General features: G+C 47.2%; 1 protein-coding gene across 4 annotated transcripts; it reads right to left on the reverse strand.

The window, feature by feature from the left end:
• Nucleotides 1-20,765: 20,765 nt before the first annotated feature.
• On the reverse strand, nucleotides 20,766-49,861 carry LOC144676884 (GTP-binding protein Rhes-like). 4 transcript variants are annotated; one of them, XM_078537199.1, is made up of 3 exons: nucleotides 49,244-49,861; nucleotides 30,175-30,454; nucleotides 20,766-21,754 (listed from the first exon to the last, which is right to left on the reverse strand). In XM_078537199.1, exons 1-3 carry the CDS (start codon nucleotides 49,268-49,270, stop codon nucleotides 21,225-21,227), a joined length of 837 nt encoding a protein of 278 aa, XP_078393325.1. In that variant the 5' UTR covers nucleotides 49,271-49,861; the 3' UTR covers nucleotides 20,766-21,224. The 4 variants fall into 4 exon arrangements, with proteins under 4 accessions (XP_078393325.1, XP_078393328.1, XP_078393326.1 ...); XM_078537202.1 differs by having other exon boundaries at nucleotides 49,326-49,415; XM_078537200.1 differs by lacking the exon at nucleotides 49,244-49,861 and adding an exon at nucleotides 49,178-49,224.
• Nucleotides 49,862-58,267: the final 8,406 nt, after the last annotated feature.

Here is a 58,267-nt window from a genome sequence, read left to right on the forward strand (position 1 = left end):
GGGAGGGAGGGGGAGATGAGGAGGGAGGGAGGGGGAGAGGAGGGAGGGGAGAGGAGGGAGAGGGAGAGGAGGGAGAGGGAGAGGAGGAGGGAGAGGGGAGGAGGAGAGGGAGGCGGGGGGGAGGGAGGGAGGAGGGAGAGGGGAGGAGGCAGGAGGGAGGGAGGGAGAGGTGGAGTGAGAGGGGTGGGAGGGAGAGGGGAGGAGGGAGAGGGAGAGCAGGAGGGAGGGGGGAGGGAGGGAGAGGAGGAGGGAGAGGGGCAGGAAGGAGAGGGAGGGGGAGGGAGAGGGGGAGGAGGGAGAGGGAGAGGAGGGAGAGGAGGAGGGAGAGGGGGAGGAGGGGGAGGGGGAGCAGAGGGAGGGGGAGGGGAGGAGGGAGGGGAGAGGAGGGAGAGGGAGAGGGAGAGGGAGAGGGGGGAGAGGGAGAGGGGGAGTAGGGAGAGGGAGGTGGGTGGAGGGGAGGAGGGAGGAGGGAGGGAGGGGAGAGGAGGGAGAGGAGGAGGAGGGAGGGAGGGGGAGAGGAGGGAGAGGGGAGGAGGGAGAGGGAGAGGAGGAGGGAGAGGGGGAGGAGGGGGAGGGGGAGCAGGGAGGGAGGGGGAGGGGAGGAGATGGGGAGGAGGGAGGGAGGGGAGGGGAGGAGGTGGGGAGGAGGGAGGGATCGGGAGAGGAGGAGGGGAGGAGGGAGGGGGAGAGGAGGAGGGAGGGAGGGGAGAGGAGGAGGGAGGGAGGGGAGAGGAGGAGGGAGGGAGAGGGGGGAGGCTGGAGGGAGGGGAGGGGAGGAGATGGGGAGGAGGGAGGGAGGGGGAGGGGAGGAGATGGGGGAGGGAGGAGGGGAGAGGAGGAGGGAGGGGGAGAGGAGGGAGGGAGGGGGAGGAGGGGAGGGGAGGAGGGAGGGGAGACGAGGAGGGAGGGGGAGGAGGGGGGAGATGTGGGAGGAAGGGGGAGAGGGAGGGAGGAAGGGGTGAGGAGGAGGGAGGGGGAGAGGAGGGGGGAGAGGTGGGAGGAAGGGGAGACCAGGGAGGAAGGGGTGAGGAGGAGTGAGGGGAGAGAAGGGGGAGGGAGGGAGAGGGGGGAGAGGAGGAGGGGAGGGGAGGGGGAGGGGAGAAGGGAGGAGAGAGGAGGGGGGAGGAGAGGGGGAGGGGAGAGGGGGAGGGGGGGGAGGGGGAGGGGAGGAGAGGGGGAGGAGAGGGGGGAGGGGAAAAGGGGTGGGGAGGAGAGGGGGGGAGGGGAGAGGGGGGAGGGAGGGAGGGAAGAAGGGGAGGGGAGTTGAGGGGGAAGAGAAGGGGGAAGGGGAGGAGGGGGGAGAGGAGGCGGGAGAGGGGGAGGGAGGGGGGAGGAGAGGAGAAGGGGGAGGAGAGGGGAGGGGGTAGGGAGGGGAAGAGGAGGAGGGGAGGTGGGGGTGGAGGAGGAGGGAGGGGGAGAGGAGATGGAGGGGGGGGAGGAGAGATGGGGAGGGGGGAGGGGAGCGGGGGGTAGTGGTCCTGCACAGCTACCTAATGCTTGAAAATGGAATCTGAGATTCACACACATACATCCAATGGGAAATGCACTGGGCACCATCTTGGTAAAGGGCTGAGGCTGATGCACCTGATGACTGCCGGCTGCTGGCAGATTATAACATCGGTGTGAAAGTGTAAGACCGTTGATCTGACAGACGCCAGCGCTGCCATTTTCAAACTCCAGTCTTCAGCCAATGCCCTGTCTTAACTTGTCACACAGCTAAACATGATGCTAAAGGGATCCCCCACCAGTGCTCTTAAAGGGGACCGTGAGCTGCCTGCAGATTTGTTGCTGGATTAGTTCTTCTGTCTGATGATGGAAACATTTTTTGAGCCCAGGGACACACACCGAGACAAACATCAACTGCAGCTGGAGGATCATCAACTCGGTGAAAGACGCGCTTTGGTCTGCCCGAAACTTGTTGGTCTTCCAGCACAAAGAGTTGTCCCCGACCGAGTGTTGCGGACTGGCACAATCCAAAGTCCAGGACTACGTGCTGAGGGACGCACTAAAGCTTGGGGCAGCTGCCGCAAAGGCGCAATGGGGAAGGGTCGCTGTCTAAGACCTTTCAGCCACAGTGCACCGAGAGACTGGGAACTGTTTAGAGCCCCTCGGGCTGTACAGCTCAAAATGAAAGGCTGTAAATGATTGTAATATTGTTTGTACTGATGCACCTGGTGATACATTTTGTAAAAGTTGAACCGGATTGTACCCTTGTAATGGTGTTTTTGAAATGGTTTGGAATGTGGTTGAAGTTATTTTATGAATAAAGTATATTTTTGCAAAAAAAAACAAAACAAAACATTTTTTGAGCTTTCCCATACCTGCTTGAAGTTTGAATAACCTTTAGGGAGTGACCTGGCTGGTGCAGAAGTAATTTTCTGTTCATTTAAAAGGTTGTGTTGAAACATGTGGATTCCAGACATAGGTGGTCTGCTTTAGCATCCTCTGGGAAGTGAACATAACTGGGAAAACTGCATGGAGCAGGGCAGGTGCTAGAAGAGGGAGGAGGGGGAGAAAGGCTCTCAGCAGGAGACAATTGTCTTCCTTCAACTTCAGCGAGGCCCAACACATGTAATGTCTTTGCATTAAAATATAGATTGTCACTGAAATCCGCTGCAACTCCAATCTCAGAGCAGGGCAAGGACTGCATTGCCAGTGGCTGTCAAGGTGACTGGGGGTCTGAGTTTCTATGTATCTGGCACTCTTCAGGCTGCTGCTGGAGATAAAAGCCACATCCCCCAGTTTGCAGTGCCCTGCTGTGTAGGGCAAGTCACTGAGGCTCTGCGCACAAAGAGATTGCTTCACCTCATTCTCCCACTTCCGGAGATAAACAGGAGGGAACGAGCCTGAGGGTTTGCTTGGATTGAAGGGTGCAATTGATTGCATGCACATTGCTTTGTGCGAACCTCATGTCAACTCTACCATTTTCTGAACCAATGGGGATTGTACCCCCCTCAGAGTGCGGACAGTGTGTGATCAACCCACTATCTGGCAGCGGTCATGATAGCCAGTTGTCATCTTCCTCTGAAGCATCATTTCCTTCTGCTGTAATCCAGCCCCCTTGAGATAAAAGCCAACATTCCATTAGGCTTTTTGATTACTTTCTGTACCTGTCTACTTGCATTTAGTGAGTTGTGTAAATGTACCCCTGAATCTCTCTCCTCATCCATCTGACCAGCCTGTTGGTACCTTCCTACTGTTTACAGCTGTCTTCTTCAATCATGGAGCCAATTTTGTGTCATTTGCAAAGTTATTAATAATGTCTCTTACATTTGAGCCTAACTCATTGATATATACCGTGAACAGCACGGGACCCAGTACTGAACCCTGTGGAACCCCAGCCTTCCTGTCACAAAAACACCCAACAACCAGTATCCTCAAAGATTCAATCAAGTTAGTCAGACAAGGCCTCTCCTTAACAAATCCATGCTGACTGTCCTTGATTAATCCATGCCTCTCTAAATGACTAAATCCTGGGGCGTGGGGCTTCCTGACCGAGAGTCCTCATCAAGCATGTAGCAGCTGAAAAGCTCCCTGTCATAAAATTTATCTGTTTTTTGTTGAAACCTGTCTGCTCCATCAAGTCATTACATTTACGACGAGGGTTAAATAAGCTCCAACTATTTACCTCACCTTGTTAATGTGAGTACATTGAATGTTAAGAAAAAGAAAAGACTACTCACCAGTCACGCCACTCTCCGGCAGAATCGATCCTTGTGTTGCGACTATGGTCGAGCGCCTTGGTTTTTATTTTGTAGTGATCAAGATGACCGCGAAGGAAAAGTGGAAAGTGATCCTTTTGAGTGTATGTGGCAGCAAGACCCACAACGCCATCCGCAGCCTGGCACCCTCGAACATACCCAATTCTAAATCCTTTAAGAATTAGTGGACCCTGTGAAAATGCATTTTCAGCCAAAGCCATCCGTAATAATGCAGCATTTTAAATTTAATCCCAGAGTTAGGTATCACAGAATTACAGAATCACACAGTGCAGAAGAGGCCCTTCAGCCCATCGAGTCTGCACCGACACGTGAGAAACACCTGACCTACCTACCTAACCCCATTTACCAGCACTTGGCCCATAGCCTTGAATGTTATGACCTGCCAAGTGCTCATCCAGGTACTCTTTAAAGGATGTGAGGCAACCCGCCTCCACCACACTCCCAGGCAGCGCATTCCAGACCGTCAACACCTTCTGGGTAAAAAGGTTTTCCTCACATCCCCCCTAAACCTCCTGCCCATCACCTTGAACTTATGTTCGCTCGTGACTGACCCTTCAACTAAGGGGAACAGCTGCTCCCTATCCACCCTGTCTGTGCCCCTCATAATCTTGTACACCTCGATCAGGTTGCCCCTCAGTCTCCTCTGCTCCAAAGAAAACAACCCAAGTCTATCCAACCTCTCTTCTTGGTTTAAATGTTTCATCCCAGGCAACATCCTGGTGAATCTCCTCTGCACCCTCTCCAGTGCAATCACATCCTTCCTATAGTGTGGCGACCAGAACTGCACACAGTACTCCAGCTGTGGCCTCACCAAAGTTCTATACAACTCCAACATGACCTCCCTACTTTTGTAATCTATGCCTCAACTGATAAAGGCAAGTGTCCCATATGCCTTTTTCACCAACCCACTAACATGTCCCTCTGCCTTCAGAGATCTATGGACAGACATGCCAAGGTCCCTTTGTTCCTCAGAACTTCCTAGTGCCATGCCGTTCATTGAATACATCCTTGTCAAATGACTCCTTCCAAAGTGTATCACCACACACTTCTCAGGGTTAAATTCCATCTGCCACTTATCTGCCTATTTGACCATCCCATCTATATCTTCCTGTAGCCCAAGACACTCAACCTCACTGTTAACCACCCGGCCAATCTTTGTGTCATCCGCAAACTTACTAATCCTACCCCCCACATAGTCATTTATGTTATTTATATAAATGACAAATTATAGAGGACCGAACATAGATCCCTGTGGTACGCCACTGGACACTGGCTTCCAGTCACTAAAGCATCCTTCTGTCATCATCCTCTGTCTCCTACAACTAAGCCAATTTTGAATCCACCTTATCAAATTACCCTGTATCCCATGTGCATTTGGCTTCTTTATAAGTCTCCCATGTGGGACATTGTCAAAGGCTTTGCTGAAATCCATATAAACTACATCAACTATCCCTGTTCAAACCTTGCCTCTCCAAGTGGAGATAGATTCTCTCCTTCAGAACTTTCTCCAATAGTTTCCCTACCACTGACGTGAGACTCACTGGCCTGTAGTTCCCTGGCTTATCTCTACAACCCTTCTTAAATAGCGGAACCACATTAGCTGTTCTCCAGTCCTCTGGCACCTCCCCCGTGGCCAGAGAGGAATTAAAAATTTGGGTCAGAGCCCCTGCGATCTCCTCCCTTGCCTCCCTCAGCAGTCTGGGACACAAATCATCCGGACCTGGAGATTTGTCCACTTTTAAGCCTGAGGTAGAGTCCATCACAACCTATGTAGTGAACCTGAAACAGTTGACAGACACTGTGACTTCAGGGACACATTAAATGATATGTGTGGGACCGATTAGTTTGCGGAGTTGAGGACGGTGCCATTCAGCCCTGTTTACTCACCGAGGTCAACATCGATTTGAAGTGCACCCTAGAAATCCCCCTCGCCATGGAAAGTGTTGGAACAGACTCGCAGGCTTTGCAACACATACAACATGGCGCTGTTCTTCATGTTGGTCCCTGCCTCGGGACCTAACGCTGAGTATGGGGCAAAAACAAGACCCACAGCATGGAAGCGAGGCAATGTCCGCTGTTAGAAACATGAAGAGGCCCAGTGGAAACGCTTCAGCGCTGACTCCAAGGTTAATTTGTTATAGACGTGGAGGTGACCATGGACCAGACACCTGTAAATTTAAGGAGGTAGAATGCCATTACTGCCATAAGAGATGTCACGTAGTAAGGCAATGCAGGGCGAGGTCGAAACAGCCCGTAAAGCAGCAAACCAACAAGATTGAATTAAAGAATACAGCAGAACCTGAAGCTGCCAACACCGACATCTATTCCCTGTATAGCGTAACCACTGTAAAAACCGAACCCATCACTGTCACAATCCAAGTTAATGGGAAACTACTAATATTGGAGGTTGAAACAGAAGCCTGAACTGCAGTGGTGGGAGAGCACACTTTCAAATACCTTAATGGAGGTACCCAACCACTAAACCTGGAGCAGACAACCGCTAAATTAAAGACATACACTGGAGAATCTATTCAGGTAAAGGGCATTGCCACAGCACCTGTGTCTTATAGGCAACAGACAGCCCAGCTGCCAATGACAATAGTGAAAGGAGAAGGACCTAGTCTTCTAGGCCGAGACTGGTTACAGAGAATCAAGCTGGACTGGTCTGAGATACTTCACCTGAAAACAGAAGGAGTTTGGGAGCTGCTAAGGAAACACGACAGTGTATTTCAGGACGAGTTAGGGAAGAGAAAAGGCTTGCAAGTAAACATATATGTGGATTCTCAGGTGACACCACATTTCTTTAAGACCAGACTTGTGCCTTATGCGTTAAAGGAGAAGGTCGGGACTGTGCCAGTTAGAAAAGCTAGGCATCATGCAACCTGTCTAATTCTCAGAATGGGAATCACCTGACCAAACCATACGCATTTGTGGGGACTATAAATTGAGCGTAAATAAGGCAGCAGAACTAGATAAGTACCCCACTCCAAGGATAGAGGACTTATATGCAAAGCTGGCTGGAGGCAAATCCTATGCAAAACTGGATATGAGCCACGCACACTGACAATTAGAACTGGATAGCATGTGGAGAGGATACGTGAGTATTAACACACACAAGGGTCTTTATCAGTACACTCGCCTACCCTTTGGAGTATCGTTTGCATGCGCTATCTTCCAAAGAACAATGGAGAGTCTTTTGCAAGGATTTCCCCGAGAGGTAGTTTACCCAGATGATATTCTGACCACAGGGTCAACCGAGTCCGAACACTTGGCCAACACGGAAGAGGTGCAAAGAAGGTTCATGGAAGCCGGCGTATGATTAAAAGACGGAAAAATGCACATTTCAAGCACAAGAAGTTACTTACCTGAGTCACAGGGTGGACGCCATGGGTTTGCTTCTGGGAGAAGAGAAAATTCGGACAATAAAAGATGCATCTTCACTGTCCAAGGACTCAAGTCCTCCCTGGGTATGATTAACTACTTTAGCCACATCTTGCCTAACTTATCAACTGTGTTGGCACTATCACACTTGTTGTTAAAAAAGAATCACCATTGGTCTTGAAATTCACAACAGGAAGAAGCCTTTGTGGAAGTAAAGAAACTGTTGCATTCGTTGTGTTTATTGGTACACTACGACCCATTGATAGAGTTGGTATTAACTTGCGATGCCTCTCTTTATGGTGTAGGAGCTGTGTTATCACAAAGAATGGAAAATGGGTCAGAAAGGCCCATTGGCTACGTCTCGAGAACCCTCTCCACAGCCGAGAAGGCTTATTCCCAACTAGAAAAGGAAGGTTCATCGGTGTTACTCAGAGGGAAGAAATTCCATCAGTACCTGTATGGATGACATTTCACAAAAGTGTCGAACCATAAACCATTAATGGGTTTATTCAGTGAGGATAAGGCCATTCCGCCAATAGCATCAGCAAGAATCCATTCTGCCAATGGCATCAGCAAGAATACAATGTTGGGCTTTGATATTATCTGTGTATGAACATACTTTGATGTACCATCCTGGCTTACACATCGTAAATCTGGATGCACTCAGTCATCTCCCGTTACCAGATAGCATCATACATGCACCTGTGACACAAGAAGTTGTGCTGTTACTGAATTTCTTGGGTCCTTTGCCTGTGTGTGCAAAGCAAATTAGAAATTGAATGAACGGAGATCCAATATTGTCGAAAGTCAGAGACCTTGTTTTGCAAGGATGGTCAAATTCACCTGTATCTGAAGAGTTGAGACCTTTCCAAGTCAGGAACACAGAGTTAAAAGTTGTCAAAATGGAATTTTGTTGTGGGGATCAAGAGTTGTTTCACCATCACAAGGTAGAGAGCCACTCTTGACAGAGCTTCACAGTGCGCGTCCAGGTATATCAAAGATGAAAATGCTTACGCGAAGCTATGTCTGGTGACCAGGCATTGACAGTGACGTTGAAAGCGTGGTCAAGCACTGTCTCCACTGTTAGCAGCAACAGAAGTTGCCTGTTTCAGCTCCCCTCATCCGTGGGAGTGTCCTGGTCGACCCTGGGTTAGACTACATATTGATTACGTAGGACCATTCTTAGGCACCATGTTTTTGTTGATCGTAGATGCACATTCTAAATGGATGGATGTGTACGAAGTCAAATCGCCAACACCGATCGCAGCTATCGAGAAGCTGCGTCATTGTTTCAGCATACACGGCCTACTGGAAATCGTCATTTCTGATAATGGTACAGTCTTTACCAGTACAGAGCTTTAAAGGTTCATGAATCTGAATGAATCAGACATACTAAAAGAGCCCCTTACCATCCCTCATCAAATGGTTTAGCTGAGAGAGCTTTGCAGACTTTCAAGTCTGGAATGAAGAGGTTATCAGAAGATACTCTAGAAACTGGACTCAGTTATCGTTCAATGCCACATTCAGCTACGGGTTCAATGCCATCTGAATTATTGATGAAACGCCGCATACATACAAGGTTAAGTCTGGTGTTTCCAAATTTTGAGAGGAAGGGAGAGAGGAATCAAAAATAAAATCACGTTATTCGCATAAAGCCTGCACATTCAGGGTGACACAGTACTTGTGTGAAATTTCAGAAGTGGACCTTGTTGGGTTCCTGGAACCATTGTCTCAGAGACTGGTCCCTTATCCTTCCAAGTGCAAGTGGAAGATAGAATCATTCGTAAGCACGTGGACCGTATTCATGATAAAGAGACATTCTAACATCCAACTATTCTGCCTGTGATTAACATCAAACCATCAATCCCTGAGGTGACAGATCAACCTAGAATAGACATGCCCGATGTCTCTGTAGAGTTGCCAAACCCAGAACTGCCACTTTCTAATGATGTGTCTCATGCTGCAGTTCCTGATCATGTCAATCCTGTGGAGGAACTTCAAGTGGTAGAGCTGCGCCGCTCTAGCTGTATAAGGAGAGCACCTCAGAGACTTAATCATTAATCACCTGAAGTTGTATGTATGTGTATGTTGTTGGATATTCCAATGTTCCCTGTAAATAGAAACTGTAAAAAAAAACTAAAGGGGGAGGAAATGTAGTAACTGAAGGTATAGCCTTTCCTGCTGTCTATCAGGGGTCACATGATGTTCTTGGAGGCAAATTAGCCCTAATTGCGGGCAATCCGGGGGGGGTGGAGCTTCCTCCCTAGCATCCTGATGAAGCATGTAGCACTTGGAAAGCTCTCTGTAATAAAGTTTATCTGTTTCTTGTTGAAACCTGTCCGCCCCATCAAGTCATTACACACAATGTCTGCTTTGTTCTTCTCTCCTGTGAAAACAGACACACAGTAATCATTAAGAACCATGCGCACGTCTTCCACCTCCCCACAAGTTACTGTTTTGGTCTCTCATTAGCCTTACTCTTTTCTTAGTTATCATCTTGATTATTATGTATTATGTATTTATAAAACATCTTTTAGTTTTCCTTGATTTTTCTTGCCAATATTTTTTTCATGCCCTCACTCGTTTTCTTAATTTCCTTTTTAATTTCACCCCTGGACTTGTTGTATTCCTCCAGGATTTCTGCGGTATTGAGCTCTTGGAGTCTGCATAAGCTTTTTTTTTAACTTAACTTATTCTGCTCTCTCTATGTTCTTTGATATCCAGAGAGGGTCTAGTTTTGGGAGTCCCACCCTTTTTCTTTCTGGAAGGATATTTGTTCTCAACTCTCTTTAGCTCCTCCTTGAATGCCTTCCAATGCTCTGACACTGATTTACCTCCAAGTAGCTGTTTCCAGTTCACTTTCACTAAATCAGCTTAGTAAAATTGGCCTTTCCCCAACTTAAAACTTTTGCTCTTGGTCTATCTTTACCTTTTTCCATAATGACTCTAAATCTAATTGAATTATGATCACTACTACCAAAATGCTGATTCATTGCTCCCCCCTTCCACCTGACCAGCTTCGATCTTCTTCTTCAGTTCTCTGTCTGAAGGCAAGTCCCACCCACAGCGCCATGACCTCCACCATGGGTAGGGTAAGGCAGCAGGTCCTTTGTGGGGGGGCTTCCTCCCTAGCATCCTGATGAAGCATGTAGCACTTGGAAAGCTCTCTGTAATAAAGTGTATCTGTTTCTTGTTGAAACCTGTCCGTCCTGAATCCACCCCAGCTAGATCGGGGATCGAACCCTGTGTTGTTGGCACCAATCTGATCCATGCCCGGCTGTCGAGTTGACCAGTTCCCCCACCCCCCACCAAGGAGTCTGAGTTTCTGCAGCACACTCACTGTTACATGCATTTTGTAGCCTGGAGCTATGGATAGGGATGGTTGGGGCTCAAATTTCTTTCCATCACATGGAGGGTCAGGAATCTCTCCTGCTCTTACTGCCTGCCACTGGCATGTGTTGGAAGGGTTTGCAGGTTGATATTCAACCTGTTTGGTCGTGTTATGAATGCACCTTCCTTGGCCCCCAAGTCCTGGAGTGGGACTTGAACCCAGAGCTTCTGGCTCAAAGGCATGGACACTACCCACTGCGCCCACAAGACCATCTCCAGCTTCGATCCCTTAAAACTGCATTCAGAACTGCCCCTTCTCCTGTTAGGTTTGCCATGTACGAGCTAAAAAAAGTTCCCCTGGATGCATTTTAAGAATTATGCACCTTCTGTACCCTTTTGCAATGAATTCATCCCAGTTAATGTACGGGTAGCTGAAATCCTGCACTATTACTGCCATTTTGTTTCTGCACATTTTATCAACTTGCCTGCATATTTGCTCTTCCATCTCCCCCTGACTGTTTTGAGGTCTATAGTATATTCTCAGAAGTGTGATTGCCTCTTTTTTGTTCTTCATTTCAATCCATATGGTCCCATTTGATGCTCCTTCTAGCATATCATCCCTCCTCACAGCTGTGATTAATTCCTTAAGTCACACGAAGGTGACAGCTCAAGATTGACTGCAAGGAGACTGAATGCTTAAATCTGGGAATTTGGTAAGTGAGGGAATTTGGTACAGTGAGGGAGAAGATACTGTTCTGGCCTTTTACAAAAAGAAGTGGTCCAAGCGAGGGAGCCAGACACAGCGAAACCTGAGAGCTGAAGGCCAGAGGCATTAATTAGGGGACCAGATAAGTAATTGCTGACTTAATATAAGTATTATATTAAATTGATAATATAGCAAGTTAAACTCCATAATATAACTATGGATAATTATTGAGCGACATTCTAAACTTGAAACCTAATTAGTTAAATAAAAAGAAAATCATGATGGCAAGCCAGATGATGTATTGCAGCTGTAGCATGTGGGAGTTGATGGGAGCCAGTGTGATCCATGGCATATCTGCATTAAGTATCTGCAGCTCGAGCAACTTTGGCTCTGAGTTGAAAAATTGGAACTTTGGACACTGCAATGCACCAAGGAGGAGGGAACTTATCTGGACACTTTGTTCCAGGAGGCAGTCACACCCCTTAGTTTAGGTGCTTCAGGTTTGGCCCAGGGTGAGGGACAGGAGGGTGTGACTGTAAGAGAGGCAGGTATGGGGATCCAGAAGGTAGCATGAGTAACTTCAGCCCTTGCAATTGTCCAAAAGATTGTGTGGGTGAGAGTAGGAACTGTCGGGAGGTTGAGTAACTTTACCACAGCACCGTGGTGCAGGGAGCCATTCAAGTTTGGGGAGTTAAAAGGAACGTAGTAGTAGTAGCGGACCGTATAGTTAGGGAATTGATACTGCTCTCTACAGCCTAGAACATGAGTCCCGAAGGCTGTGTTGCTTGCTTGGTTGGAATATCTTACTGTTGAGAGTTATGAGATTCTGAGGGGGCTTGACAGGGTGGATTCTGAGAGGATTTTCCCCCTCATGGGGGAATCTTGAACTAGGGAGCACAGTTTAAAAATAATGGGTCTCCCATTTAAGCCTGAGCTGGGGAGGAATTTCATCTCTTAGAGGGTTGTTAGTCTTTGGAACTCTCTTCCCCGGAGAGCAGTTGAGGTTGGGCCACTGAATGTATCTCAGGCAGAGTTAGACAGATTTTTGATCCACAAGGAAGTCAAGAGTTATGGAGGGACAGGCAGGAAAGTGGAGTTGAGTCCACAATCAGATCAGTCACGACCTTATTGAATAGTGGAGCGGGCTCGATGAGCCTAATAGTCCACTCCTGCTAAGATCGTCTCATCTTAACCAGTATTATGATTCCTCTCCTTAATTTTTATCCCTTCTCCGCCCTGTCTGAAAACCATGTAACCAGGAATGTTGAGCTGCCATTCCTACCCTCCTTTAAGCCACGTTTCAGTAATGCCTGGGATATCAGGCTTCCAAGTGTCTATCTGTTCCCTCCATGTACTTGCCTTATTCACTAGACTTCTTGCATTGATGAACATACCATTAATCACTGAATGACTCCTTTGTTGCCTATTTTCTAGCCTTGGTTTCCTAGACCTCCTGTACTCGCTCATTAATGTCCTGCCTTCCACTTTCAGCTTTCCATCTCTACCTTCTGAACCTACCCTCAGGTTCCCATTTCTTCACCGACCCAGTTCAAACCCTCCCTGTACGGACCAGATCCCAACTCCCCCAGAACCAGTCTCAATGCCGCAGGAATCTAAAGCCCTTCCTCCTGCATTACCTCTCCAGCCATGCATTTGGCTGCTCTGTCCTCCTATTTCTATACTCATTTTTAATTCCTTTCCTACCTGCAGGACCTCACCCTTCTTTCTTTCTACATCATTGGTGCCAATATGGACCATGTCCTACAGCCACTCAGTGACATCCTTGACCCTGGCACCATGGAGGCAACTTACCATCCTGGAATCATGTCCGTGGCCGCAGGAATACCCGCCTGTTCCAGAACACAAGAACCCCGAGAAATAAGAGCAGGAGTTGACCATATGGCTCTTTGAGCTTGCTCTGCCATTCAGTATGATCATGGCTGCTCTTGGGCTTCATCTCCACTTCCCTGCCCATTTCCCATAACCCTTGATTCCCTGAAATTCCAAAAATCTGTCTATCCCAGCCTTAAATGTATTCAACAATGGAGCATCCACAACCCTTTGGGATATAGAATTCCAAAGATTCACAACCCTTTGAGTGAAGTAATCTTCCCTAATCTCAGTCCTAGATGATCGGCCCCTTAGCCTGAGTTTCCCGTGTTTTAGATTCCCAGACCAGCGGAAACAATCTCTCAGCGTCTACCCTATCGATCCCTTCAGAATCTTATATGTTTCAATGAGATCGCCTCTCAGTCTTCTAAACTCCAGAGAAAATAGACCCAATTTACTCGGCCTGTCATCATTGGACAACTCCCTCATCCCAGGGTCCAATTTAGTGAATCTTCGCTGTACTGCCTCCAATGCAAATATATCCTTTCTTAAATGTGGAGACCAAAACTGCACACAGTGCGGTCTCCCTAACAATTGAGTGCTGCATTCCTGACCTTCCTCACCACCCCTCCACCCCCGCAGTTGAACCGTCCACGGTATCATGGACGTGCCTCTGGCCGTATTCCCTAGAGGAACCATCATCCTCACCAGTATTTAGTTGGAGAATGATATGTACTCGGGGGGGACTGCTGCATTATCTGCCTGGCTTTGCATGAGTGTCTGCCAGTTGTCCATTCCCTCTCTGCCTGCGGGGTGACCACATCCAGAAATGTGCTTTCCACATAGTTTTCAGCCTCGCGAATACACTGCATGTACCTATATACTGTGAGTATACCCAGAGCCGCTGGCATATGGTGTGGTGGAAGAAATGGGACTATCCACGGTGCTGCAAGCTCGATTTTAGTGAAGGTCTCTCTGACCACACATACTTTTTGCTCTGTGCTGAATTTTTGTGTCTTGGGTTTTTTTTTTGTACCGGGAACCAGCAGATTTGGAGTTAAAATAGGATCACAGTTCGAGATTCTAAAAGGAAAACATATTGCTCCTGTTCCTGATGAACTGATTGTGGTGCTCATTATAAACTGATTCGATAAATTAAGGGTGATACTGAGCTCAAATTGGCTATGAACTGGAGCTGTCACATTCAATGAGAGCAATCATTATTATTGTTAAACGCTGTCTCCGTTCAACCCCGAGGAATGGCTCTTTGTCCAAGTAGATTTCCATGTGAACCAGAGACCTGAGTTGCTTTTGGTTCAGGATCGTCAGTGGTGGTCACATGCTCCCTGGCCACAGGTCAAACGTTGGACTCCAACCTGATGTCGTAGTTTTAATTTGTTGCTGTTTTGAAGAACAAAGAGAGATGGATAGCTTCGTTGAGTGACTGGAATCTGTATGATTGATTGTCTGGAGTTCTCTGTGATTGATTGGTTGGAATCTGTGTGATTGATTGGTTGTGACTGTACAGTTCTATTTTTAACCCTCTGCCAAGGTCAACCACACTTCAGTCACCATTGTTGTCAGTCTTCATCTTCCAGTCAAGAGCCTAAAGACTACTTGTTGTAAAGTGAGTGTCAATCTCCCTCACTTGGGATATGAGCTGAAGTGAACTTACAGTAAGTGAATTTCTGTTTAAGTTGATGTTTAGGGAGATGGTGTGTCACATTTCTGTTTTCACAGTTGTTCCTGTTTTTAAATCTGCCTTGTGTAAATGAATCCACTTGTTCATCCACAGTCGACATCTTGATTTGGTGAGAATACTTATCCAGTCCACTATTGAAAAGAGGAGCATCATGTATGAGTAGGTGCTACGTTCCAGTAACTGCTGTGTGGTGCAAGGGTTTCCTGCTACAACCCTTGTTCCTCACCATTTCTTACCAAGATAGTGAAAAAGGGTGCAATCTGGATTGTAAGGGAAACTAGGTCCATTTACAGCTAGAAACCCTGTAACTGAGAAATTATCTAGAAACCCCAAACTGTAGCACAGAGACGTCCCATCACACAGTGTGATCAAAGATACAGTACTAGGCCTGAATGACGATTAGAGATGTACACAGCTGGGTCAATGACTTTCAAATGATTCACCCATTGTTCAGTGGGAGACCGGCTGCAGGGATCGCCAGTGAGTCTGAGAAGATCATTACAAAAATGACATGCTCCAGTGTGATTGGGCTATTGTGTTGTGGCTTTTTTGGCCGGTTGACACTATGGTGCCTGGCAAGTTACAAACTCTCAAGCCCACACTCACTCTGCAGGTCACACAAAAGGAAAAACTTGTAAAATTCGCAATATTTTAAAGGTTGTTTATAGTGGCTTCAGTCTTCGAAAGAAATGTTGCCTGTCTCAGCCACTGGATCACTCAATAGCTCAGGCGCCTGTTCAAAGAATCATAGAACCCTACAGCACAGAAGGAGGCCATTCAACCCTTCATGCCTCTGCTGACTTTTTGAAAGAACAGTTGCGCTTAGTTCTACATTCTGTCAGGAAGATATAATTTTCATAATGTTATTGGAATTTATTGTAGAGTAATATTGGGGTCTGTGTCTATAGGTCTGTGTGTGTGGGACTTAATTGAATTAAAGGCAGCTGGTCTGAAGACTTTGATAATCAGAAGATAAGCCAGGTTTGAAATGTTAAGTAGGTAAACATGGGTGAAGTTTTAGAATGTGAGGTGTAAAAGGAATATTTGCATATTTGAATAAACCAGACTAGCTTGAATCCAAAAGAGGGGGTGAAATGTTTCACCTAGCCAGGAGAAGTTAAGAAACAGTGTGTTTATTTTTCTCGAAGTTTACTGGTAAGATTGGTACTATGATAGATTTTTATTATTAGAGAGGTAAAGTCCAAAGACATAGTGAAACAATGGGAATTTGCATTCAAAGGGGAGATCTGTATAAAGGAGACGAGGTTGTGTGTAGGAAAGGCATTTAAGATCTAACAAGTGTGAAAAGCCTCCAGCATCTGTCTAACAGACACTGTCTAAAAAAAGCTGAAGTTAAGAAAACTCACTTTGAATTCCACTATTCAGGGTATCATGTTATTTGGTCTGAGTCTGTTTAAATCTGTGTGTTTTATCGTTGCTTTAATGGGTGTAACCAGGAGTTAGATTAATTAGGGGAGCTAGGAGTTACCATAGTAGTAATTTGTGACTCTATGTATGTGCTTAAAATCATTCTTTTTTATTTAGTAAAGGTTTAATTTAGTTTTGTAAGAAACCTATAAGACTCGGTGGTCTTATTACTGCTGAATTCAAGGCACGCATCTCGAAATAAATTGCAAAACAGTTGTGGCAGTTGTTTCAAGTTTCCCTTTGGGATTTGAGCAGCTCAGCACTTACCATCGGCTGTGCCATAACACTCCCTGCCTTTTGTCCGTGTAATAATGCGAACTTATGACCATTGATGCATTCATGTATCTAAGAAAGACCTGTTCCTTTTTTTAACCTGTCCTCATTGTACATGAGTAATTATGTCAATAAAGATATGACGATTCAGCAACGAGGATGGAATGGCAGATTCCCTAGCCGAAAAATTTTGGATTGGAGGAGTTCTCGGCTAACCGGCTGAGGAACTTGAAATTGTTTTTCGTTTGAGGAAAAAAGTCTTAAATTCAGTCCAAAAAAATTATAAATGTGGGTGGACTGACCTTCAAATATAGCTGCATCAACAGGAACTATTGGGCAACAGGGGGAGTACAGCCGTGACTGAGAGTCTTTCGGTGTGTACGTGGAGCGGCTAGAGATGTTTTTCATTACTGACAATATCCTCGAAGATCCTGCTTGGTTGGCAGCGGGGAAAGGATAAGGGTGATATCTTTGATGGAAGCAGGCCCAGGAGTGTGTAAGACGCCCAAGGATTTGCTCGCTCCAACAAAGCCAAAGCTGCAGACGGACATTTTTGATTAAGCTTGAGCAGCACCATAAACCCGAGCCAATGGAGATGGCAGAAAGCTATTGTTTCGGCACGATGAATCCGCTGCCCAGTGAGCAGAACGAGGAGCTTATTGTGGCCTTGTAAAAGCTGTCCATTTGTTGTAATTTTGGAGAATTGAAGAGAGCTCGATGCCTGACAGATTGGTTTGTGGCTTAAAAAGTGAGTTTTTAAAAATTCTTTCATGGGGTGTGGGCGTCGCTGGCCGGGCCAGACATTTATTGCCCATCCCTCATTGCCCTTGAGAAGGTGGGTGGTGAGCCGCCTTCTTGAACCGCTGCAGTCCAATGCTGCATCGTTATGTGTGGAATTGCAAAAGGAATTGAACATTGTGCAAATATCCTACGTCTGAACTAATGTTGGAGGGAAGGTCATTAATGAAGCAGCTGAAGATTATTGGGCCTAGGGGAAAACAACGTATTGGTATTCTTGCCAAGTAAGCTGAAAAGCTTTGACGTGTAGCTTTTTTTTCAGTAATACTCAAGTCCTGTACTACCAAGCGACTGTTGGGATGCTTTTGTCATGTCATGATGCTGGCTCCCATCTAGTTTTAGCTTATTGTATTTTTTTTCTGGAATGGTTTGTGTAGCAGGTTGCTCGGCCATGTCAGAGGGCAGCTAAGAGTCAGCCACATTGCTGTGGATCTGGGGGCACGTGTAGGCCAGGCCGGAGACAAATGGCAGGTTTCTTCCCCTGAAGGGTTTTTAATGAACCAGGTGGGTTTTTAATCAATAGCCTCATGGTCACCATGACTGAGACTGGCTTTTTATTTCAGATTTATTTAATTATCTTGAGCTCTCAGTCTCTCACCTGTCCCTCAGTCTCTCTCTCACAGACCTTTACTCACTCAATTCTCCACTGCTCAGATTCAGTCTGCATGGATGATGCCGTCACTGCCTGTGTCTCTCACTGGATCCTTATTGCATGAGGTCATCGTGAGCAGATAATGTGAAGGTCAGTAGCCAATCCAAGCTCCGCAGCAGCTTCTTAAATTGTATTATCCGCCAATAAAGTACAGGAGTTTCAGGCAAACACATTTTGACCCCTCTCTTCCCCCCCCCCCCCCCACTACACCAGTACAGAGGACCACACATTGAGAGAAAAACCATAGCAAGATTCAACTTTATTTATTTTCACTGACAGAGGAACTGAATGTAATGGGGTGAGCTGGGGAATTTTATCTTCGGACACAAAGGGAAGAAGCCGAAGTGAATGGAAATAATGCATCCTTGTGTCTGTGAAGTGTGCAGTGTGAGACTGAACCATTCACACTGGGCAGGTTTCAGGTTCCAGACTGAGAGAGCTGCATTCCGGGGCTCCAATCTGCCTCCGTGTCCCTGAACAAGTGAGAGGAAACATACCAGCCAAGTCTCCCGCTGCTGACCTACCGGGTATCGTAATGTATGTGTGAAGACATAGGGGAAGGGGGGGATCGGGGTCAAGATCAGGGTCATTGGCTTGTGACACTCACACTCCCTGTTTCAAGTCTGTAAGTAGGAATGACGGGTGATATCAGATGGTGGGGCGGGACAGTGGGTGAGGTGTGGAGCAGTGGTAGGAGCAATGGGCCAGGGGTAGGGCAGTGGGTCAGGGGTAGGACAGTGGGCCAGGGGTGGGACAGTGGGCCAGGGGTGGGACAGTGGGCCAGGGGTAGGACAGTGGGCCAGGGGTAGGACAGTGGGTCAGGGGTAGGACAGTGGGTCAGGGGTAGGACAGTGGGTCAGGGGTAGGACAGTGGGTCAGGGGTAGGACAGTGGGTGAGGTCTGGAGCAGTGGGTCAGGGGTAGGACAGTGGGTCAGGGGTAGGACAGTGGGTGAGGTCTGGAGCAGTGGGTCAGGGGTAGAACAGTGGGTCAGGGGTAGGACAGTGGGTCAGGGGTAGGGCAGTGGGTCAGGGGTAGGACAGTGGGTGAGGTCTGGAGCAGTGGGTCAGGGGTAGAACAGTGGGTCAGGGGTAGGACAGTGGGTCAGGGGTAGGACAGTGGGTCAGGGGTAGGGCAGTAGGCCAGGGGTAGGGCAGTGGGCCAGGGGTAGGGCAGTGGGCCAGGGGTAGGGCAGTGGGCCAGGGGTAGGGCAGTGGGCCAGGGGTAGGGCAGTGGGTCAGGGGTAGGGCAGTGGGCCAGGGGTAGGAGCAGTGGGCCAGGGGTAGGAACAGTGGGCCAGGGGTAGGAGCAGTGGGCCAGGGGTAGGGCAGTGGGCCAGGGGTAGGGCAGTGGGTCAGGGGTAGGGCAGTGGGTCAGGGGTAGGAGCAGTGGGCCAGGGGTAGGAGCAGTGGGCCAGGGGTAGGAGCAGTGGGCCAGGGGTAGGAACAGTGGGCCAGGGGTAGGAACAGTGGGCCAGGGGTAGGAACAGTGGGCCAGGGGTAGGAACAGTGGGCCAGGGGTAGGAACAGTGGGCCAGGGGTAGGAACAGTGGGCCAGGGGTGGGACAGTGGGCCAGGGGAGGAGCAGTGGGCCAGGGGAGGAGCAGTGGGCCAGGGGAGGAGCAGTGGGCCAGGGGAGGAGCAGTGGGTCAGGGGTAGGACAGTGGGTGAGGTCTGGAGCAGTGGCCAGGGATAGGGCAGTGGGTGAGGGGAGGAGCAGTGGGTCAGGGGTGGAGCAGAGGGTGAGGGGAGGGACAGTGGGCCAGGGGTAGGACAGTGGGCCAGGGGTAGGACAGTGGGCCAGGGGTAGGACAGTGGGCCAGGGGTAGGACAGTGGGTCAGGGGTAGGACAGTGGGTCAGGGGTAGGACAGTGGGTGAGGTCTGGAGCAGTGGGTCAGGGGTAGGACAGTGGGTCAGGGGTAGGACAGTGGGTGAGGGGTGGGGCAGTGGGTGAGGGGTAGGGCAGTGGGCCAGGGGTAGGGCAGTGGGCCAGGGGTAGGGCAGTGGGCCAGGGGTAGGGCAGTGGGCCAGGGGTAGGGCAGTGGGCCAGGGGTAGGACAGTGGGCCAGGGGTAGGACAGTGGGTCAGGGGTAGGACAGTGGGTCAGGGGTAGGACAGTGGGTCAGGGGTAGGACAGTGGACCAGGGGTAGGACAGTGGACCAGGGGTAGGACAGTGGACCAGGGGTAGGAGCAGAGGGTGGGGGGAGGGGCAGTGGGCCAGGGGTAGGACAGTGGGCCAGGGGTAGGACAGTGGGCCAGGGGTAGGACAGTGGGCCAGGGGTGGAGCAGTGGGTGAGGGGAGGGGCAGTGGGCCAGGGGTAGGACAGTGGGCCAGGGGTGGAGCAGTGGGCCAGGGGTGGAGCAGAGGGTGAGGGGAGGGGCAGTGGGCCAGGGGTAGGACAGTGGGCCAGGGGTAGGACAGTGGGCCAGGGGTGGAGCAGAGGGTGAGGGGAGGGGCAGTGGGCCAGGGGTAGGACAGTGGGCCAGGGGTGGAGCAGTGGGCCAGGGGTGGAGCAGTGGGCCAGGGGTGGAGCAGTGGGTCAGGGGTGGAGCAGTGGGCCAGGGGTGGAGCAGTGGGCCAGGGGTGGAGCAGTGGGCCAGGGGTGGAGCAGTGGGCCAGGGGTGGAGCAGTGGGTCAGGGGTGGAGCAGTGGGTCAGGGGTAGGAGCAGTGGGTGAGGGGTAGGAGCAGTGGGTGAGGTCTGGAGCAGTGGGCCAGGGGTAGGACAGTGGGCCAGGGGTAGGAGCAGTGGGTGAAGGGTGGGGCAGTGGGTGAGGGGTGGGGCAGTGGGTGAGGGGTGGGGCAGTGGGTGAGGGGTGGGGCAGTGGGTGAGGGGTGGGACAGTGGGCCAGGGGTAGGGGCAGTGGGCTAGGGGTAGGGGCAGTGGGCTAGGGGTAGGGACAGTGGGAAAAGTGGGAAGTAGGGAGGGCATTGGGCAGGGACAGGGAGAGGCGTTGGGTTGAATCTGCATTGTCAGGGAGGATTTGGGGATGTGGGCAGTTAATGCAGATTCCATAAGATGGTGTTTTATAAAGTAAAGGCTCATGTTCCAGTGAAGTACTGAAAATTACATCAGATTTAAACAAACGTAAAGCTCTGAGCAGAAACAGCTGCCGACAATCGGCCAAGTGGCCAGGAAATAAACCAACGGTTAAACAAATAACTCAGCTGCACTGGCTGAGTTATAGCCCCCACTCTACAGAAATCATACTGAGGTGGCAAGGAGATTTCTTCTATTCTGTCGCTGAGAAACAATTAGATACTTAGCAAAGGATTTACATTATTTCGCAAATTACCAGTAGATGTAACTTTTTTTTAGTTTTGGGGGTGAATATTTTACAGGTCCTGTGTTCTTTCTCCCGCGCGCGCGGCAGTGTCGGAGATGTGGAGCCTCCGATCGCAGTCACTGGATGAGACACTTCTCGCGCTCGCGAGCCTGCCCTCGGCCCAGCACCTTCTCCTTGATGTACATCAGGTCGCTGTTGACGCTGGGCCTGCGAGCCAGGGGGGACACCATGCCGAACGCGCCCACCTCCTTGGCCCGCCTGAGCCGGAAGGACTTGCGGTGGAGGGCCTCGGAGTACTGGACGGAGATCCTGCGGTGAAGGGCGGGGCTCATCTCGTGGGGCAGCTTGGCCATGCTGAACAGAGCCCGGAACATCTCCTCCACATTGGCGTTCTTCTTGGCGGAAATTTCAAAGTAGGCGCTGTTGGCGTCGCCGGCAATCAGCCTTTCCGCCTCCTCGGCCTGGACCTCCCGGTGTAGCTCCACCCGGTCAACCTTGTTGCCGCACAGGGCGATGGGGATTTCCGTCGCCTCCTTGGTCTTGTCCTTCAGGCACATTTTGCACTCGATGATTTGCCTGCGCAGGCGTTGGACCTCCTCGAAAGTGCCCCGGCTATCCAGGCTGAAGACCAGGATGAAAACATCGCCTGGAAGACAAAGAGCAGCAACATGTTGTTCAGGCTGTGTGGGGTGGGGGTGGGGGTCTGGGTAGGGAAGAGGGCAGCAGGAAGGGATTGGCTGACGTACAGTCTTCACCCAGGCACTGGCATGCGGAGTGCAGAAAGTTTAAAGTTCAGAGGTCAGTTGGACAGTGAACCCAGCACCAGACAGTCACTCCCACTTGTCCAGTCCCAAGGGTTATCCTGGAGTTCCTTGGAATTAATAAATCTCCCGGACACTGACCCAAGCCAACAACCAGGTGAAAAACCATAGGAGCTTCACAAAACATTGTGCTTTTAGAAAAATATCCTTCGAGGTCAGAGAGAATCCCTTGACGACCAACCCTCCAGTACCCTAACTCTCCCATCAGAGCCCATCCCTCTCTCCGACCCCTGGTGTACATGTCACCATCTGTGCTTGTCCAGCTTTCCCCATTAAACAGCTGTCGGGCCGTTAATTAGCCCTCTCTATCGGCAGGAAGTCCCGCCTCTGAGAGCTGCCAGCCAATCAAATGGCCAGCCTCTGTCTGGTCCCAGTAGCGCCGTCAGGAGCAGTGGCCACTGTTGGGGTTGCAGCGAGTCCCAGGTGGTTGCAGTGGAGCAGGGCTTGAAGGTAGGTCTGGAGTATCGTCAGGGCCAGGCGGGCAAAGGGGGGGGTGTTGGTAGGGGTGACAAGGTGGACATTTCATTAAGAACATGTCCCTGGTCACGTGACAGAGTCAAATGAGGGGACGTGATTTTTTACCATTTTACAATTCATCATCTTTGGTCTTGGCTGCCTCAGGGAGCTTTTCCAGCGCACGCGCCTGTGTGGATGTATGAATTGGGGCGCTCGCCTTCCTCCCCACCGCCCCACACAGGCAGCGCTGAACGCTGGCCATCTGCATTTCACGCTGGGCGGGCCTTAACTGGCGTGAAATCACGTCCGGGCCCAATCGCAGGTGGTGGTCTGCTTCCCGACTGCTCCCGCCCACCCCCCGCCAAGCCCGCCCACCGAGGTAAAAATTCTGGCTCATTCGTGCGATTGGTCCCTTTTATTTCAATCCATATGGATTTTGTTTTGAACCTTCTGTTAGTTATGTCCCTTTACTCCACTTATTATGGGATGTCTAATCATCACAGCTATCCCCCCACCCTCCTTCCTTCACACTCCGTTCTGCTTATGTTATAATCTGCTGGAAATCCGAAATAAAAAGAGAAAATGCTGGAAATACTCAGCAGGTCTGGCAGCATCTGCGGAGAGAGGAACAGAGTTAATAGAGAGAACCTGAAGGAACCTTTCTGAAGGAAGGCTCTTGACCTGAAACGCTAATTCTGTTCTTCACGTAGCCAAAGCTCAGTGATTCATCCTCCAATGCTCTGTGTCATTGCCTCCATTTTCCTGTTTCATGTTGAATGTTGTGTAAATTGTGGTACAAACAGTTAAAGTCATCTTCATTATTCCTTTTACTTTCTTTTTAAGCAGTCCTGTTATTTCTGTTTCATAACTATATTTATTCTCTGATCATTTGTGTTACTTCTGTTCCTGACCATGACCTTTACTCTCAGCTTGTATTTCTTTTATCATCAGGCTTAGGGACATAGAGTTTCTGTTCTGAGCATCATCAGGGATTCTGATGCAAATTCCGCTCATTTTGACATGTGTACATGAGCAAACCTAATGTCTACTGCGAATCAGTGAAATTGGGCAGCATTTCAAAACAAAATTCCTTTATTTTTTACAAAAATTTAGCTTTAAAATGTTTTCCTTACTTTTTTTTATTCTTTCATGCGATGTGGGCGTCGCTGGCAAGGCCCAGCATTTGTTGCCCATCCCTAATTGCCCTTGAACTGAGTGACTTGCTAGACCATTTCAGAGGACAGTTAAGAGTCAACCCCATGGCTGTGGGTCTGGAGTCACATGTAGGCCAGGCCAGGTAAGGACAGCAGATTTCCCTCCCCTAAAGGACATAGTGAACCAGATGGGTTTTTACGACAATCGGTGATGGTTTTCATGGTCACCCCATGGACTGAGACTAGCTTTTAATTCCAAATTTATTAATTGAATTTAAAATCCACCTCCCGGGAGTGGAGACAGTCACACCTGCAAAGGGGACACCCCTTCTTGGGGCAGTGGGCTGAGTTTGAAAAAAAAACCCATCCAGGAGTGACATCACAGGAAAAGTGTAAGTTCATTGGTTGGTGAGGAGCTGCTGTAAGGGAGCGTGTTTCAATAGCTCAAAACTAGAAAAACGTATCATTTATAAAGAAGTAGCTACTTGGGTTTCAGTAGGGAACACTAGCAATAGGGAAGTAAAGTTAGACCAAGTCAAAGCGTAATAAAGTAAACCAAAGTAAGATAAAGTTTGCATAAGTCACTAGTAATTTATTCTACTTTCTCCAAGTGTAATAAATAGTTTTTTAGAGTAATGGCATGGCAGGTCAGCTCGGACAAGTGGAGTGCACATCCTACAGTATGTGTGAAGTCATAGACGCACCATGTTCCCCTGACAAACACATCTGTTGGAGGTGTCACCACTGCACTAGCTTGGGCTCCGGGTTTCGGAACTCTAGCGGCGGCTGGTGAGGCACTCAGGTAAAAGCCTCCCTGTACATGGACGACGTCGCCGTCTTCTGCTCGGATCCGCTGTCGGTGCGCAGACTGATGCACATCTGCGACCAGTTCGAACTGGCCTCGGGAGCCAAGGTAAATCGTGGGAAGAGCGAGGCCATGTTCTTTGGGAACTGGGCTGACCGATCCTTTGTCCCCTTCACTGTCAGGGCTGACGGCCTGAAGGTGCTGGGGATATGGTTCGGAGGGACCGGGGCATGCGTTAGAAACTGGAAGGAGCGAGTGGCTATGGTGAAGAGGAAACTGGGCATGTGGGAGCGACGCTCCCTCTCCATTGCGGGTAAGAACCTGGTCATCAGGTGTGAGGCACTCTCGCTGTTGCTGTATGTGGCGCAGGTCTGGCCCATTCCAGACTCCTGCGCGACGGCGATCACTCGAGCCATCTTCCGCTTTATCTGGAGGTCGAAAATGGATCGTGTCCGCAGGGACGCGATGTACAAGCCTCTAGATAAAGGGGGAAAAAACGTGCCCAACATCGCCCTCATACTGATGGCCACCTCTGTGTGCGGCTGCATCAAGCGGTGCGTAGACCCTCAGTACGCAAACACCAAGTGTCACTACGTGCTGAGGTTCTACCTGTCCCCGGTGTTGCGAAGGATGGGTCTGGCCACGCTGCCGCGGAACGCTCCAAGTAGTTGGACCGTGCCGTACCACCTGTCCCTGGTGGAAAAATTTATGCAGAAAAACACCTTTGACCACAAGTCCATCAGGCAGTGGTCAGCACGTAACGTCCTAGAGGCCCTGAGGGATAAGGAGAGGGTGGACCCTGTGGGATGGTTCCCCGAGCAGACGGTCAAAGTCATTTGGCAGAATGCCTCATCGCCAGAACTTTCCAACAAGCACCAAGACGTAGCTTGGCTGGTGGTGAGAAAGGCCCTCCCCGTCAGATCCTTCCTACACGCCAGGAAGCTCACCCCCTCTGCACGTTGCCCTCGAGGTGGCTGTGGTGGGGAAGAGACCGTTGTCCACCTCCTTGTGGATTGTGCCTTTGCAAAGAAAGTCTGGAGAAAGATGCAGTGGTTGCTGTCGAGGTTCATCCCGAGCAGTTCTGTGACACAGGACTCTGTGCTCTACGGGCTGTTCCCAGGGACACACACCGAGACAAACATCAACTGCAGCTGGAGGATCATCAACTCGGTGAAAGAGGCGCTTTGGTCTGCCCGAAACTTGTTGGTCTTCCAGCACAAAGAGTTGTCCCCAACCGATTGTTGCGGACTGGCACAATCCAAAGTCCAGGACTACGTGCTGAGGGACGCACTAAAGCTTGGGGCAGCTGCCGCAAAGGCGCAATGGGGAAGGGTCGCTGTCTAAGACCTTTCTACCACAGCGCACCGAGAGACTGGGAACTGTTTAGAGCCCCTCGGGCTGTACAGATCAAAATGAAAGGCTGTAAATGATTGTAATATTGTTTGTACTGATGCACCTGGTGATACATTTTGTAAAAGTTTAACCTGGATTGTACCCTTGTAATGTTGTTTTTGAAATGGTTTGGAATGTGATTGAAGATATTTTATGAATAAAGTATATTTTTACAAAAAAAAACTCGAGCGGCGGCTGGAGTCACTATTGTGCGTCCGGGAGGCAGAGGACTACGTGGATAGCACGACTGGGGAGGTGGTCACACCGCAGGTCAGAGACGTACAGCCAGAGAGGCAACGGGTGTCCGCAAGGCAGTCTAAGAGAACCAGGCAGGTAGTGCAGGAGTCCCCCGAGTCTACCCTGCTTGCTAATCGGTTTTCCATTTTGGATGCTGATGAGGGTGATGGTTCCTCAGGGGAGTGCAGCCAGAGCCAAGCCTGTGGCACCACAAGCGGCTCAGCTGTACAGGGTGGGGGGGAGGAAGGAGAACGGAAAAGCTTTAGTGATAGGGGATTCCATAGTCAGGGGATCAGACAGGCGTTTCTGCGGCAGTAAACGTGACTCCGGGATGGCGTGTTGCCTCTCTGGTGCCAGGGTCAAAGATGTCCCAGAGCAGCTGCAGGACATCCTTCGGGGGGAGGGGGGTCAACCAGAAGTCATGGTCCACATTGGTACCAACGACATAGACAGGAAGAGGGATGAGGTCCTGAAAGCAGATTTCAGGGAGTTAGGAAGGAAATTAAAAAACAGGACCTCAAGAGCAGTAATCTCAGGATTATTCCCAGTGCCACGTGCTAATGAGCATAGGAATAGGAGGATAGATCGATTAAATACGTGGCTGGGGAATGGTGTAGGAGGGAGGGCATCAGATTTCTGAGGTATTGGGACTGGTTCTGGGGCAGGTGGGACCTGTACAAGCCGGACGGGTTACATCTTAACAGGACTGGGACTGCAGGGAGATTTGCTAGTGCTGTTGGGGTGGGTTTAAACTAGTTTGTCGAGGGGAGTGGGGGGGAGAAACCTGAGCAGTGGCCTAAATTGGAAGAAAGTAAAGTTGGTAACAGTGAGACTAGAAGGCAGGAGAAACAATGCAGAGCACTGAGTATGCTTCGAATGTGGAATGATGTCAAAAAGACAAAGTTAAGGGCACTCTACCCGAATGTGCACAGCATTTGCAATAAGGTAGATGATCAAAAAGCACAAATAGAGGTAAATGGGAATGATATAATTGCCATTACGGAAACATGGCTGCACGGTGACCAAGACAGGGAACTGAATATTCAAGGATATTCAACACTTAGGAAGGACAGACAAGAAGGGAAAGGTGGTGGAGTTCCACTGATATTAAGGGATGGGATCAGTGCATTAGTTAGGGAGGATCTCAGATCGGAAGAACAACATGTGGAATCTGCTTGGGTGGAGCTAAGAAACAGCAAAGGGCAGCAGACATTGGTTTGAGTTGTTTATAGGCCATAAAACAGTAGCAGTAATGTGGGGCATGGCATTAATCAGGAGATGAGAGAAACATGTAGCATGGGCAATTCAGTAATCATGGGTGACTTCAATCTCATATAGACTGGGTAAACCAATTGAGCACTAACTCTGTGGAAGACGAGTTTCTGGAGTGTGTTAGCGATGGTTTTCTAGAACAGTATGTTGAGGAGCTGACTAGAGGACAGGCTATTTTAGATCTAGTATTATGTAATGAAAAAGGGCTAATCAATAATCTTGTTGTAAAAGAACCTTTAGGGATGAGTGACCACAACATGATAGAATTTTACATTATGTTTGAAAGTGAGATAGTTCACTCTGAAGCAAGAGTTTTAAAGTTGAATAAAGGAAATTATGAAGGCATAAGGGACAAACTGGCTGAGGTGGATTGGGGAAATACATTAAAAGTTATGACTGTACATAGGCAATGGATAGTCTTCAAAGAACTATTACATAGCTTACAGCACCTATACATTCCTTCAAGGTGCAAAAACCCAAAAAAAGTCATTCAACTGTGGCTGACATAGGAATTAAGGATTGTATAAGATTAAAAGAAAAGGTTTATAAAGTTGCCAGAAGTAGTAGTAAACCTGAGGATTGGGAGGTTTTAAGAATACAGCAAAGGAAGACCAAGAAATCGGTAAAGAAAGGGAGAATAGAATATGAATGCAATCTAGCAAAAAACATAAAAATGGACTGTAAAAGCTTCTATAGGTATGTGAAAAAGAATTGTTTGACTAAGACAAATTGTGGGTCCATTACAGGCAGAGTCAGGAGAATTCTTAATGGGGATTAGAGAAATGGCAAAGAAGCTAAATGATTACTTTGTGTCTGTTTTCACTGGGGAAGATACAGAAAATCTCCCAGATTTAGAGATCCAAGGGACTAGGGAGAATGAGGAGTTGAAGGAAATTAGTATAAGAAAGTGGTATTGGAGAAATGAATGGGACTGAAAGTTGATAAGTCCCCAGGACCTGATATTCTGCATCCCAGAGCGTTGAAAGAGGTTGCTATAGAGACAGTGGATGCCTTGGTGATCATCTTCCAAATTCTATAGATTCTGGAATAGTTCCTAAGATTGGAAGGTAGCAAATGTAACCCCACTATTTAAAAAGGGACGGAGAGAGAAAACAGGGAACTACAGACCTGTTAGCCTTACATCAGTAGTAGGGAAAATGCTAGAAACTATTAAAAAGGATGTGATAAATGGACACTCGGATAATCATGATCTGATTGGGCAGAGTCAGTATGGATTTGCAAACAGGAAATCATGTTTGACGAACTCATTGGAGATTTTTAAGGATGTTACTAACAAAATTGATAAAGGAGAGTCGATGGATGTACTGTGTGCAGTTTTGGTCCCCTTACCTCAGAAAGGATGTTATTGCCATAGAGGGAGTGCAACGAAGGTTCACCAGGCTTGTTCCGGTGATGATGGGACTGTCTTATGAAGAGACACTGGGGAAACTGGACCTGTATTCTCTAGAGTTTCGAAGAATGAGAGGTGCTCTCATTGAAACCTACAACATACTTAAAGGAATAGACAGGGGAGATGCAGGTAAGATGTTTCACCTGGTTGGGGAGTCTAGAGCCAGGGGACAAAACTTCAAAATAAGGGGAAAGCCACTTAGGACTGAGATGAGGAGAAATTTCTTTACCCAGGGGGTTATGAATCTTTGGAATTCTTTACCACAGAGGGCTGTGGAAGCTCAGTCATCGAGTATGTTTAAGGTAGAGATTGTTAGATTTTTGATTAACGATAACGTAAAGGGTTATGGAGGTAGTGTGGGTAAAAGACATTGAAGTGTTTGATCAGCCATGATCATATTGAATGGCCTTCTCCTGTCCCTATGTTCCATCAGCTGCCATGGTGGGGTTTGAACCCACGGCCCCCAGACCATTAGCCTGGGCCTCTGGATTACTAGTCCAGTGGCATTGCCACTTCCCCACCGTCTCTCCTATTTAAGAGAGTGACTTGGTGGAGTTTGATTAATTTATACAAATGGGGTCATCACAAAAATAAGCATTTTAAATCAGAGTGTCAATCCATCACTTATGTGTAACCCACTTTCAAGTGACTTAAAAAGATATAGAATGCTATTCCTAGTTAGATTGGGGTGCAGTGGTCATTTTCCCTCAGGAGGTCCTGTGGGTAGCAGTGGGTAGCATCTCTGCCTCTGAGCCAGAAACACTGGGTTTAAGCCCCACCCCAGGAAGGAAGGTGTGTTCATACTGTGGCCAAACAAGTTGAGTATCAACTTGTAAATCCTTCCAACACATGCCAATGACAGGCGGGAAGAGTGGGAGGGATTCCTGGTCAGCCATGTGATGGAAATAAATTGGAGTCTCTGCCATCATTATCCATAGCTCCAGGCTACAACGTGTATGTAAAAGTGTATGTTGCCACAGCAACTCAGACTCCTTGGGGGAGGGGGAACTGTTTGCCTGGGAAGGCTGGTGTGGATCAGATTGGTGCCAACAGACAGATTGGAGACCTGTCTCCTTGCCCTGCCTGTGGTGGGGGTCATGGGGCTGCATGGTCAAACCTGCCTTCGGGGAGATAACCTGAAGAAGAGGAGGTCAGTTTCTTTTTAACTTTTATTTAAAAATCCATTTTCATTCCAAGTGTGTCTATTGTGGTGTTTGCACCCAAAGATCCAGCTTCATTTTTGGAGTTTGCTGAAGCTCTGCTAATGAGTACGAATACCCCCATCGAAGATGGACTTCCCTGGGGTTAGGGGGCAGGTTTGTGGGCGAGGCTTGTTTCCTGTGTGACATTTTTAAAATATTGCAAAGGACCTCAAACTCAAATCATGCTGAAGGCAAGTTGCACTTAAAGCTCTGTGATCTTGTCCAACCGGTTCTGCTGACATTGGGTGAATTGCACTGAGAAGACAATAAATGGGAACTCCAGGATACATCTTATATATGACAGATATAGACCTACCTGTGAGGATGGAGAGTCTCCTCATGGCAGGGAAGGGATGATTCCCCGAGGTGTCGAGGATGTCGAGCTGGTAGATGTCCCCGTGGATGTTGTAGACTTTCCGATGGAAATCCTCAATGGTGGGAGTGTACTGCTCCTCAAACCTGCTGTTTAGAAAGCGGGAAACAATGCAGGACTTTCCCACCCGGGAGGCTCCCAGGATCACCATCCGGTAGGAGTTCTTGGCTGGAACGTTCAGCATGGCAGGGCTGGAGTGGAAAGTCTTCATCATCGCCCCCACCTAGGAAACAGAGAGTGAGTTCCGTGTTAAAGAGGAGATGTTCCAATGTCCTGCTGAAGGCATTGAGAACAGTCTCCTGAACTACATAACTATATAGAGAACTGATGTTCAAGGGCATGATCTTTAGATCAGCTGTTCCTCAATGCGGGTGAACGTAATGCCAAGGGTGGGCTGAGTCATAGGCTGGGACAGTCCCACTGCCCAGCCCACTACTGATCTCAACAAACTGCGGTCAAGATTCCTGCATCTAGTCTCCCCGGTCCTGGGGCCAAGAGAGATCTCCTGCCCCACCACTGACACCCCGCACCACCACCACCCACCCCCCACCACCTCCCCACCCCACCCACCCACAAAGATGGATATTGGACAGGCACAGGTCTGGGCTTAATTGCGATCCAGTCTGCTTCAGGCCAGTAGTGCACTTGGGCAAGGTGGTGAAGAACAGCTGGTTTTGGACTGAGGCCAACATGAGGAGAGAGAGAGTGGATAGGAGGGAGGGGAGGGAAGGAGAGAAGAAAGAGGGATGGGAGAAGGAAGAGAGGTGGGGGCGGGGAGAGGAGTGTCTACATGTCTAACTTAAATGCAACTCTGCATCCCACCCTGTGTACGTGCAGCTAAATATAACACAGCTGCCAGTCCCAAACGGTACACGCAGCTAAGATCAGAAGAAATAGGAACAAGAGTAGGCCACCAACCCCCTTGATCCTGCTCTGCCATTCGATAAGACCATGGCTGAACTTCCACATCAACTCCACCTTCCCAGTGTACTCCCTTAGTGCCCAACAAATTGTTCTGATTCCAATGCAGTTTCATTCCGCTCCTGGATTCATCCTCAACAAAAGCCCTGCATCCACCAGGTGAACACAGAAGTCACTCGTTGTTTAAGGGGAAGAGAGCACAGATCACCCGGGAGAGGAAGAGTAGAAGAGAGGACCCTCCGCAGGTTTCGCAGTTGACAAATGCAGAGGAGGCATCGCTGGAGTTGAGTGGTATCTTGGTGATACTTGGCTGTCAGAGATTGGGATTTCCCAGTTGGCTGGTGGCCCAATTAAATAAAAACCACCTAAATGTCCCATTGCACTCAGTCAGGTTGATTTGGCTTCAGTACCGAGAGACATATGGTATTCTGGAGGTGGCAAGTGACAATTCCTCAGAGGAGCTGGTTGTTTCCAAGATCACAGGGATCCTGCTTATACCATGCACCAACTCAGACACTCGCATTTTGGTGCGACCAGTTAAACAGATAGTTGGGGTTGTACCTGGTGACTCATGTTTCACAAGTAAGCGAGAGCAGGGACAGTAGTGAATAGACTTTGTCAGAGGGTGGGGGGCGCACACTCTCCAAGCTCTGCTCAGCGGGACACATCATCACTGCCCCTCAGGGTACAGCATCTAACAAGAATCATTAAGCGGCAGCAGCAGGGAATGTGCAATGCATTGACAGGCCTTCCAGTCATAATGTGAAGGGAGATGGTGGCGTGGTGGTAACGTCACTGGACTAGTAATCCAGAGGTCCAGGCTAATGCTCTGAGGACATGGGTTCAAATCCCACCACAGTTCTACCACAGCAGCTGGTAGAATTTAAATATCAGTTAATGATTTGGAATTGAAAGCTTGTCTCAGTAATAGTGACTGTGAAACTATCATAGATTGTTGTAAAAACCCATCAGATTCACTAATGCCCCTTTAGGGTAGGAAATCTGCCATCCTTACCTCGTCTGACTTACATGTGACTCCAGACCCACAGTGATGTGGTTGACTTGTTAATTGGCCTCGTGAATGACTGAGCAGGACCCTCAGTTCAAGGGTAATTAGGGATGGGCAACAAATGCTGGCCTTGCTGGTGATGCCCACACCCCATGAAAGAATAAAGTGGAATAAAAACTGACCATGACTGCAGAGTGATGGAAGGAGTCTGCATCAGGTATGAGTAGGTTGATTTTTCAGAGCATTGTGAGGCTCTATTCATCCACAACTAGTTCTGTGGAACATTAAATGAGTTTATAAACACCTTGACTAAGCTCATGCAGATTCTGGATGCCATCATGTTCATTAGGATGACGCATACACTAGTTTTGGCCTCACAGAGTCTCACTGATCTGCAATAAAATGTTCTTCTGCAGAATGTTAACAGTGGAACAGGAGAACAGGGCTGGAACATGAGGTTGATGATGGGGAAAGGGGCCATGGAAGTGGACACTTCACTCAAAGCTCTGGTATTTCCCCCTCCCCCCCTGCCCCTCCGTCAGGCAGTACCCAACCTGCAGCCTCCTCTCCCCCTGGCTGAGCCTGCACCTGTACAGCAGTCTTTGGCTGGGCCCTCACAGGCTCCAAAGGCCAGAGATCATCAGCCAGGAGCATCCCAACAGTCAGCGCAGGGATCTGAGCAGCCCGTCTCTACCTGTGCTGAAACCACAGGACTTGCACCAGATGAGAAGATTGGGAAAACGATGAGTAAAGCTTTGTAGCTACACAGGGATATGCACCTGGGCGCTGGACAAAACGTTATGTTGTTAAGTTTGCGTTGCTTAACACAGTCACGTAAAATTCATCACTTGGCGTCACTTTGCCCCATCGCATGTTCTTGCTCGTTTGTAACTGACCTTTTCAGTTACTTGTCGATGGTGATGAGGAGGACGAGAATTTACAGGGATCAGAATTTACAACAGCTGGGTGACTGGTTACAAGATGGCTTTGTGTCATTGGGATTGGGCTGGGAGAGTGGCTATTGGATGTGGTCAGTTCAGTAGCAGTGAGCTATAAAGGAATTCTGGGCGGTGGTGAGAGTGGCCGGTGCGGCGGCGAGAGTGGCCGGTGCGGCGGAGGGAGTGGCCGGTGCGGCGGAGGGAGTGGCCGGTGCGGCGGCGGGAGTGGCCGGAGCGGCGGAGCGAGTGGCCGGTGCGGCGGTGAGAGTGGCCGGTGCGGCGGAGGGAGTGGCCGGTGCGGCGGCGGGAGTGGCCGGAGCGGCGGCGAGAGCGGCCGGAGCGGCAGTGAGAGTGCCTCCTCTTCCTCACTGAATTTGTTCAATCTTCCTGCAGCTCCTACTGATGCAGTGTTCTGCAGAGCACAGTGCACGATGGTCATTCTGGAGACCCTAGCTTGTGAAGACCAAGTCCAGACCTGTCCAGGCACCTGCAACGCATCTTGACCGTGCTGATCGCTCGCTCAGTGTCACATCTTGAGGTCACATGATTGTCGTTGTCATCTTGGCTTTCATTGGCTGGATGTCATCAGCCAAGTTCGAAGTGGACATCCCCTGTTGCCTAGCAGCCTTAAGGCCAAAGGTGTCAGGGAGCTTGGACCTCTGCAGGATGAAAGGATCATATCAGCTCCGGGGGAATCTAGCAGACACCTGCAGAAACCTCTCCTTGTGGTTGTACACCAGCTGCATATTGGTGGTGTGGAGTTAGTGCTGTGTGGATTGCCATGTGTGTGCTGCCAGTGACACTGGTGAGAAGCAAGTCAGAGACACAAACCCGAGTGTCTGCTCATTCTGACTGGCTTGATCACAAGCGCAGTTCAGATAATTACTGGCCCTGGCAAAGGACCCATCGACCACCCGTCTTTTGCAGTTATGTGCTGCAGCCGATTGGGAGACACTGGATTTCTCCATTGCAGAGCCATGGAAGGATCTGGAGGCTAAGCAGTTGAAGGTGGTGGGTAACTTTTACAGCCATGGTCAGCAGGGAGCAAGTCTTCATCCAGGAGGCTGCAGATTTCTGCCACTATCTCACATGACAATCCCAGCCTTTCCAAAAGGCCAAGGAAGCGGAGACCTCAGCCTCGACACCCTGTTCATGGCTACTGCCTCATGCCAGCTCAACCCCTCTGCTCACCCCTTCTCCCAGCTGCTGAGTGTCTCTGCCCCACCTCCGCTGCCTCTTCTCTCCACTGTTGCCCCCCCCATACCCTGCCTACCTCTGCTGCCCCTTCTCTCTGCTGCTGCTCCTCCTGCTTCCCCCATTTCTGCTGACCCCTCCCCTCCCCCATCTCTCTGCTGCTGCCCGTCTCCATTCCCCTTTCTCTTTGCTGCTGTCCCCCTCCGTTGCCCGTCTCTCTGCAGCTGCCCCCCTCTGCTGCCCTCGTCTCCCCTGCGCCCTTGGCTTTCTCTGCTCTCCGCTGCTGACCCCCTCCTTCACTGCCCCCTCTCTCTGCTGATGCTTGTTGGAGGTCCAATCTAAGGGAGCTACAGTGCCATCCATCCCAAGCTCAAGCCTCAAAACAGTCTCTCAAATGCACACCAATTATTCTCAACCCAAATAGTCCCCGCAAAGTCTTTTCCAGTGAGAGATTTGAAAGCAGCTGTGAGCACCGAGTTTTCATTGTTGTCAAAGTGGACAGGGATCTTAATGACTTATTAATTGCTGTTTAATTTTCTCAATTTGGTTTCAAGGGTGAGTTTCAAGATATCCAGGAAACCTGTGCGTGTAAGATGAACTTCAAATGCCAGTCGGAGTCGCATCAAAAGTGACTTAATTACATATGGAGCGGGGTCACACACTCACACAGAAACGTTGCCAAGTTAAAACTGGAAGTTATTGTGCTGGAGGTTTCTGGATGTGCTGACAGTTCAGCTGCTTTTGACAACCCTTACGGACCCAAAATTCTGCCCCCTTTACCATTAAAATCTCCTGTACGGAATCACCCTTCACAGAAGGCAGCCATTCGGCCCATCGTGCCTGTGCTAGCTCTTTGAACAGGCGATCCGATTAGTCCCAGGCTGCTCCACCCCCTCCCCCTCCCCCTCCACCCTTTCCCCATATCCCTTCAAATTTCCCCCTTTTCCAGTATTTTTCCAATTCCCTTTGGAAAGTTGCTATGGAAGCTGCTTCCAGGCAGTGCATTCCGGCTCAGGAGGAAGCTCTGACCGTCCAGCTGCACAGAGCGGCCTTGGTCAGGCCCCCTCTGGAGTAACAGGGGTCAGTTCTGGGCACCGCAACTCAGGAAGGATATACTGCCCTTGAAGCGGATGCAGCACAGATACACCAGACTGGTTCAATTATGTGGACAGATTGCATAAGCTTGGCTTGTTTGTCCCTTGAGTTTATGAAGATTCAGGGGTGAACTGATTGAGGTATTTAACATTTTAAAGATGCGATCGAGCAGATACGGAGAAAACAGAACACAAACCTAAAAATCTGCAACGTTCTAACACCCACAACAATTTGGACTTAATTTGTGCCTTTCACATAGTAAAATGTCCCGAGGTGTCTCACAGGAGTGTTAGCAAACAAAATTCGACAGCAAGCCACATCAGCCTTAAAAGTACTACATTGTAAAACTTGAAACTTTCCAACTGCCCAGCATCCGAAACCCACAACATCGTAAAAACTTGCAACAATCTAAAGGCACCTTTGAAATCTCAACCTTCTCAAACCACAACAGCAGCTGGATGAAGAGATATTAAGACAATTGAGCAAAAGGTTGTAAAGGCTAAGACTAGATCAGTGAGAGACTCCTGAGGTAACCATGCGGGAACGAGGAGGGAAGCCACTACAGGGAATTCCCTGGCTATGGCTGGATGGATGGGAATGGGATTAGGTGAAGGCAGTCGCACCCCAACCCTGTTAAAGACTTTTCACCAAGGAGGATGAGGAGGGATAGTTTGCCACATTCACTGTCACATGGAACATCTTTTTGACTTTGACAAGGGCCAAAGCTAGAGAAAGATGCAAGTTCAGGGCTAAGGTAGGGGGAAACCTTGGGGGATCTTTAGCTTTGGTTTTGAGTACAGGAGAAGGGAGGGAAATAGAAGAGGCAGTTGAACAGATGGTCTTAATCCTAGCGAGAAATAACATCTTAAAACTGCACCATTCTCAGAAGTGTAATATTTGTCCATGCTACCCATTCGCATATTCTCCTTCCTTTATTAAAACCAGTCATTTGATCATACAAAACTTGAGAATTGCGGATAAAAAGAGACATTTTGTCAAAGCTTTTCATCCTGTACTCAATCTGGACAATTCACAAGAATACAATGTCAGGGAAAATAATAAATTTATACTGTATGAGAAGAGAGTGCTGATTGGTTGGCAGATGAGCTCTGATTGGTAGAGGCGTTGCCATGGAGAATGCACCAATTAATGGTGACTGGACATTAACTGCCAAGCATTATTTGAAATTTAAACCAGGCAGCTTGACTCTGATTGGTCAAGGCATTGCCCTGAGGAACGAACCAGCAAATGGCTGTCACTTATTTTGTTTAAAATCTCTAGGAACAATCTTGAAGATCATAAGAACTTAGGAAACAGGAGGAGGAGTTGACCATCCGGCCATTTGAGCCTGCCCCACCATTTAACACCATCATGGCCGACCTTCTTCAACTCCACTTTCCCACCCATTCCCCATATCTCTTGAGGGGACAAACATCTGTCTATCCCAGCTTTAAATGTATTCAATGATGGAGCATCCACAACCCTCTGGGGTAGAGAATTCCAAGGATTCACAACCCTTTTGAGTGAAGAAATTTCTCCTCACCTCAGGCCAAAACGATTGGCCCCTTATCCTGAGATTATGTTCTGGATTCCCCAGCCAGGGGGAAACAATCACTGAGTGCCCACCCTGTCAAGCCCCTTCAGAATCTTGAACGTTTCAATGAAATGACTTCTCATTCTTCTAAACTCCAGAGAATATGGACCCAGTTTACTCAGCCTCTCACCGTAGGTAGGTCATTCCCCTCATCCCAGGGACCAATCTAGGGAACCCGAGAAAATATTCAAATCCAGTTATACTTGAAATTTAAAAAACACCAACCAGAGTGAAAACAGGAAATGGGAACGTGTGAGACTGGAATAGGTTGGGAACCCCACAGGCCACAGGCACTAGAAATTTGAACAATTGTTTTGATATTTGCTCACAATTAACTTGAGATCTGAAGCACAATAGATGTTTAATTGATAACCTAGTCTGTCCCTTTGAGGTGGTTGCTCAGGAATCCCTTGTGGCGAATAATATGTCCAAATTAACACTCAAATTGGTGTGTCAGTGATCAGGATCTTTAAGAATCTTGTGGGTAGGCGGGAAAGTGGAGTTGAGGCCACAATCAGATCAGCCATGATCTTATCGAATAGTGGAGCAGGCTTGAGGGGCTGAATGGCCTACTCATAGAGACATACTCCTGCTCCTGATTATTGTGTTCTTATAAACGTGATCAGAGGTCAATCAGAATTTAATTGGATTTTTTTTTCATTTACAATTTGTTGGGTAACTACAAATGTCCAACTCCAGGTCAACCTCCAAACTCCCCTCACTAATCAGTAATTTTCCTCATCATCCAATGACTGTGTCTCTTATAAAATACTTTGATATTTGCAGTGTGATTTCTGAATTATGCCAGCTGACGTGTGATTTTTATAGAGATAAAAGATAATGTTACAGAGATAGAGACGGAATATTCTAAACAAAGTCTCCAAGATGCCAAGATAGGAAACAGGGTAAGGAAAGAGAACGCGACCCAGTTCAGAAGGAAGTAAAACCTTGGCATCATATTTGACCCTCAGCTGAGCATCCAACCCCATATCCTTGCCATCACCAAGGCTGACTACTCCCACCACCATAGCACTACCCGTCTCCATCCCTATCTCAGGTCATCTGTTGCTGAAATTCTCATCTGTGCCTTTGTTACCTCTATGCTTGACTAACCCAAGGCTCTCCCGGCCAGCTACCCACCTTATACCTTACCTAAACTTGAACTCATCTGAAGCTGTTGCCCATTTCCTAACTCACCCTAAGTCCCATTCACATTTCACCCACGTGCTCGCTGGTCTACATTGGCTCCCAGTCTGGTAAAATCTCCATTGAAAAATTCTCATCCACGCATTCAAACTCCCACAGCACCTTGCCCCTCCCTATCTCTGTAACCTCCTCCAAGAACAATCCAAGAATTTGGCGCTCCTCTAATTCTTGCCTCTTGTGCTTCACCGAGTTTAATTGTCCCAACGTGGGTGCCGTGCCTTCAGCTGCCCAGGCCCCAAGTGCTGAAATTCCATCCCTAAACGTCTCAGCAACTCAACCTTTCCCTGTCCTCCCAAGACGCTCCTCAAGTCCTACATTTTTGACCAAGTTTTTAGTCATCTGCCCTGATATCTCCTTCTATGTCTCACTGTCACAGTTTGTTTAATAATGCTCCTCTGAAATGTCTTGCAACATTTTACTATATTAAGGAAGTCATGTTTGTTGTTGAGATTACAGCTTGAGAGACAATTGGTCAAACCATTATTGCCATTTAAAGTAATAATTCTGTCTAGTATTTTAACTTATTATCATTGGGTTTTAAATGGGTTAATAACTTGATATCTACAGCAGTTGCTTAATATTCTTTCACTATGATATCTCTCCTAAGCAGAAACAATTGTGTAACAAAGGATGGACAAATACTACAAGTATTCCTGTGCCAATATCATACAGTACATTTAAACCACAGAAGAAATTGGGTCAATAGGTGGCAGATACAATTCAGTGTGGATCGTTGTGCAATAATTAATAGAAAAGTGTGGAATCAAAAGAGGGAGTGTTTGTTGCATCGAGCACTAGGACGGCACTGATTAAAGAGGATGTTTATGGGTTATGCTGCATAAATCTATTACATAACCAGCACAATGCTCAAACACATTTAAAACAATAGACAAATGAAATGAAACACTGGGCTGCTCTCAGGCAGCATAAAGATTCAAGGTATCAGGGACTTAAACTGTGAAAAATAGTTGAGGAAGTTGTATATGTTTATTCATTAAAAAAAGGAGACATTTCTATGACCTAATTGAATTTTCAAGAATATGCAGGGAATTGGCAAACTGATTGAAGCAATTTGTTCCCAAACTTAATCGATTCAAATACCGGGGTGGGGAGATAATTAAAGTTACGAATTTATAATGAAAGGTCCGGTAAGACTTTTTCATCAAAAGGGTGACTGAATTAAGCACAAATTATGACAGGAAACTATTAAAATTGAAAAGATAAATATCTTCAATGGATAATTGAACACACAAATCATTCTAAAACAATCGCAAGGCTCTAAAACTGTCCGCAACATTCCAAAGCCGTCCGCAAGATTCTAAAGCCGTCCGCAAGATTCTAAAGCCGTCCGCAAGATTCTAAAGCCGTCCGCAAGATTCTAAACCCGTCCGCAAGATTCTAAAGCCGTCTGCAACATTCCAAAGCCGTCCGCAACATTCCAAAGCCGTCCGCAAGATTCTAAAGGCGTCCGCAAGATTCCAAAGCCGTCCGCAAGATTCTAAAGCCGTCCGCAAGATTCTAAAGCCGTCCGCAAGATTCCAAAGCCGTCCGCAAGATTCTAAAGGCGTCCGCAAGATTCCAAAGCCGTCCGCAAGATTCCAAAGCCGTCCACAAGATTCTAAAGCCGTCCGCAAGATTCTAAAGGCGTCCGCAAGATTCCAAAGCCGTCCGCAAGATTCTAAAGCCGTCCGCAAGATTCTAAAGCCATCCGCAACATTCTAAAACCATCCTGCAACATTCTAAAACCATCCACAACGTTCTAAAACCATCCACAACGTTCTAAAGCCACCCACAACGTTCTAAAGCCACCCACAATGTTCTAAAGCCACCCACAATGTTCTAAAGCCACCCACAATGTTCTAAAGCCATCCTCAAGATTCTATAACCATCTGCAACATTCTAAAACCGTCCTACAACATTCTAAAACCATCCTGCAACATTCTAAAACCGTCCGCAAGATTCTAAAGCCGTCCGCAAGATTCTAAAGCTGTCCGCAAGATTCTAAAACCGTCCACAAGATTCTAAAGCCGTCCGCAAGATTCTAAAGCCGTCCGCAAGATTCTAAAGCCGTCCGCAAGATTCTAAAACCATCCTGCAACATTCTAAAACAGTCTGCAACATTCTAAAGCCATCCTCAAGGTTCTAATACCATTCACAACATTCTAAAACTGTCTGAAACATTCTAAAGCCGTCCGCAAGATTCTAAAACCGTCCGCAAGATTCTAAAACCGTCCGCAAGATTCTAAAACCGTCCGCAAGATTCTAAAACCGTCCGCAAGATTCTAAAACCGTCCACAAGATTCTAAAACCGTCCGCAACATTCTAAAACCGTCCGCAAGATTCTAAAACCGTCCGCAACATTCTAAAACCATCCGCAACATTCTAAAACCGTCCGCAACATTCTAAAACGAACCTGCAACATTCTAAAACGAACCTGCAACATTCTAAAACAGTCTGCAACATTCTAAAGCCATCCTCAAGGTTCTAATACCACCCACAACATTCTAAAACCGTCTGAAACATTCTCAAGCCTTCCGCAAGATTCTAAAACCGTCCGAAAGATTCTAAAACCGTCCTCAAGATTCTAAAACCGTCCGCAAGATTCTAAAACCGTCCGCAAGATTCTAAAACAGTCTGAAACATTCTAAAGCCTTCCGCAAGATTCTAATACCATCCAGAACATTCTAAAACTGTCTGAAACATTCTAAAGCCTTCCGCAAGATTCTAAAACCGTCCGCAAGATTCTGAAACCGTCCGCAAGATTCTGAAACCGTCCGCAAGATTCTAAAACCGTCCGCAAGATTCTGAAACCGTCCGCAAGATTCTAAAACCGTCCGCAAGATTCTGAAACCGTCCGCAAGATTCTAAAACCGTCCGCAAGATTCTGAAACCGTCCGCAAGATTCTGAAACCGTCCGCAAGATTCTAAAACCGTCCGCAAGATTCTAAAACCATCTGCAAGATTCTGAAACCGTCCGCAAGATTCTGAAACCGTCCGCAAGATTCTGAAACTGGTCTGCAAGATTCTAAAACCATCCTGCAACATTCTAAAGCCATCCTGCAACATTCTAAAGCCATCCTGCAACATTCTAAAGCCATCCGCAACATTCTAAAGCCATCCTGCAACATTCTAAAGCCATCCGCAACATTCTAAAGCCATCCGCAACATTCTAAAGCCATCCTCAAGATTCTAATACCATCCACAACATTCTAAAACTGTCTGCAACATTCTACTGCCGTCCGCAAGATTCTAAAGCCGTCCGCAAGATTCTAAAGCCGTCCGCAAGATTATGAAACTGGTTTGCAACATTCTAAAAGCATCCTGCAACATTCTAACGCCACCCACAAGATTCTAATACCACCCACAAGATTGTAAAACCATCCACAAGATTCTAAAACCATCCACAAGATTCTAAAGCCACCCACAACATTCTAAAGCCATCCACAACATTCTAAAGCCATCCACAACATTCTAAAGCCATCCACAACATTCTAAAGCCACCCACAACATTCTAAAGCCATCCACAACATTCTAAAGCCATCCACAACATTCTAATACCACCCACAACATTCTAATACCACCCACAAGATTTTTAAACCAACCACAAGATTCTAAAACCATTCACAAGATTCTAAAACAATTCACAAGATTCTAAAACAATTCACGAGATTCTAAAACTGTCCGCAAGATTCTAAAACCGTCCGCAAGATTCTAAAACAGTCTGAAACATTCTAAAGCCTTCCGCAAGATTCTAATACCATCCACAACATTCTAAAACTGTCTGAAACATTCTAAAGCCTTCCGCAAGATTCTAAAACCGTCCGCAAGATTGTAAAACCGTCCGCAAGATTCTGAAACTGTCCGCAAGATTCTGAAACTGTCCGCAAGATTCTAAAACCGTCCGCAAGATTCTGAAACCGTCCGCAAGATTCTGAAACCGTCCGCAAGATTCTAAAACCGTCCGCAAGATTCTAAAACCGTCCGCAAGATTCTGAAACCGTCCGCAAGATTCTAAAACCGTCCGCAAGATTCTAAAACCATCTGCAAGATTCTGAAACCGTCCGCAAGATTCTGAAACCGTCCGCAAGATTCTGAAACTGGTCTGTAAGATTCTAAAACCATCCTGCAACATTCTAAAGCCATCCTGCAACATTCTAAAGCCATCCGCAACATTCTAAAGCCATCCTCAAGATTCTAATACCATCCACAACATTCTAAAACTGTCTGCAACATTCTACTGCCGTCCGCAAGATTCTAAAGCCGTCCGCAAGATTCTAAAGCCGTCCGCAAGATTATGAAACTGGTTTGCAACATTCTAAAAGCATCCTGCAACATTCTAACGCCACCCACAAGATTCTAATACCACCCACAAGATTGTAAAACCATCCACAAGATTCTAAAACCATCCACAAGATTCTAAAGCCACCCACAACATTCTAAAGCCATCCACAACATTCTAAAGCCATCCACAACATTCTAAAGCCATCCACAACATTCTAAAGCCATCCACAACATTCTAAAGCCACCCACAACATTCTAAAGCCATCCACAACATTCTAAAGCCATCCACAACATTCTAATACCACCCACAACATTCTAATACCACCCACAAGATTTTTAAACCAACCACAAGATTCTAAAACCATTCACAAGATTCTAAAACAATTCACAAGATTCTAAAACAATTCACAAGATTCTAAAACAATTCACAAGATTCTAAAACAGTCTTCAACATTCTAAAGCCGTCCGCAAGATTCTAAAGCCGTCCGCAAGATTCTAAAACCGTCCGCAAGATTCTAAAACCGTCCGCAAGATTCTAAAACAGTCTGAAACATTCTAAAGCCTTCCGCAAGATTCTAATACCATCCACAACATTCTAAAACTGTCTGAAACATTCTAAAGCCTTCCGCAAGATTCTAAAACCGTCCGCAAGATTCTAAAACCGTCCGCAAGATTTTGAAAGCGTCCGCAAGATTCTAAAACCGTCCGCAAGATTCTGAAACCGTCCGCAAGATTCTGAAACCGTCCGCAAGATTCTGAAACTGATCTGCAAGATTCTAAAGCCATCCTGCAACATTCTAAAGCCATCCTGCAACATTGTAAAGCCATCCTGCAACATTCTAAAGCCATCCGCAACATTCTAAAGCCATCCGCAACATTCTAAAGCCATCCTCAAGGTTCTAATACCATTCACAACATTCTAAAACTGTCTGAAACATTCTAAAGCCTTCCGCAAGATTCTAAAACCGTCCGCAAGATTCTAAAACCGTCCGTAAGATTTTGAAAGCGTCCGCAAGATTCTGAAAGCGTCCGCAAGATTCTGAAAGCGTCCGCAAGATTCTGAAAGCGTCCGCAAGATTCTGAAAGCGTCCGCAAGATTCTGAAACCGTCCGCAAGATTCTGAAACCGTCCGCAAGATTCTGAAACCGTCCGCAAGATTCTGAAACCATCCTGCAACATTCTAAAGCCATCCTGCAACATTCTAAAGCCATCCTGCAACATTCTAAAGCCATCCGCAACATTCTAAAGCCATCCACAAGATTCTAATACCATCCACAACATTCTAAAACTTTCTGCAACATTCTAAAGCCTTCCGCAAGATTCTAAAACCGTCCGCAAGATTCTGAAACCGTCCGCAAGATTCTAAAACCATCCGCAAGATTCTGAAACCGTCCGCAAGATTCTGAAACCGTCCGCAAGATTCTAAAACCGTCCGCAAGATTCTAAAACCGTCTGCAAGATTCTGAAACCGTCCGCAAGATTCTGAAACCGTCCGCAAGATTCTGAAACTGGTCTGCAAGATTCTAAAACCATCCTGCAACATTCTAAAGCCATTGTGCAACATTCTAAAGCCATCCTGCAACATTCTAAAGCCATCCGCAACATTCTAAAGCCATCCTGCAACATTCTAAAGCCATCCGCAACATTCTAAAGCCATCCGCAACATTCTAAAGCCATCCTCAAGATTCTAATACCATCCACAACATTCTAAAACTGTCTGCAACATTCTAAAGCCGTCCGCAAGATTATGAAACTGGTTTGCAACATTCTAAAAGCATCCTGCAACATTCTAACGCCACCCACAAGATTCTAATACCACCCACAAGATTGTAAAACCATCCACAAGATTCTAAAACCATCCACAAGATTCTAAAGCCACCCACAACATTCTAAAGCCATCCACAACATTCTAATGCCATCCACAACATTCTAAAGCCATCCACAACATTCTAAAGCCATCCACAACATTCTAATACCACCCACAACATTCTAATACCACCCACAAGATTTTTAAACCAACCACAAGATTCTAAAACCATTCACAAGATTCTAAAACAATTCACAAGATTCTAAAACAATTCACAAGATTCTAAAACAATTCACAAGATTCTAAAACAGTCTTCAACATTCTAAAGCTGTCCGCAAGATTCTAAAGCCGTCCGCAAGATTCTAAAACCGTCCGCAAGATTCTAAAACTGTCTGAAACATTCTAAAGCCTTCCGCAAGATTCTAAAACCGTCCGCAAGATTCTAAAACCGTCCGCAAGATTTTGAAAGCGTCCGCAAGATTCTAAAACCGTCCGCAAGATTCTGAAATCGTCCGCAAGATTCTGAAACCGTCCGCAAGATTCTGAAACCGTCCGCAAGATTCTGAAACTGATCTGCAAGATTCTAAAACCATCCTGCAACATTCTAAAGCCATCCTGCAACATTGTAAAGCCATCCTGCAACATTCTAAAGCCATCCGCAACATTCTAAAGCCATCCGCAACATTCTAAAGCCATCCTCAACGTTCTAATACCATTCACAACATTCTAAAACTGTCTGAAATATTCTAAAGCCTTCCGCAAGATTCTAAAACCGTCCGCAAGATTCTAAAACCGTCCGTAAGATTTTGAAAGCGTCCACAAGATTCTGAAAGCGTCCGCAAGATTCTGAAAGCGTCCGCAAGATTCTGAAAGCGTCCGCAAGATTCTGAAACCGTCCGCAAGATTCTGAAACCATCCTGCAACATTCTAAAGCCATCCTGCAACATTCTAAAGCCATCCTGCAACATTCTAAAGCCATCCACAACATTCTAAAGCCATCCACAAGATTCTAATACCATCCACAACATTCTAAAACTTTCTGCAACATTCTACTGCCGTCCGCAAGATTCTAAAGCCGTCCGCAAGATTCTAAAGCCGGCCGCAAGATTCTAAAGCTGTCCGCAAGATTATGAAACTGGTTTGCAACATTCTAAAAGCATCCTGCAACATTCTAACGCCACCCACAAGATTCTAATACCACCCACAAGATTTTAAAACCATCCACAAGATTCTATAACCATCCACAAGATTCTAAAACCATCCACAAGATTCTAAAGCCACCCACAACATTCTAAAGCCATCCACAACATTCTAAAGCCATCCACAACATTCTAAAGCCATCCACAACATTCTAAAGCCATCCACAACATTCTAATACCACCCACAACATTCTAATACCACCCACAACATTCTAATACCACCCACAAGATTTTTAAACCAACCACAAGATTCTAAAAACATTCACAAGATTCTAAAACAATTCACAAGATTCTAAAACAATTCATAAGATTCTAAAACAATTCACAAGATTCTAAAACAGTCTTCAACATTCTAAAGCCGTCCGCAAGATTCTAAAGCCGTCCGCAAGATTCTAAAGCCGTCCGCAAGATTCTAAAGCCGTCCACAAGATTCTAAAGCCGTCCACAACATTCTGAAACTGTCTGCAACATTCTGAAACTGGTCTGCAATATTCTAAAACCATCCACAAGATTTTAAAACCATCCACAAGATTCTAAAACAGTCTGCAACATTCTAACGCCGTCCTCAAGATTCTAATACCATCCATAACATTCTAACGCCATCCACAAGATTCTAAAACTGTCTGCAACATTCTAAAGCCATCCTCAAGATTCTAATGCCACCCACAAGATTTTAAAGCCACCCACAAGATTCTAAAGCCACCCACAAGATTCTAAAGCCACCCACAAGATTCTAAAGCCACCCACAAGATTCTAAAGCCACCCACAAGATTCTAAAGCCACCCACAAGATTCTAAAGCCACCCACAACATTCTAAAGCCACCCACAACATTCTAAAGCCACCCACAACATTCTAAAGCCACCCACAACATTCTAAAGCCATCCACAACATTCTAAAGCCATCCACAACATTCTAAAGCCATCCACAACATTCTAATATCACCCACAAGATTTTAAAACCATTCACAAGATTCTAAAACCATTCACAAGATTCTAAAACCATTCACAAGATTCTAAAACCATTCACAAGATTCTAAAACCATTCACAAGATTCTAAAACAATTCACAAGATTCTAAAACAGTCTTCAACATTCTAAAGCCATCCTCAAGATTCTAATACCACCCACAAGATTCTAAAACCATCCACAAGATTCTATAACAATCCACAAGATTCTAAAACCATCCACAAGATTCTAAAACCACCCACAACATTCTAAAGCCATCCACAACATTCTAAAGCAATCCACAAGATTCTAATATCACCCACAAGATTTTAAAACCATCCAGAAGATTCTAAAACCATTCACAAGATTCTAAAACAATTCACAAGATTCTAAAACCATTCACAAGATTCTAAAACAATTCACAAGATTGTAAAACAGTCTTCAACATTCTAAAGCCATCCTCAAGATTCTAAAGCCGTCCACAAGATTCTAAAACTGCCTGCAAGGTTCTAAAACCATCTGCGACATTTTAAAACCATCCACAAGATTTTCAAACAGTCTGCAACATTCTAAAGCCATCCTCAAGATTCTAATACCACCCACAAGATTTTAAAGCCACCCACAAGATTTTAAAGCCACCCACAAGATTCTAAAGCCACCCACAAGATTCTAAAGCCACCCACAAGATTCTAAAGCCACCCACAAGATTCTAAAGCCACCCACAAGATTCTAAAGCCACCCACAAGATTCTAAAGCCACCCACAAGATTCTAAAGTCACCCACAACATTCGAAAACCATCCACAACATTCGAAAACCATCCACAACATTCTAAAGCCATCCTGCAACATTCTAAAGCCATCCACAACATTCTAAAGCCATCCACAACATTCTAAAGCTATCCTGCAACATTCTAAAGCCATCCACAACATTCTAAAGCCATCCACAACATTCTAAAGCCATCCTGAAACATTCTAAAGCCATCCACAACATTCTAAAGCCATCCACAACATTCTAATATCACCCACAAGATTTTAAAACCATTCACAAGATTCTAAAACCATTCACAAGATTCTAAAACAATTCACAAGATTCTAAAACAATTCACAAGATTCTAAAACAATTCACAAGATTCTAAAACAGTCTTCAACATTCTAAAGCCATCCTCAAGATTCTAAAGCCGGCCACAAGATTCTAAAACTGCCTGCAAGGTTCTAAAACCATCTGCGACATTTTAAAACCATCCACAAGATTTTCAAACAGTCTGCAACATTCTAAAGCCATCCTCAAGATTCTAATACCACCCACAAGATTTTAAAACCACCCACAAGATTCTAAAGCCACCCACAAGATTCTAAAGCCACCCACAAGATTCTAAAGCCACCCACAAGATTCTAAAGCCACCCACAAGATTCTAAAGCCACCCACAAGATTCTAAAGCCACCCACAAGATTCTAAAGCCACCCACAAGATTCTAAAGCCACCCACAAGATACTAAAGCCACTCACAAGATTCTAAAGCCACCCACAAGATTCTAAAGCCACCCACAACATTCGAAAACCATCCACAACATTCTAAAGCCATCCACAACATTCTAAAGCCATCCACAACATTCTAAAGCCATCCTGCAACATTCTAAAGCCATCCACAACATTCTAAAGCCATCCACAACATTCTAAAGCCATCCACAACATTCTAAAGCCATCCACAACATTCTAATATCACCCACAAGATTTTAAAACCATTCACAAGATTCTAAAACCATTCACAAGATTCTAAAACAATTCACAAGATTCTAAAACAATTCACAAGATTCTAAAACAATTCACAAGATTCTAAAACAGTCTTCAACATTCTAAAGCCATCCTCAAGATTTTAATACCACCCACAAGATTCTAAAACCATCCACAAGATTCTAAAACCACCCACAACATTCTAAAGCCATCCACAACATTCTAAAGCCATCCACAACATTCTAAAACCATTCACAAGATTCTAAAACAATTCACAAGATTCTAAAACCATTCACAAGATTCTAAAACAGTCTTCAACATTCTAAAGCCATCCTCAAGATTCTAAAGCCGGCCACAAGATTCTAAAACTGCCTGCAAGGTTCTAAAACCATCTGCGACATTTTAAAACCATCCACAAGATTTTCAAACAGTCTTCAACATTCTAAAGCCATCCTCAAGATTCTAATACCACCCACAAGATTTTAAAACCACCCACAAGATTCTAAAGCCACCCACAAGATTCTAAAGCCACCCACAAGATTCTAACGCCACCCACAAGATTCTAAAGCCACCCACAAGATTCTAAAACCATCCTGCAACATTCTAAAACCATCCTGCAACATTCTAAAGCCATCCTGCAACATTCTAAAACCATCCTGCAACATTCTAAAACCATCCTGCAACATTCTAAAGCCATCCTGCAACATTCTATAGCCATCCGCAACATTCTAAAGGCACCCACAAGATTCTAAAGCCGTCCACAAGATTCTAAAACTGCCTGCAAGGTTCTAAAACCATCTGCGACATTTTAAAACCATCCACAAGATTTTAAAACCATCCACAAGATTCTAAAACAGTCTGCAACATTCTAAAACTGTCTGCAAGATTCTAAAATAATCCACAGCATCATAAAATAACGGACCCCATTCTAACAGCTATAATATTTTAAATGACCAACATTCGTAAGTTTCGCATTTCTAAATAACTACCGCCTGAACAGTCGTTATTTCTTTAAAAAATAAATCACAACATCTGAAACTCAGCCCACTCCCCCGACCAAGGGCTCGGACACTTTACTCTCACAGATACGAACATTACTAGGACTGTGGCTCTTTCTCATTTCAATCTAATCCGCAGGACTGCAGCGGGCGCGATGTAATCCGGCAAATACTGACTGTTTCAGTGTGAGTTTGGCTGAGGAGCCGATGGAAGCGTCGTCCCCCGGGCGCGGAGAGTCTTTCACCGGCACACGGTCACCTGAACCGACTGGCTGATGTCCTGAATACTCCCAATATCTCCCCTCCCCTGGGCTGCCAAGTCACCGTGAGCAATGTGCCCTTGGTAAAGGCTTTAAACCGCACACGGGGGAGATTGGCATCCAATCGCAGGAATGATCCAAATATTTCAAGGTGACCGTCCCCAATATTACAATAACTCCGGAGAGGGGAGTGACAGAGGGTATCAGACAGTCACGGGGGGGAATCTATGTTACAGGGGAGATCTGGGGGGGGGTATCTGGGGTGTATTACAGGGCATCGGTCCCACAAATTGGGCAGATCATTATCCCGTTCTCTCTCCCTGTTTTATTTCGGATTCCCAGCGAATTAAGCAGCGAGGGCGGGGGCGAGGGTCGGCTATTCGGGATCGAGCGAATATCCGTGGCTCCGAACTGACAGTTCGATCGACCCGACCAACCGGCGCAAACCGGGAGCTTCCCCGGGCGAGAGACGAACCTTTTTGTGTGGCTGGTTTCCCCAAACCCCCAACAAGTTTCCGGCAGGTGAATGGAGGCAGGCGGCTGTGGGGGTAAAGGGGGGTGGGTCTAACGGGTGGGGGTGGTGGGGGTAAAGGGTGGTGGGGGTAACGGGGGGTGGGGTAACGGGTGGGGGTAACGGGTGGGGGTGGGGGTAACGGGTGGGGGTAACGGGGGGTAGGGGTAACGGGGGGTAGGGGTAACGGGTGGGGGTAACGGGTGGGAGTGGTGGGGGTAACGGGTGGGGGTAACGGGGGTGGGGGTAACGGGTGGTGGGGGTAACGGGTGGTGGGGGTGGGGGTAACGGGGAGTGGGGGTAACGGGTGGTGGGGGTGGGGGTAACGGGGGGTTGGGGTAACGGGTGGGGGTAACGGGGGTGGGTGTAACGGGTGGTGGGGGTAACGGGGGGTGGGGGTAACGGGGGTGGGGGTAACGGGGGTAACGGGTGGGGGTGGGGGTAACGCTGCTCCTGGTGTTCAGTGGCTGGAGACCATGTCGACTCTCGGGGATCTGAGGGGGGTGATGGTGGGAGTGGGGGTGGAATTGAGGGGTGGGGGGTAGAATCTCAGGAGCTGCTCCTGAAAAGTCGGAGTGGCTCTGGGACTAGGGGCAGTGAGCCCGGGACTCGGCTCTCACTCACTCACTCAGCCTTCCGCACAGCAACCAATTTGAACCCAGTCCTTCCCTCAGCAACTGAGCCTCTGAGATCTCACTGAGTGTGAACAGGGCTGGGCGGAGGGGAGAGAGAGAGAGAGACACACACACTTTCTGTAATTGGCCGCTCAGTTGCAACAAATCGAATACGTGAGTTAAAAAAATAACAACTTGCATTGATATAGCGCCCCTGCCGCAGCTTCAACATTTCAAAAGATGCTTCTTCGCAGGAGGAGCGTCAGTCCTGATTTTAAGAGGGGAGGGGAGGGGGGAGGAACCACACGTGGAAGGTATTTGGGCAAGTGTTGACCGAGGGCTGGCTCAGAGAGGTCAGCCTGAGTCCGAAAGGACAGGATTGGAGGGCATTAGGGGAAGGGGGAAGGGGGCAGCCCCAGGGTGGAGCGATCAGAATGAGGGATATGCAAAGTGACAGAATTGGAGGAGGGTGATTTTTTCCCCCCCCCTCAGGGTTGCACACAGCAGTGCCCTGGAGATTGATCAACAGCTCCTGAAGACTCCAGGCCAGCCCTGGAGGGTTGGCAACCCTCCCCTTGGGTGGGGCTGGGGTGGGGGGGGGAGGGGGACACAGGGAGGGGTGGAGGGATTTGAAAACAAGGAGGAGAATTTCACAATGGCTCTTTGGCTAAATTATCTGGCAGCAACTCCGCCTTTCCTTGGCTGCCATGGGGACCCGAGAGGTTGGAAGTCAGATGCAGCCACCCACAGTCGCACTGCTCCGCTCCCTGCACGTTGACTAATTAGAACATCTCAGTAATTTTCACATACACCAGCGACCAGCTGGCCTCACAGCCGGGAGACCCGGCACCAGCACTGTCTCCACAACACCTTCCCTTCCATGCTGGAGAGGTGAGCAGCTGCTCCCACCAACTCCAGCCAGTCACCGGTGATACCTCATCGCTCCTGGGTAGAAAGAGAGAGAGAGAGAGAGAGTGGCAGAACACAGGCACTTTGAAGCCTCCTTCTGGTTAAAATTAATTCATCCTCACAGCTGAAGGAAAGGACCGGAAGATTTAGGAAGCATCCGAAGTCAGACATGGAGCCACCCACAGATTGATTCATGTGCGTCCCATTTCCTGCAATCTATTATTGACACAGCACAGGAGGCCATTTGGCTCACCGAGTCTGCGCTAACCCCCTTGGGCAGGGCAATCCAGCCTATTCCCTCCACCCCCCTCCTTTCACACTGCACCTCTGCTATTTGTCTCAATTAAGTATTTATCCAAATCCCTTCTGAAGACTACGATTGAACCGATCTTCGTCACCCTATCAAGCAGTGCATTCCAAATTCTCACCACTCGCAGTGCAAAAAAAGTGTCCCTTCATGTCACCTCTGCTACTTTTGCCAACCACTTTGAATCTGTATCCCCTGGTTATTGACCCCACAGTTTCTCCTCATTACTTGATCTAAAACCCTCCATGATTATGAACACCGACCAAAGTTCTCTCCTCTGAAGAAAACATAGGAACAAAGGAGCAGGAGTAGGCCATTCAGCCCCTCGAGCCTGCTCTGCCACTCAACTAGATCATGGCTGATCATCTACCTCTTATGCCACCTTCCTGTGCTATCCCCGTACCCCTTGGTGTCATTGGAATCCAGAAATCTATCGACCTCTGTTTTAGACATTCTGAGCCTCCACAGGCCTCTGGGGTAGAGAATTCCAAAGATTCACCATCCTCTGAGTGAAGAAATTCCTCCTCATCTTAGTCCTAAATGGCTTGCCCCTTACCCTAAGGCTGTGTCCCCTGGTTCTAGACCCCCCCCCACCCCACCAGCCAGGGGGAACATCCTTCCTGCATCTACCCTGTTGAGTCCTGTAAGAATTTTGTACACTTCACCTCTCATTCTTCTAAACTCTAGAGAATACAGGCCCAGTCTCCTCAATCTTTCCCCATAGGACAATCCCGCCAAATCCCGTTTTCTCAAGTTTCTCTTGGTGACTGTAATCCCTCAACCTTGGAACCATTCCAATAAATTTCTTTTGTATCTGAATCATAGAACGGTTGCAACACAGAAGGGGGGGGGGGGGTGCCATTCGGCCCATTGTGTCTGTGCTGGCTGCCTTCAAGAACAATTCATCCAATCCCACTGCCCCAACTTTTCCCCATAATCTTGAAATTTTTTTTTTTTCCTTTTCAGATAATGATCCAATTCCCTCTTGAAAGCCTTGATTGAATCTGCCTCCAGCACACTCACAGGCAGTGCTTACCAGATCCTAACCACCCAGTGCAGGAAAAAGTTTTTCCTCATGTCGCCATTGCTTCTTCTCCAAGGATAACAGCCCCAGATTCTCCAGTCTATCCAAATAACTGCAGTTCCTCATCTCTGGAACCATTCTCGTGAATCTTTTCTGCATCCTCTCTAATGCCTTCGCGTTCTTCCTAAAGCGTAGTGCCCAGAACTAGACGCAATGCTCCATCTGAGGCCAAACCAGTGTTTTCTCAAGTTTAACATTACTTCCTTGTTTTTGTACTCTATGCCCCTATAGGTAAAGCCCAGGATGCCATTTGCTTCATTAAGCACTTTCTCCTGCACCTCCTTTAGAATTGTACCCTTCATTACCTCTCTCCATTCTTTCCACCAAAATGAATCACTTCACCTTTCTCCGCATTCAATTTCACCGGCCACTTGTCTGCTCATTCCACCAACCTGTCTATATGCTTTTGGTGTTTAACACTATCCTCCACACAATTCATAATACTTCCAAATTTTGTGTAAATTTTGAAATTGTGCCCTGTGCACCAAGGTCTAGGTCATTAATGTGTATCAGGAAGAGTAGGGGTCCTATCACTGACCCCTGGGAACTTGACTATAAACTTTCGTCCAGTGTGAAAAATATCTACTAACCACTGTTCCCTGTTTTTGATTGTTCAACCAGTTTCATATCCATATTGCTACTTTTCCTTTAATTCCAAGAGCTATAACTTTGCTCACAAGTCTGTTGTGTGGCACTTTATCAAATACCTTTTGGAAGTCTATGTACACCACATCAGCAGCATTACCCTCATCAACCTTCTCTGTTACCTCATCAAAATACTCCAGCAAGTTAGTTAAACATGATTTGCCCTTAATAAATCCATGCCAACTTGCCTAATTCATCCATATTTGCCCAAGTGACTATTAATTTGTCCCAAAAGTTTCTAAAAGCTTGCCCACCACCAAAGTTAAACTGACTGGCCTGCAGTTGTTGTGTTTATCCATACACACTTTCTTAAACAAGGATGTGACATTTGTAATTCTCCAGTCCTCTGGCACAACCCCTGTATCTAAGGATGATTGGAAGATTATGGCCAGGGCCACCACAATTTCCACCTTTACTTCTCTCTGTATCTCTGGATGCATCTCATCCGGGCCCTGGTGATTTACTAACTTTTAAGTACAGCCAGTCCATCTAATATCTCCTCTTCATCAAATTTTAACCCATCAATTGTCTCAACTACCTCTTCTTTCACTATGACCTGGGTGGCATTTTCTTCCTTGGTAAAAACAGGCACAAAGTATTCATTTAGTATCTCAACCATGTTCCAGCCTCCATGCGTAAAGCCCCTTTTAGGTGCCTATTGACCCCCACACCAAATTTTGCCACCAAGTTACTATTTATATGCTTATAGAAGACTTTTGGATTCTCTTTTATCTTAGCTGCCAGTCTCTTCTCACACTCTCTTTTTCTCTTATTTGGTTTTCAATTCCCCCCTTAATCTTCTATATTGAACCTGATTCCCAATTGTATTATCCATTGACATTTGTCATTTGCATCCTTATCTGCTTCATCTTACTCTCCATATCTCTTCACACCCCGCCTCATGGGATTTTATCTTGACTGTACCTGAACTATCTCCTCTTTAAAGGCAGCCCATTGTATAATTATAGTTTTTCCTGTCAATCTTTGACAGATTCATTCTTACCCCATTGAAGTTGGTTTTCCCCCAGTTAATCATCCTTACTCTGGATTGCTCATCATCCTTTTCCATAGCCAACCCAGACCTTATTATACAATGATCACTGTCCCCTAAATGCTCCCCTACTGACACTTGATCCACTTGACCCATGTCATTTCCCTGAACCAGAACCGGCAATGCCTCCTTATTCATTGGATAGGAAACATACTGATATAGAAAATTATCCCGAATACACTCTAGAATCTCTTCCCCATCTTGGCCCTTTACACTATTTGTACCCCAGTCTATATTGGGGTAATGTTAAAATCATATCTCTCAAAACTGAATTTTTCTTTTACAAAATGGAAGGACATGGCATGATCTGTACGTTTGGATGCTAACCTGGGACTTTTTTTTAAAAAGGTCATAAGTTCACCTTGGAACTGTCAACAAACAGGCCTCTTCCAAGAAATCACCTGACCTTTATGGTACTTGAGGAAAATCTGATCATTTGTTTTGAACTGCAATCACTTTAATTGATGAAAAAAAAAACTGAACAGGCAAAGTTTGGTAACTAGCTGGAAATCACATGAGAGAGAAAAACTGAAGTTGTGAACCTGTTGGTTTTGAAAGCAGTCTTGTTGGGGAACAAGCTGAGGAAGGAAGGCTACCCTAACTGGCTCCCTCTCTCTCTACCTTGCCTGCAAATGTGTGTAGCTATCAAACTGTATCCAGAGAACGCTCATCTGAGTGTAACTGTCCTGCATTTGGACCTAAAAAGCTGAGGCCAGTTGGTGAGAGTTTCCAGGTGCCCACCGGGACCAGTGGTCCATCTTCACACGAGGGAACTCCACGTCAACAGTGTCGAGACCCTGCGAACCTTATCCTTTACTTTATAATGTCCATCCTCCAAAGCCCATCTCTGCAGAGAGACTCTCTCTGTTTGTCCTTTGTTTGTCGGTGTGTGTGTGCTGGGGGAATTCTTTAGGAAGAGATAGATAGTTATGCTTCCTGATTACAATTGTGTGTTAGCCAGTACTTGCAACCTGTTAAAATAAATTCTGTTTTATAATAAACAATTCTTCTGAGTTTACTGAGAGAAGCCTGATTAAAGTCTCTTTTATTCTGGGCCCCAGTAGGGGAAACAGACAATTGGCTATTTTGGTGAGAAAATTAAACTTTTAAGTTAACAGTGTGGCCTGCGGAGTAGTGGGGCTGGATCATACATGCACTCCTCCCATCCTGGTTGTAGCAATAATTAAAGTCTATAACTACTTCATAACTCTTGCACTTCTCCAAAACTTTTCATATCTCTCCTAAGGCGTGGTTCGCACAATTGGATCCAGTACCCCAAAGGGAGCCAAGGTATTGTTTTATGTATGTTTGGTGCAACTTGCCGTATTCTATGGGCAGAATATTGCCATCGGCGTGCAGAGACGGGCCCGACACGCCAACGGTGAAATGATATGTGACGAGTTCGGGCGTGCGTTCTGACATCACCGCGCGTCATTTTGATATTTCGTTTGGCGGGCGCATGCCAGAGGTGGCTGCGCGCCTGCCGAAGTGTCAATGGCCTCTTTAGGCCATTAAAAAAGTAATTAAAATTGTTAACAATGCTGCCCGTTTAGCCTTAAGGTTGGTGGGGGGGGCAGGCGAAGAGCTCAGGCGGCCTTTGCGTTTTTCAGGAAACCTCATCCACGGGTGGGATGAGGTTTCCTGAAGGTTTTATAAAATCATTAAATAAGTATTGCAAAATGCTCAAACCTGTCCCGGCTCATGTGACACTGTCACATGAGGGGGGACATGTTTAAATCGTTTTTTACTTCATTCGTTGAAAAGTTTTATTATCAACTTAATCTCCCTGAGTGCAGCTCCGTGCCTCAGGGAGATTGCTGCGCTCTTTCACGCGCATGAACGAACGGGCGCAGGCCCCGACTCTCCCTCCTTCCCCCTGCCTGCACAGGTGAGCGCTACCGGCCGCGCGTTACGCTGGGCGGGACTTAACTGGCCCGCCCGCATAAAATGGCGGCGATCAGTTCCACACCCGCACCCTCCCCCACCCAGCCTGCCCATCGTAGGAAAGATTCTACCCCATGTCTCTATTTATAAAGCCCAGCACTCCATATGTTTTATTAACCGCATTGATAATCTGTCCTGTCACTATCATAAACATCCTCCGTTCTTGCACTCCATTTAAAATTGCACCATTTAACTTACATTGTCTCTGTTCATTATTCCTCCCAACGTGTATCACCTCACTTTCCTGCATTGAACTTCATATTCTCTTTTGATTCATTTATGGGATGTGGGCGTCGCTGGTGAGGGCTGCATTTATTACTCATCCATAATTGCCCCTTGAGAAGGTGGTGGTGAGCCGGCTTCCTGAACTGCTGCAGTCCCTGTGGTGTAGGTACACCCACAGTGCTGTTAGGGAGAGTGTTCCAGGATTTTGACCCGGTGATGATGGAGGAATTACGATGTCGTTCCAAGTCAGGATGCTGTGTGACTTGGAGGGAAGTTTGCAGCTGGTGGTCTTATACGAGGTGGTAGAGTTCATGGGTTTGGAAGGTACTGGCAAAGAAGACTTGGAGAGTTGCTGCAGTCCAACTTGTATATGGTACACACCGCTGCCACTGTGCATTGGTGGTGGAGGGAATAAATGCTTAAGGTGTGGATGGGGTGCTGATCAAGCGGGCTGCTTTGTCCTGGATGGGTTGGAGCTTCTTGAGTGTTGTTGGAGCTGCATTAATTCAGAAGATTATTTCACACTCCTGACTTGTGCCTTCTAGATGGTGGACAGGCTTTGGGGAGTCAGGAGGTGAGCTTCTTGCCACAGGATTCCTAGCCTCTGACCTGCCCTTGTAGCCACAGTATTTATGTGGCTAGTCCAGTTCAGTTTCTGGTCAATGGTAACCCCCAGGATGTTGATCGTGGGGGATTTAGTGATGGTAATTCCATTGAATGTCAAGAGGCAATGGTTGGATTCTCTCTTGCTGGAGATTGTCATTGCCTGGCATTTGTGTGGTGCGAATGTTACTTTTCATTTTTCAGCCCAAGCCTGAATGTTGTTCAGGTATTTCTGCATCTGAGCATGGACTGTTGCATGATTTGAAGAATTACGAATGACACTGAACACTATTCTGACTTTACGTTTGAAGGAAGGTCATTGATGAAGCAGCTGAAGATGGTTGGGCCTAGGACACTACCCTGAGGAACTCCTGCAGTGATGTCCTGAGACTGAGATGATTGACCTCCAACAACCACAACCATCTTCCTTTGTGTTCGGTATGACAAACACAGAGAAGTACCACATTGGGTTGTGAGACCAGATATCTCAGGGACACCTGTAAGCCTCAGATAAATAAAGTGGGAGCTCTATAATTCTGATCCCAACCCAGGAAAAAGGAGCAAGTCAGGTACTCTGTACTAGTCATGATTTAACCTCTGTTACCCAAGCTGTCTCTCACACCACCCTGACTAAAGCAAACCTGGCACAGTGGAGGCCTGAGGCAGTGTACAGGGACCAGAGACAAGTTCTCTGTAATAATCCAGTCAGGGTCCTGTGATATATTGTACAGCAGCCTCTCTGACGCCCTTCTGGGAAGTGTAAATAAAGTTTGTTGAACAACGGCTGCCTGCAGCTGAGTATGTGTTTGTCTTTTCTCAGTGCAATTACACAACAGGTCCCAAACGTTAGTCGATGGTTTTTGTTGGAAGCCAATGTCTCAGAGGGGAGTTTGAGAGCTGTATTCTCTCAAACACGTTGAGAGTGAGGAAGATCCCATGCTGTCTGAGCAGGAAGCTGTTGTCTAT

The sequence above is a fragment of the Cetorhinus maximus genome, unplaced genomic scaffold (assembly GCF_964194155.1).
Source record: "Cetorhinus maximus unplaced genomic scaffold, sCetMax3.hap1.1 HAP1_SCAFFOLD_2046, whole genome shotgun sequence".
In the NCBI taxonomy this organism is placed as follows: domain Eukaryota; kingdom Metazoa; phylum Chordata; class Chondrichthyes; order Lamniformes; family Cetorhinidae; genus Cetorhinus; species Cetorhinus maximus.

Coding starts and splice junctions, on each gene's coding strand:
- LOC144676884 (XM_078537199.1), bottom strand. CDS start 49,270: ATGAGAAAGAGCCACAGTCCTAGTAAT. Junction 30,455..49,243: donor AGAGCCACAGTCCTAGTAAT/GTTCGTATCTGT, acceptor TCTGTTTCCTAG/GTGGGGGCGATGATGAAGAC. Junction 21,755..30,174: donor GAGACTCTCCATCCTCACAG/GTAGGTCTATAT, acceptor TTTGTCTTCCAG/GCGATGTTTTCATCCTGGTC.